This window comes from Oryza glaberrima, chromosome 12 (genome assembly GCF_000147395.1).
Source record: "Oryza glaberrima chromosome 12, OglaRS2, whole genome shotgun sequence".
In the NCBI taxonomy this organism is placed as follows: domain Eukaryota; kingdom Viridiplantae; phylum Streptophyta; class Magnoliopsida; order Poales; family Poaceae; genus Oryza; species Oryza glaberrima.
This window is the reverse complement of record NC_068337.1, coordinates 2,370,792-2,441,521: the sequence shown is the minus strand read 5'-3', so window position 1 is coordinate 2,441,521 and position 70,730 is coordinate 2,370,792. Positions and strand designations below refer to the sequence as shown.

The following is a 70,730-nucleotide window of genomic DNA, read 5'->3' as shown; positions in this document are numbered from 1 at the left end:
AGAACAGCGAACCAACACATCTTCAGGAATGTATGCTTTTGTATGCTTTCCTAGCAAGTGTACAATGAAAAATCAAGACAAGACAGAAAGGAAGTGACAAATTTGTCTCAATGTATCAACATGGTTGCTTCTGAATTAGAGTTTTAAGTGTAAAGTTGATGATGGAGACAACCTTCACATGCTTTGCTGGGAGCCATATCAGCATGACAGCATCAGTCCCCTTCCACCCCTACTTCTGTTTAGCAATTTGGCATTGATTGGATTAGCAGCAGACAAAAATTCAGAGAAGAAACATAGCAACAGATTAGCAGCAGACAAAAATTCAGAGATGAAACATAGCAACAGATTAGGAGACAAAAATTCAGAGATGAAACATAGCAACAGATTAGGAGCAGACAAAAATTCAGAGAAGAAAACATAGCAACCAACGAGTGCAGAATCTAGTAAGCCAACTCATTCTCTCGTGAGAAGAACAAGAGGCAGCACAAAAGCAAAAGTTCGCACGAGTTGTACCAGGAAGCAAACACCAAACAAACAAACAGTAGTACAGTACCTCCTCTACTTGTCTGCAGGAGCAGCTAGGACCACGGTGAAATCAGGTTTACTGCCATTTGCATTTTACACCTGCATCTCCATCAGACTGCACAAATTTGTAGTAGAAGAGCATGTGGCACCAGCTGTACGGTCAGGATATGGTAATCAATACTGGTAGAAAAGCAGAACAAAACTGAAGAAATTAGATCAACATGATTGAAGCTGATTAGTGTTTACTGCCGAACAACATATGCATGATGTGAGAGAAGAAAAATCATAGATAAGTTTATTTAGTCTGTAATAGAAACGAGTGGTGTGTACATGTCTCAAGAATCAGTGACGTAGCTGAAGATTTGAGCATTTAAACAGTAGCAGTATGCAGAGGAAGTACCAGATATGCAAGAGATCCGATGGAACACTGCAAGAAAATCTATCCAGACATTGTCTTGTTCATTGTTGTACATAGTATATACAAAAAATGGAAGTACAAAACAGTGCAAGAAGCAGATCCTATCACTGTTATTAAGTGCTGCATTACTCAAGAACAGTAAAGAGTAATGGCACCACCTCATTCATACAGCACAGCAGGATCAAACCAAACTCTGAATCTGCTTCTTTTGTTCTTTGTTAACTGTACGGATCACACACACACACACACACACACACACACACACACACAAACAAACAAAAATGCTCTAACAATTATTCAGAAATGAGGAAAAGCCAAAAAAAATCAGTAAAGAGGAAAAGCAATAATAATAATAATAATAATAAACGATCCTACACTACACAATCACACCAATCTCTCAGTATATGACCTGTCCATGATGTTGTTTTTCCCCAGACATGATGATAATCTTATCTCCCATAAAAGAAAATCTAATCTAAGTTGGAAGTTGTAATCAAAGGACACATATTTGGTTTGATGGTTTGGTAAATTCCATCATCAAATGAGGCAATGAAGAAGCTGTTGAAGAAGAAGAAGATGGTGAAGTCAAGGTGGGGACTTGAAGGCCTCGACGAGGAGGGAGAAGGCCGGCGCGGCGGCCTCCTCCTCCAGCCATAGGCGGCTCTCGAGCGCGCTCCTCGCCCGGAGCATCACCACCGCGCAGCCCGGCGCCGGCGGCTCTCGCCGGAACCACCACCCGTGGAGGTCCCACATCACGTCCACGGGCTCGCCGTCGACGAACACCGTCTGGTTCCCCCTGAAGTTCCACCGGAGCCGCCGCGCCTGCACCGCGCGCTTCCCGTCGATGCTCACCCACAGCTCGTCCCCGCCGCCGCCGCCGCCGCCGCCAGGCGCGCACCCCACGCTCACCTCGTGCTCCGCCCCGCCCTCCGCGAACCGGGCGCGCGCGGTGTGCGTCACCGCCGCCGCCGCGCCCGACGACACCGCCACCACCACGCGCTCCCCGCGCGCGAACGGCGCCGCCATGGGGATCTGTGTCGTCCCCTCGAACTTGGCCTTGACGAACTCCGCCGCCAGGTCGCCCAACGCGAGCACCACCTCCGCGCTTTCCACGGCCACCACCACGTAGTACCCGGACACCGGCTCCGGCGACGCCGCCGGGTCGAACCGCGCCGCGGTCAGGTCCCAGAACAGCGCGAGCCGCGGCGACGACGCCGACAACTCCGACTCCGACTCCACCGCCTCATCCTCCCCGGAGGACGGCACGGAGCAAGAACCCCTCCGGCGGCGGACGAGCACCTTGCGACCGGACGCCGAGGGGGAGAACGACAGGGTGGGGCCGAGCGGGGAGTGCGCCCAGGTGAGCCGGAGCTGCAGCGGCGGCGACGACGACGACGCGAGCGCGACGCGGTACGAGGCGGTGACGGAGAGCGTGGACGGCTGCGCCTGCACGGCGGCGGAGCCCCTCCGGGTGCGGGTGGAGGACGGCGCGGTGCAGGCGGCGCCGTCGCCGATGCAGGAGGCGAAGTCGCGCACGGACGACGGGAGCAGGAGGCTTGACGCGCTCACCATGGCCTCGAGCTAGCTCGAGCTCGTCGCGGGAGATCTGCGGCGTGGTGGAGTGGAGTTAAGAGAGGAGGAGGAGGAGGAGTGAACTTATTATGGCGGAGGCGACGAGTTTTAACGGGTAACTGCCGGCGCGGGGAGAGGAGAGGAAGAGGAAGAGGAGGAAGCTTCGGATTTAAGTGCGTCGAGGAGTGTGCTCGCCGTTGGATCGTGAGGCGGTGATCAAGAGCCGTCGGATCGATCGTGCTGGCGTATGAGGTTTGAATTGAAACAGGGGAATTCGAACAGTTTTTCTTGTGAAAAATGAACTTCATTTTTTTGGTTGTGTTCGGCCGCTGCACCTGCACCGCAGAAATACCAATAGCTATGTACTGTTAGCTGCAGCTGCTGTAACCGTACCTGTAGGGTCTCTTAAAATAATTTTTTATAAAGATAATGGCTCTTAAAATAATAGAATGAAACAGGGGAATTCGAACAGTTTCCTAATGAAAATTGAACTGTTTTTCGTTGTACCAAACAACCCCTAAATTGGCGAAATTTGTTACATGATATTGCGAAAACGTGAAACAGCTTGAGGATATTTTTTAAAATTAATAATTTTCTGAAGTACACTATAAACATTATTATTTTTGGTTCAGATGAGTAACTTCTGGGTTGGTTCGATGTGTATTTCTTATGTGTTGGAGGGAGTATTGGGGGAGGAATGAGAATTGTCTTTTCTACGCAGTTTCTCTCTTCATTTGGTAAAAAGAAAATGATAAAAATAATGGCTACCGTGTCCTTTAATAAATTACTAATTTTTAGTGTGTTCTTAAGCCGTATCACTTTTCTACGGTATCTAGGAGTAAGATCATATACTTTGAGTGTACTATAGTAAATTTTACATAAGAAATTACCGTTATACTGTACCATAGTAGGCGATTATAAAAATAATCCTCTTTCCATCCTAATTTGATCTCCTCTAAGTAAATAACATCATGACCAATAACACCAAGATATACTTACATCATTTTGAAATTAATTCTCACCTATCAAGGTCCTCCATCACTTCGTGTCCAATAAAAATTAATTCACATTTTAAATGTTGCATGGATTAAACCAATAGAAATTAATTGATTGGTTGCATGTGGGCATGCACATTTATTTTTTGCACAAATAACAAAGAGACACTTTGTTAGATAATGATTATTTTGAGAAAACCTAAAAAAGCTTATGTGATGACTGATGATCAAATTGGGATGGAGAGAGTAGTTGGTATGGTTTATGTACATAAAGCTTTGCACTTGTTGCTCATTAGGGTTCACAATTTCAACGAATTTCACGTGGATTAATTTTAGTCCTCTCGAGGTGGCTCGAAATGTTTGTCTCTCTAAAAGTTTTTCAAATTCATTTAAAATATGTCAAATAAAAAATTTGTTCGAAATAGGGGGAAAAAAGGACTTGCCAAACGAGATTGTACGATGAAGCTCTTTTGGAACGTAGGAATTTCAACTGTCTCTCAAGGGAATTCAAACTGTCCTTTTCTTTTTTGGTGAAATTTGATCCGAATGTTTTTCCTCGATTGATCACTCGTACAGTCGACCATGTCGCCATGCATATGGATGCACAGGAGTCGATCAGTGTGGCAGTGTCGCAATCCGGGTGCAGTCACGAGTTAGTTGGGGAACCGGTGAGGAGGGAACATGTGAGAAGCGTCCAACCGGCAGGAAAACGCAGAATGCATGTCTGCAAGAGCCCACAGCATCATATCATCATGGATGGATGGATCAGCTCAAAAAAAAAAAAAACCCGAGATTTGAACGAAGAGACATCCTCGGAAGATTTGTTAAGAAAAAATTATGAGAGTGTAGAGAATTGAACACGGAATTTTAAAGTTAAAACCACACATCTCTTATCGCTCCACGATCAACTGTAAGGTAGCAACCGTTTTGGTTCCGGCTAATCTGTATGATAATCATTTCAATCTTCTCACGGAGTGAGATCATGATCATCGCGTCCTGGAATCAGAAATTCTGTTGCCTCTCTCTCTCCAGTTCCAATCCTGTGGGTTCAGGAATTTGCACGGTAAAAGAACTTGAGGAGGTCAAATGAGTTCAGAGAAAAAGAATTGAGATCAAATGGTTGGGAGAGGATTCAGCCGTACCTCGAATCCCTGAACTTCACCGTGTCAAATGGTCTTGAAAAGAAAAACGTGTCGAATGGTTTCACAGTGGTGAAAGAAATCCATGTGGCATTTTTATATAGGTTCGGGCCCCTGAATTATCAGGTAATAACCCTACATCCTGTTGGCCGAAGCCGGTATTGCTCTTATTCATGATAATCACACCAGTACAATATTTGGGATAGTCTATCTAACTATTGTCGACCTGGCGGTCTGACGATCTGACTCGTAGTCGACAACAGGGTAGCCTTCCTCCTCGAATCCGTGCCCGGCGAGATCAGAGATAGCGCTTTCGTCTCTCCTGGCAGTATTCGGAGACACCGTAGGGTACTAGCCGTGCTTATCCCTGAAGTCGATATCCGGCGGCATGTCTTGGCGTATGTAGGCTTCTATGTTGTGGCTTCTATGTCGATTGTGTTGGGTGTTGATCCTCCTCCCTCTCCTCCTAGGGAGACTTGTATTTATACCCATAGGTGTCCCCTTGTTCAAGTAGAACTAGGGAAACCAATATGGATACAATCCTAGTCCTTGTCGTTTTCATGTAGAACTCTGGTTGTCTTTCTTTATCCAGAACTCCTCCTATATCCGCAGGTTGTTTCCGTATAGGACATGGTATGTGGTGGGTCCTGCCGAGATTTAGTCAACTAATATTAGGTATGTGGTATCCATAACCCTAACAGTAGCCCCCGACTTCAATGCAAATGAACGAGTTCATATTCTCAACCGCGCGCAGACCTTGGAGTAACTGTTATCGAGCTCACGTGACCGTTCTCGATGAGTTCAGAGATAATGTTAGACTTCCTTTATCAGCCTCGTGCGGGCACCTAAAGGGTTTGTCTGAGTCAATCTTCGACATTAACCAAAAATGTACAGAGCATGCGACTAAGTCTCCCGTCTTGCTGTAATCGAGAATTTGGATTGAAGTCAAGAAACTTTATCTCGGCGGGTATACCATCTCTTCATTCCGTATTCCTTGTCGAGATCCACCAACCGTTCTCGAGCGATCGAGAAGGCGTAGAATCTACGACGAAGTCTTGTCGACATTTGTCGTACTCGCCTTAGTCGATCTTGGTGTAGAACCATAGAGACATGGAGCCTTCGATAATGTCGAATAGAATTTTCCTGAAATCAATACTTAGAAAATAATATTAGATAGAAATAGCCCCAAGCGAACGCTCAAAGGATGACATGTTATAATATGTATGGAAACCGAAAATGAATTAAATTTACAGACCAATGTTTTGTATATGAGCGTCTACTCTTTTACCGACTTCGATCAGTCAGTTTGTTGAGTTATACACTCTCCCTAGCCCCCAGCCTTGTCATCGGAGAATCATTCTCGGGAGATAAGGCTCTTAGACCTTTGACCTGGTTGAACAAGCACTGATCCTAGCCCCTAGCCGTGAAGTTGGAAAATCCATTTCCGATTACACGGCTAGGTTAATACGCACGGCGAGAACTCTTACACGACTAGATCTTACATGGTCTTTCGTCTCTGAAGGATCCGACAAGGCCTTATCGGCTCTGGGCGTCCCCAGCCGAAGTTCCCTTAGGTTCCTCGGAGGCCTTGTCAAGACGGCGTAAAGGGACATTAGGATAGGTTTCAACGCTAGGTGTCTTTTGTGGTAAGGGATCTCTGGGTAAAACACTTGGCGATATTGTGTATCTTATGTCAACTTTGTTGGAGTAGAGGTAATGGAAGAATCGCTACACCTCTGGTCGAGGACCAGGTGGTAGTCGCAACTCGACCACTAGAAGTAGAAATAGTGGGAGAATCGCTACACCGCTGGTCGAGAACCAGATGTAGTATAAACTCGACCACTAGAAATAAAGGTAGTGGGAGAATCGCTACACCGCAGATCGAGAACCAGGTGTAGTTTAAACTCAACCACTAGAAGTAGAAATAGTGGGAGAATCGCTACACCGCTGGTCAAGAACCAGATGTAGTCTAAACTCGACCACTAGAAGTAAAGGTAGTGGGAGAATCGCTACACCGCAGATCGAGAACCAGGTGTAGTCTAAACTTGACCACTAGAAGTCAGGGTAGTGGGAGAATCGCTACACTGCTGGTCGAGAACCAGATGTAGTCTAAACTCGACCACTAGAAGTCAGGTTAGTGGGAGAATCGCTACACCGCTGGTCGAGAACCAGATGTAGTCTAAACTCGACCACTAGAAGTGAAGGTAGTGGGAGAATCGCTACACCGCAGATCGAGAACCAGGTGTAGTCTAAACTCGACCACTAGAAGTAAAGGTAGTGGGAGAATCGCTACACCGCAGATCGAGAACCAGGTGTAGTCTAAACTCGACCACTAGAAGTCAGGGTAGTGGGAGAATCGCTACACCGCTGGTCGAGAACCAGATGTAGTCTAAACTCGACCACTAGAAGTAAGGGTAGTGGGAGAATCGCTACACCGCTGGTCGAGAACCAAGTGTAGTCTAAACTCGACCACTAGAAGTAAATGTACGAGAGATCGCTATGATTGACTGGTTGAGAACCAGTGAGTAGGTGTCTCTCGATTATTTGGAGTCGTGGTACGAGGACCGCTACGCTGCCAGTCGAAGACTAGTCATAGCTGTTCCTCAACCATCTGAAGTCATGGTGCGAGGACCGCTGCATTATTGCTGTAGTTGTACCTCGACCATCCGAAGTTAAGGTGTGAGGACCGCTGCGTTATTGCTGTAGTTGTACCTCGACCATCCAAAGTTAAGGTGCGAGAGATTGCTACGTTTTACTAGTTCGAGAACTAGCGAGCGAGTAGAATTATCTCTCGAACACCAATGGAAGATTGCGGTGCGAGAGATTGCTACGTACTGGTTCGAGAACCAGCGAGCGAGTAGAATTATCTCTCGAACACCAATGGAAGTTGTGGTGCGAGAGATTGCTACGTACTGGTTCGAGGACTAGCAAGCGAGTAGAATTATCTCTCGAACACCAATGGAAGTTGCGGTGTGAGAGATTGCTACGTACTGGTTCGAGGACCAGCAAGCGAGTAGAATTATCTCTCGGACACCAATGGAAGTTGTGGTGCGAGAGATTGCTACACACTGGATCGAGAACCAGCGAACGTGTAGAATTATCTCTCGGACACCAATAGAAGTGCTAGAGTTGGTTTATTATGTGCGTCTCATGTGGCCAGCATGACTCACACACCCAACTTGTAGCATATCCGGATGCCCGTTCGCAATCATGTCGGGTGATCAAGCCGACGGCGTTTGCGAGGAATTATCCGTTAACAACCTTTTCTCGAGTAGTCCAGCCATGGCCGGTGCTATGAGATAGGTCGTCAGTCTTCGTTGGTAGGTTGGGCGCGACGACTCTGCATTTGTCGAGATCGTTATTGATAATGTGGTGTACTCGACCACGACCTACTCGAGTGCTCAATTGTTCCTGAAAAATATTTTCTAGAAGGCAGGATATATAGCAGAGAATATCGAGTATGTACTCAAAAAAACTGCATGGATCTTCTAGTATTATCAGGATATAACGAGCAGATGTAAATATCAGACATTATGTAGACCGTAAACAAGCATGATTTATACAGAAGAAAACAGAGCGAGCCCCCAGCGTTAGACCGTAGTCGATTGAACATCGGGGACACTCGCGCAACAGATATTGTATAAAAGACATGCTCTAGGAAAACATAATAAATTATTGATCTGACAATGCTGTATGATATGAATATGTACGATAAATTGCATATAAAATATCGCGTACCTGTGTAGAAATATGCCGGATATATCTACAAAATTAGTAGATCAATTTAAGAAACCAATCTACCAATTACCTTGCTGCGTACTCGTTCGATATCATGCGATCTAACATCTTTTGGTATGCCGTGGAGCTTAAGGCTTGGATGATCTCGATAGACCAAGTTGTCGATGACGATGATGGTTCCGATCTGGTTAGGTTGGATCTCCCCACAACCGAAGTCGTCGAGTAGCTTGTTGTTGGAGAATCCATCTCTAAAACCCATCTCGTCTAAATCCTGAAGCACCAAAATCCCCCTACCTGGCGTGCCACTGTCGACGTTTGATGTCGCGACTACGGTATTTGCATAGTATGGGGATCGTTGGTACTAGGATATACGCGAGACTGAGGTAAAAGAGATGGAGACGGGGATTTTTATACAGGTTTGGGCCCCTGAATTATCAGGTAATAACCATACATCCTGTTGGCTGAAGCTGGTATTGCTCTTATTCATGATAATCACACTAGTACAATATTTGAGGTAGCCTATCTAACTGTTGTCGACCTGGCGGTCTGACGATCTGACTCGTAGTCGACAACAGGGTAGCCTTCCTCCTCGAATCCATGCCCGACGAGATCAGAGATATCGCTTTCGTCTCTCCTGACAGTATCCGGAGACACCGTAGGGTACTAGCCGTGCTTATCCCTGAAGTCGATATCCGGCGGCGTGTCTTGGCATATGTAGGCTTCTATGTTGTGGCTTCTATGTCGATTGTGTTGGGTGTTGATCCTCCTCCCTCTCCTCTTAGGGGGGCTTGTATTTATACCCATAGGTGTCTCCTTGTCCAAGTAGAACTAGGGAAACCAATATGGATACAATCCGAGTAGTACTTGTCGTTTCCATGTAGAACTCTGGTTGTCTTTCCTTATCCGGAACTCCTCCTATATCCGAAGGTTGTTTCCGTATAGGACATGGTATGCGGTGGGTCCTGCCGAGATTTAGTCAACTAATATTAGGTATGTGATATCCATAACCCTGACACATCCCAACAATCAAAACGGAGTGATAAATTAGCACATAATTAATTATTAGCTAAAAATTAATAAAAGATTAACACGATTTTTTAAAACAATTTTACTATAGTTTTTTTTAAAAAACACACCGTTTAGCATATTGAAAAGCGTGTGTGTGAAAAACGAGATGTATAAACTGAAAAATGTACTATAAAACACACCTAAGTTTGCGGTGAGAAATGATTATGATTGATTAAGAGAAAAAATATGTGAAGAAATTAAATGGGGAAGGTTATGATTGGTTGAAATGATGAGATAGGTGAATAAACAATTGTATTTTGATATAAATTTAAATCCTAGAAGCAGCTATATTTCAAGACTGATGGAGTAAAAAAAGATAGTGAAGGCAACAGATGGGATGAAGTGTTGGATACCTTGGATAGACTGATGCACATCGGATGGATCAGTTGATCATGATTCATGAAAATGTAGCTTATGGTCCCTTGGCATGTATGATGAAGAAGAAAAAATATAGTACACACTACGCACTATAGTACGGTCATACATCAAAGCAGAGGCCATCACAAACAACCACCCAACCCCAAGATCACAAATCTAATGGAATACGATCACAAGTTTGTCACCTTATTACCTGCAGGTTTTTTATTATTATTATAAGGCAAAAGGCTTCATCTCCCAATTTTTCCGTAGATAATGAAAATGGATTACATCTCGGATTCTATCATAAGACAAATAAAAAGTAAACATAAAAAATAAATCAAAATAAGATACAAGGCAATGGGACAAATCCCCAACTCCCCTTTATTATTGACTAGCGTTAAACCACATATATTCTTTAGCTAGTAATTCTAATGGAACTACGCTACCTATAATAATATAAGAGACCCTTAGCTATCGATTTTAAGAGTGTAGCACCATTGTGTATAGTATGCTGGTTTCATCTCCCACTGATTGAGTATTAACTAATGACTTAAATAAGCTCATGAAAAGCAAGGTGATGAATTACAACTGAAGCAAAAAAAAAAAACAAAAAAACTTTCTTCTTGTCTCTGAGATACTGCCTGCACTTAACTGTTCTGAAAAAGTTGCTTTGCATCGTTGTTTTGAGGCGATTTCGGCAATCAAGGAAGTAACTTTTTGTACCAATCGCTCTTAAATAGAGAAGCTCACATCACAAACATGGCAGGTGAAAAAGTGTCGCACGGAAATGCCACACCGTAATCTCATAAATCTTCAACCTTCTAATCAAATCATCTTGGTAGCTAACAAAAAGGATATGACAGATCAAGGCAAACATTTATGGGACTAAACCTGCTGCCTTCTGTACTCATGTACTGGTACTGGTCCATGAATAATGAATAAACATGATGTGAGAAGCTAGGACACAATCTATGGCTTTAAAAATTCTCAACTGAAACATTAGTAAATTGAGCCATGACCTGCTCTGAGATTTGGGCGTGTGATTCATGCATCAGAAGAAAAAAAGAACAGCCACATGATCCCAGAAGCATTACAAAATTAGAGAATGGTTTTTTCTGACTTTGCTTATGAGGTTCTACTGAAAAGAAAATGATAGTTGTCCTACCACATGGTATAATGGAGAAATATGGGCACTCCTCTGTCGCCTGAAATCAAGGGAAAACAGGATCCCTGAAAACAATAGACCATTTTTTTTAAGCTTTCAACAACCGGTGATAAAAAGAAATCAAATATTAATGCTGCAAGTTAATTGGTCCTTGCTTGGATCTTCACCACATAAAGGGCATACAACTTTACATGATTTAGTCCAGCTGGCAAGAAGATAAAAGTATTGCCAGGGAAATGGAAGTGACAAACAGTATGCTTTACTATCAAACAGTAGATTAATATGGCCCCTGCACGCACAGCTGCACAGGACACGGTTTCTTTTAAATTTTTTTGTTGAAGTAGGAGTGTAGCAAAAGTTGACAATGCAATTTTATAAGTGCAGCAAACACAAGTTGACAAAAGAGACCTTTCTCTTTCTAACTTCTAACTCACCATGGATCAAATTAACAAGATACTAATATTTTGCATTTGGGACAAGAAGTTATATTACTATAACTGACAGCAGCAAGGCAGTTGAGGAGAAGGTACAGAGCCCTCTCAGATCCCACCAAACTCACAACAACAGGAAGTGAGACATCAGAAATTCAGGATGCATGCATATTCAGAAAATCAGAATTCAGCTCAGTAGCTCACCACATACATAGTACAGTAGAAGGGATCTGATATTCTGGTGTGGATTGGACAAGCATGAGCTTGTCTTGTTCGATGCTGTGTGATTTGTGATTAAGTTGGGGGAATTAAGGGCCCCATGTTAAGCTGCAAATTGCAACTGCTCAGTAGTACAATACAATAATGTACTCACTGATCAGCATGAGAAGTTTCCTTTCCATGATTAGCCTACTTGGTACTGGTTAGGCTTGCAGTGGCTTGAGATTGAATAATCCTTGCACAGTACTATGATCCTTTGTTCTGTACTGCCTTTGATACAAGAAAATCAAGTTGCATCACCCACTATTATAGACTAGAGTGACACACACTGGCATTGTCTTGGGGGCTCAGTACTGCTCAAAAGATAAGCCCCATCATTACAACCCTCTTTGCATGAAGCCACTTATGTATAATGACTTGGTATTAGCAACTTAATTAAAGCATGGATGACCCCAGCTTGAACTGTTTGCACTGCCTGCGATGGGATTAGGACATCTCTGGCAACAATTAGGTGCCTAATCACAGGTGTGCACTGCACGGACAACCAAATCAACCAGATCAAGTGACTTCTCAGAACTTAACAACTCTCTCCTTTTTTTTCTAGGCATAGTCTAAACCAAACATATATATCTTTATCATTAGTATTTAAAAACTCGTATAGTTTAACAATATATGAACTATATAGTATAAAAGTATTTCTCATGATGAAGAAGGTACGTGACCATGGTAGCCAACGATTAAAGGTGGGGGACGATAGGAATAAGAGGAGGGATTACTGTTCGGCCTGATAGGGCTTTTTTTTTTTTGTTTTTTTGCAACCGCTTAGCCTATCTCGCGCGGATTGATGTAGGCAAGAGCATCTCCAATAGAATGGTCAAATTAGACTCTCCAAATACCCATATAGCCAACTCTCCAACTGATTTGAAGAGCCAAACTCTTGTTCACTTCAACAGTCTCTCCAGTTACCCTCTCCATTCCGAGAGTATGACATTGGATCCCATATGTCAGTCTCTACTACCTCCTTCTTCCTCCTCTTTCTCACCCTCTCCTCTTCCTCTTTTCTCCCCGATGTCAGACCTCGACGCGCAATGGATGGTGACGGCGACCTCGACAACGCAATGGATGGTGATGGCGACCTCGATGATGACGGCAGTCGCAGCCGAAAGAGGGCATCGACGGCGACGATGGAGGTGAGGCGGCCGGCACCAAAGAGGCCCCCTTCTTCCCCATCCTGGCTCCTCCCAATTCCGGCAGGGGTGGCGGGCTGTGGTGAGCGGAGGCCAGCGGCTGCGGCGAGCGGAGGAAGCGGGCCGTGGCAAGCAGGGGCGGTGGGCTACGGCGAGCGGAGGCTCGCGGCTGCAGCGAGCGGAGGAGGCGGGCTGTAGCGAGCGGAGGCCTGCGGCTGTGGCGAGGGGAGGTGGCACGCTCGCCTGGTTGCCGTGCTCGAGCTCGCTGCCTCCCGTTGCAGTGCGCCGGCGTCTGGGAGAGAGAGAGTGGGGGGGGGGGATGAAGGCCGAATCCGCCGCCGTCGCTCGGGCTCCGTCCCTATCCGCCGCCACCACTCGAGACGAGCTCGGGTGGACGCGGGGCGGCAAATCGATGCGTCGGTGAACACGGCGGCAGGAGCGAGACAACCAAAACCAGGCGATGGCGGAGGTCACGTGCGTCCTTGACTCCATGCCGCACCGGATTTGACAACAGCATCGACGGCAGCTGACGATGGCACCGCCGACGGTGGCGTCCGGCAATGACGACCTCAACAGCAGTGGCGGATGGTGATGGCAACTCGATGACAACGGTAGTGGTGTTGCCCCTGGATTTGGGATGTGTGCGGAGAGAGAAAGGGGGAGAGGGATGCCTGTTGGCGTGGGGCCCACGATTGGCTAGGCTATTTTGGCTGGCCAAATTTAGCCAGCGCGAGGAGTTCTTTGATCAGTCTGATGGCTTGGCCATCTGGTTAGCCAGTCTGTTGGACGTGAAATTGAGCCAAAATTGCTAAATTTTAACTTGGAAAGTGGGATAAGGAGGCTGTTGGAGATGCTCTAGCCCCAACAACCCCTAGCTGTATGCGAGATACAAGCCAGGCCTAATGAAGGCAACCAAACAGACCCGGCTTGAAGTGCAGCGCACTTAGGGTTGTTCAAACCAGGCCAGAATTGGTCAGCCCGACCTGGCCCATCCTAGACACTAAGCCTAGCCTCATAGGCCCACATTTTGCACCCCGAATGCCCATAAAAAGCCCAAGAAAGCCCGACGTCGGTGCTGGGCTTCAAGTTTGACTTTATTAGAAAAAAAATCAATCAAAGGTCCCTCGTTTTGTCATCGGATTACAAAATCATCCTTGAACCAAAAAACTAGATATATATCATCTCTTGATCTATAAAACTAGGTCACTTTGGGTCCTTAGCCAGATTTGACCCCGGTTTTGTTTAAGCTGAGTCAGTGTGGGACCCACGCGGGCCCCACATGTTAGTGACTACTTCCCCTCCCTTATCCACCTCTCTTCCTCTCTCCTCCCGTCCTCCCCTTCTCGGCAACCGGCAGCGGGAGAAATGAGCTAGGCATGGCAGGCGAAGATAGGCGGCGGTTAATGGAGAGGAGCTAGGCGTGACAGACCGGCACGGGCGGCAGCCAGCGGGGGAGGAGCTAGGCGGCGGCGGCACTAAGCTCGACCGGCCGTCCCTACCTTCTCGACGACGGCACACGGGGAGAAGGTCCGGCAAGGCTGGTGCGGCAAGCCCCTGCCGCCGTCTCGTCCCATCCCTCTACTGCAGTAGATGCCGCCGCGTTGATGAGGTCCGGCCATTGTCGAGGCAGACGAGGCGGCCATCGAGCTCATCTGACTGTTCAATGACGACGACTACGACGGATTCGGAGCGAAGCGTGGAGGCGTTCTACATGCCAAGGAACGCGCAAGAGGGGTGACGTTGGCAGTCGTCGTCGCTGGTGAGCTCGCATGAGCTCGGGACGTCTAGCGGTCAACCTCCTGACGAGCCGCAAGGAGTTTCTGCACGCGCTGGACAACCTCCGCAGCTTGATTGTCACCATCGAGCGCCCAGCGAGCGGCGGTGGTGGGGAGGGTCGAGACTCGCGGCTCTTCCACCGGTTGGAGTCAGGTGTGGCAGCCGGAGGAGACCGCTTCCACGTTGGCGTCAGCATCTAGCGGCTACGCCGATGACGACGGCGGGCATATATCTGGTTTTATTGTAACCTGATGACAAGATGAGGGACCTTCTACGTACTTTTTCCGACCTTTTTCTCTCGGGAATCTTTTGGCCCGGCCTGGCCCAACATTTTAACAGGCGACGAACTAGGCTTATAAAATCTCGGCCCCTTTGTCCTTCGTCTTCCTCGGTTCGTCTTCCTCCTCCCCTTCCGACTTCCTCGGCCTTGGCGGTGTCGCTGCAACGACAACAGCGACGGCGCCCGTCTCCGGTTAGTCTCCTCCCCCATAACAAAAGCAAGGATACCTAGGTATTCGATCCGAATAAGATTTTCTTTTCTTTTTTGTAAGAAAAACTGGTCATGGTGATCCGCCTGCTACGTCCTGGGCTGAGATCGTAATGATAGGAGATCTTAAAAATCTTTGTGAATGAAATACCACCAACAATGAGTAGCGCGAATCTATCAGCAAATTCTAGTCCGAGATCACGTAGTATTTGTCTTTTCCCATCAATTTTTTTGGAGCTTGTATTCTCATTTATTAATCACAATTCAGTAATTCACACGTGGGGATAAAAGGAGAGTAGTGGTGAGGTGAATTTAGGATGTGTTGTGCGACAATCTATTTGCTCTTGCTGTGAAGAGTTCATCGGCTTCAGGTTGATTATACTTATTTTTGTGGTTGCATATTGACAGGTTGATTATTAGTGGGAGACATTAGGATCGGGATATTGACCTGTTTCCTCTCGTGTCGCCCCTCCCCCATGGGTGACCGGGAGGCGACGACCTCACCGGCGTTCGTCTCCCCTTCCCTCCTCCTCTGCCTCGCCGCCGCCCGGCGGCGGGGCTTCGTCCTCGCGCTCGGGCATGGGAGGGGGACCTGCTCGAGGGCGGCGGAACTGGCCAGATCCGTGCCGCCGACTGGATCTGGCGGTGGAGCAGCCAACGGCGGGGCTGAGCGGTGCGGCGGCGGTGTCTGGTGGTGGTGGCAGCAGCGTCGAGGCGTTGGCGGCGGCGACGGAGGAAACCGCCAGATCCGCGCCTGGATCTAGCGGGACGGCGGCCGGCGGCGGCGTCTGGTGGCGGGGATGGCGATGACGGCGAGGGCGGCAAGGGGATGGCGTCGATGAGGTGAACCTGGCCGCGTCGGCGGCGGATCCAGCGCCCGGAGGTCTGGCTATCGCGACGGTGGTGGCGACGAGTTCGCAGCGACGGCGGCGCAGGCTACCACGGCGGGCCGTCTGCGCCGTGTGTCGTCGGAGCTCGACGATGGCGACAAGGTGCGGGAAGATGACGAGATGGCGGCGGGGATGGAAGGGTAGCAACGGCTGCTGTGGTGGCGGCGGAGGTGGCAAGGGGATGGTGTCGGTGAGGCAAACCTGGCCGCGCCGGCGGCGGAACCAACGCCGGAGGAGTCTGGTTGTCGCGGCGATAGTGGTGACGAGCTCGCGGCGACGGCGGCGCGGGCTACCACGGTGGGCGGTCTGCGCCGTGTGCCATCGGAGCTCGATGACGGCGAGAAAGGGCGAGAGGATGGTGAGATGGCGGCGGGGATGGAAGGGCAGCGGTGGCTGTGGTGGTGGCGACCGTCACCACGGTATGGGGGGGCGGCGGTGCAGTGATCCCACATGGAGGCAGAGGTTGAGTGGTGGTGGATTGTTGGTCTAGCGGCGGTCGGTCACACTTAGCGGCGGCCGGTCCGGTGCTAGCCTTCTCTCGGACTTGTGTGTTGGCGCTGTCGGTGTGTGGGTGGTGGTATATTTTTTCTTTTTCCCTGGTTACGATCCTCCAGGGTTGTAATCTTGTAATTTTTTCCTGCTCTATCAATAGAACTTCGCACCATCTCGTGCGAGTCGTTAAAAAAAAGTGGGAGACATTCTAGCACTGTAAACCGAGGTAACCTGAGAAAACCCAGGTAATTTTACCATTATTAAGAAGGTATCAATAGGTACTATATTTTTCATTTTAAAATTTAGTACCTCTAAATACTAAGTACCTCAAGGTATTTAAAAATTTTAGGTACATCAAGATACTTTTTTAAGGACTGTAAAATTCCACATATTATAATTATGTTGCTCATATTATGGTTTAATTTTGAGTGCAATTAAGAACTGGGTTTATTTATGTAGTGCTATTGGTTGCCTGCATGCTTTTAGTTCCTGTTTTGTATCCAATGCTTACATATCAGGATAAATATGTGCAATTATTTATTTTTTTTCTACAACATTCAAAAGTTAGTATATTGGAGAAGTGCATAATAAGTATTTCAAACCAGACTATGGTATCTACTGTTTGTAAAGGTAGAATAAATGGAATGCACATGATCATAACCGTAGGTTGGGTGTCAGAAAAGAAGACTGCTCATGATTTTTAAATGTGAACAGATGTATTACAAAATGACTAATGGAGGCGAGGATAGGAACATTGTTTCCTCTTGTATCTACTTTATAAAAACTTCTGTTAACATTTGGTTAATTCCCCCATCTCCTTCTCAACAGATCACACTTCATACAACTGCTCACAACCTGCTGGCAATTCAGGCATCACACTGTTGTCCCCTTTAGTTACTAGGATATTTTATATGTATTATATCTCAACAAAAATCATCAAATGCTGATGTTGTTGAACCACCTTAAAATCACAAGGCATTCTCTTACCTTGTTTAATTGTTTTTTTCAAGTAAGAAAAGGTTGCTTAGATCTTGTCACACACATAAATTCGGTATCACTACTCACTAGCATATTTTCCTTTATACATGGACCGAGGAATCCAGAAGTTAAGATAGTGGTTTCTGTTCCTGTTAGGACTTGGACAATCTCACTCAGCGAAGGAAATAAGATTTCATTGGCTCGTTATACCCAGAACCATTGTCCCATGGCTTTCTCGAAACAAATCGTTTCATATGTATTATAACAGCTAATATTCATAAAATATGTTTGGCTTTGTCATATGGAAATGATCACTAGATATTTATCCTATTTAGGGTCTGTTTGGCCGAACTCTAGCTTCAATTCCACCTTTTGTAGAGTTGGAGCCTAACCAAATGGTTTCAACTCTACCTAAAAAAAGAGAACGGAGTAGACTAGAATGCTTTCACAAAATGAACTAGAGAGGTGGAGCGGGGTTCAGGTTGCTTCGCAACTCCACTGACCCAGCTTTTGGAGTTAAATTTAGGAGTTGAGTCCTGCCAAGTAGGCTCTTACTGTACTCAGTATGTGTGTGATATTGCGGGACATGAACTTAATACGGAATGGTAATAACCATAAACAGTATTACAATGTGATATGAGTTGATTATTGCCAATGAGATATCTAATTCTTCTCAGAACTTATAGAAAACATATATTTCCATGTAATCTAATTTATTATTGTGTTCCTTTTGTAAATTTAGGATGCCTCCATTCCGCTCTAGCACTGGCAGATTAAGGATTCCTCCACTTGGACCACTAGAGGATCCATCTCCAAGGTACCGTTCAGATGAAGACTGGAGGACGCTTCGTAGACTTGTTTCTGAATTTGGATATCTTTCTTCCATCATATCATGGATTTATGTTGAACGAAGAGGGATCCGTCAAGAAAAGACTGCATTCCTTGATGCTATAACATCTTTGGCGTACTACGTAGCGTGTGGAACATTTGGAGAGAACGTCATATGTTTAATTGAGTACTCGATTTTTTGCCCAGTATTTAGGAATCTCAATCCAAGATGGGTTCAAAATATGTTTTTTGGGCGGAGAGAGTGAGGTTCAAAATATTTTGTTATATGAAAAATATATATCCTGTAATATAGTTGACAAGGGAATTAGGGTAGAGCCATGGATGGTTAATTATGCTGGTGGGTCTACATAGACCATTATGCGGTAGTATGAGTTGAAAATAACAGAACATCAGGTGTTTTGCAAATTGTCACTTAAATTAAGATAATTAGTTGTGTCAAAATGTTTCATTTACTTGCAGAAGTTGGAACCTTTGTTTTTGCAGGACGTACACAAAAATTAAGCAGGTATGGTTGGTATGCAATCTGGCTTAAATGGAAGCTAAGGTTGAGTTTGACTTTACAGTTCTGGAACAATACTTTCTACACTGTTAAGCACTACTAGTGATGGAAATACGATTATGTATTAATTCTGGTAGAGTGTCACGGTTAAATACTACTGATAAGGAAAACAGAGTAGCATACTCTCTCTGTATTTTTATATATGACGTCGTTGACTTTTTGATCGATCATTCATCTTATTTAAAAAATATGTAATTATCATTTATTTTATTTTGATTTGATTTATCATCAAATGGTTTTAAGTATGACATAAATATTTTTATATTTGCATAAATCTTTTTTAATAAAACGAATAATCAAACGTTGGTCAAAAGTTAACAACGTCATACATTAAAATATATGGAGGGAGTATATACGAAAGAAATGAAACAATGAGTATGTGTTAAGTTGAAATATTCAAGTTGCAATGTATACATTTGCAGTATCATTGTTGCCATCACATTCACATGTACTGCATCGAGCCCATTGGGTCTGGCATACAACTTTTCCTTGCCAAATTGTGATTCAATAAATTAACATGAGTTTCACTATTAATAGGGAAATATGGAATGGCCGACTTACTTGATGATCAATACTCTCTCTGTTTCATATCAAGCCAAATTGTGATTCAACAAATTAACATGAGTTTCACTATTAATAGCGAAATATGGAATGGCCGACTTACTTGATGATTAATACTCTCTCCGTTTCATATCAAACGCCTTATAATATGAAAATGAATCGGAGAGAGTAACTTTAAAATTAAAAATATGAAAAATGAAACAGAGGGTGTAACTTCAAAATAGAAGTAGTGCCAAAAAGAAGTTAGGAAGAAATGGGTGAATTTACTACTATTTGCCATCCTGCCCAAATCCCACCGCCGTCGCCGGTGACCACCGCTCGCCGCCTCGCCGGCGGATGACAACCCCTGGACCCGGCCTCCTTCCTGTGCCGGTCGAGCTGGAGAGGTCACTGGACGTGCTCGCCCGCTCCCGCCGAGATCATCTGGGCCGACCGCGATGAGAGCCCTCATCCCGGACTCCGACCTCCGGGAGAGGAGATCGACCTCTATTCCTTTCAGGTCGGGATCGATGGAGTGCTTGCTGGGTGTTTGTGCAAATGCCTCAACAGTTCCGGTTTCTTTGATGGGTGCTCCTCAGGTGCTTGTGGAAATGCCTCAATAGTGGTCGATCTGTCCATTGCTGATTTTGTAGGGTCTATTGAAGAATGCGGCCAACTTCAGCATTGGCGGGCACTACCCATTGCATCAGCTCTGGGACACCGCGTCGCAACTGCTGGGAGATCGAAGATCCTGGGCAAGTCAACTTGTTGTTGTTGCACACAATGCAGTGAGCCAGGCTCTTGTTGCCACTTCGTTGGGTTGGTGGTAGTACTGCTAAGCTTTTCTGTTGATTTTGTATTTTTGTAGTTCCAAGGTCGCGGCCACAACTCATGTGTCGTTTCGTGTTGTTCATTTTCAGGACTTGGTATACAGGGTATTTTTCGGATTCTTCTCTAGAGTAATTGTGTAGGGGTGTAAGTGGCTAACCCGCGAAACCCACTTATAGACTAAAATAAGCCGTGGACCCGCTTATTTTGACCTATAAGTAGGTTCAAATAAGCGGGTTCACGGCTGACCCACTTACACCCCTGTAATTGTGGGGCTAGTGTGCTGGATTTCACCCCAGACTGGTTGGAGGGCCTACAATTAGTAGTACCATTGTTTTATTATCTGTTTATTACCTGCTTTATCTAACCATAAATTGCAGGTCCAAGGCGCTGCAGATTGCTTATTGTCTGCCTTGTTATGTGGAAATGAAGATATTGCTAAAACTTGAAATTGACTATGCCTTTCAAACAAAGAATTTGTTAGACTATTTGTCCATTTCCTCTTTCTGACTTATGTTAAGAATCGCAGCAGCGTTAACATCCTGTGTATGCTTTAAAAATTCTCATTTGCATTATGGAGATATTGGACCCTGCCAGATGATACTTGAATAGAAAGAACTCTAGTGGTTGTAGGACATCCGGGTATTCAGGCCTGGTTTAGTTCCAAATTTTTTCTTTAAACTTCCAACTTTTTCATCACATCAAAACTTTCCCACACACACAAACTTTCAACTTTTCCGTCACATCGTTTCAATTTCAACCAAACTTCCAATTTTTCATCTAGATGATGGCAGCATCAGCGTGATGCCGTCATCGATTTGCATGAAGGCCCAAAAGGAAGAGGTGTTGTCCGATGCATAAACTACCTATTACCAGGACAGCAGAAACTGATGAAGAATTCTAACTTCCTCGAAGGTAAACATCCTTTAGGAAAACTATTCCTGTAAATATCTCATACCGATATACTCACTCCGTTCTATATTATACTCCCTCCGTTCTTAGATATTTGACGCCGTTAACGTTTTTAAATATGTTTGACCGTTCGTCTTATTAAAAATTTTTTGTGAAATATGTAAAACTATATGTATACATAAAGTATATTTAACAATGAATCAAATGATAGAAAAAGAATTAATAATTACTTAAATTTTTTGAATAAGACGAACGGTCAAATATGTTTAAAAAAGTTAATGACGTCAAACATTTAGGGACGGAGGGACGTCAAACATTTAGGACGGAGGGAGTAAGTCGTTCTATAGGAAAATAGTAAAAGTGATTTGTAATATGAAACAGAGGAAGTACATAGATAGCGATAAAACGGATAATATGAATAACATTTTAAAACCTGAATGCGAATAACATTTTGGTTGCATGCTAGCTATATCCATCACAATTGTTGTATCTTACTCATGTTTGAACATCTCTTTTGCATCTCATTTATATCTCCAAGCATGAGGGTAATTGGATATCCCCAGCAGTTGAAGATGGTGACAAGTGGGAGTGATGGGCCGAGCTGGGATGGTGACGAGGATTGATTCCCATCGGTGATCCGCATGGAGGAAGAGGAAGATGACAAGGTCACTATCATGCACGGAGACTGCGCCACGTGTCCTCCTCCTGCCACGCGTACCTCCTCTTCACTCTCCAGCAGCTCAGCTAGTCAGCTCTACAGCGAAACGGTGAACCTTCGACCGAGTCTGCTCCATTCCCTATCGTCCACAGCCTCTGATGAATTCAACATCCAAATACCATCGCGACTACCCCTTCTTGCCGGCCGCGGCCTCCAGCTCCGACGGCGACGGCGACGGCGATGGCTTCTACATCGGCGAGCCAAGAAACCCAGCCGCCGGAGCTGACTCCACCGATGTCTTCCTGTTCCTCGCCGTTCCGGCAGGGTGGCTCGTCAGGCTGGCCGCCTTCGTCGGCGAGCTCGTCGCCTCTGCCATCCTCGGCCTCGTCTACCCCGTCGCCGCTCTCATCGGCTGGCTGCGCGCCGTGCCAGCGGCCGTCGCTTCTCTCCTCCGGCGCGCCTCCACTGGCCTGCTCGCCGCGGCGTGCACGTTTGCGGTGCTCGCCGCCGCGTTCGTCGTGTCCCTCGTGCTCGGGTTCGCTCTCGTCCGGCACTGGGTCGCGGAGCCGGTGACCGCGCGCCATCCTCTGTATTTCGACTACACCGAGGCGCAGCCGAGCGCCGCCGTGGCGCTTGGCGGCGGAGCAGCGGCACTGCCGGCCGGCCACGCTGTGAGGGTGTCCATGGCGTTGCTGCTGCCTGATTCCTACCACAACCGCCACATCGGCGTGTTCCAGGTACTAAGTCATATGTTCATTACATCCCTGATCCAAATGTTCAGAAAAAAATATTACTCGCTCCATGTTGATAATATTTGACCATTTGAAAAAGGCTATTGTTAAATTCTAAAACTATGATTATGAATAGCATCTAAAATATTTATCTTAGAAATATGGAGACCATATGTATATATTAACGTTAGTCCTAAGAAATACTTCAATAAAATCATATATTTATTGATGTTTTTACATATTTTATAATTAATAGAAAATAGTTGTCCAAGTTATTTATTTGGAGACCATGTGCTTGTTCAAATGATTAGTATATCAACCTGGGGGAGAATATCCTGATTTAAATTTCTATATATCTTACTGAATCCTCAAAATTCTAAATTCACATTCTGTAGATTAAATCGGAGGCGATCTCCGTGAGTGGGATCACCATCGCATCAACCACACAGCCATATCTGATCAAATACAAGAGCTCTCCAGTTCGGCTGATACAAACCGCGCTTCTCTGCGTGCCACTCACCATGGGCATTCGCAGTGAGAGCCAGGATGCCAACCTCAAGCTGCTTCACTACAGGGAAGGCCATGGCCGGCACAAGAGAACTGTGCTCATCAGAGTGATGCTGCAGCCAAGAGCTATGACAGTGCATTTGCCTCAAGTGTACAAAGCAGAGATCGTTGTGCAGACGACGCTTCCATGGACGAAAGAGCTGGTTCGCGCATTGAAATGGACATTATGTGTGTGGGTGTCTCTCTGTGTCTACGTTTTCATCCTTGTTCTAGCCATGATCTGTTGGAGCCGGTCGCCCTCGGCGTTTTCTGCGAGGGACAGGAGATTATATGATCATCAGGTCATTGAGAATTCTGGTCTGGACATGGGAGATTCAGGTGAGAGATCAGACAAGGAATTGTATGGAGGTGTTGGGGTTAAGTGGAAGCAGAGGATAAGAAAGAGGAAAGCACAACCTGGAACTCTACAAGGAGATAGGATGGAGCTGAAGTTCACAGAGGGTTCAACTTCTGGTGTGGCAATGGATGGAGAGTAGGGGTTGTGCTCAACTTTGTGTCTGAATTCAATTAAATCGTTCAAAGCAGTTTAATATGAAGCTTGTGTTGACTTATAATCACGGTTTGGTGCACTCAAGGTTGTTTATTAGACCCAAACGGCTTCGTACAATACAAGCGATGATACCAATTAATGATACTGAAAATGTATACATTGCAATCTAGTAGATGTTTCAACCTAACATATATTTTCCCCGAAAATAAACTTAAAACACATCTATTAATTGTTTGTTTCCCAGGCTACTTTCATGTGTTTGTATTTAGGATAAACTTGTACGTAACAGTGAGACACTGCCAGAATTGATATATATCAAATTCACGAAGCAAAAAAGTTTTATATTTCCATCATTTATAGTATTGCCTCCATTCTAAAATATTGCAACTTCTAACTACAACCCAGGCATATGTCCAGATTCGTAACAATTTTTTAGCTACAAATCTGACATATGTTCAGATTCGTAGCTAAAAGTGACGGAGGGAGTACTTTGATTGATTTCTAGAGTTCAATTTTTTTTCTTTTTAAAATGAGAAGATACTTCAAACGAGGTGAAGAACATGATTAATTAAATATTAATTATTTGAAACTTGAGAAAAATTAATATGATTTTGAAAAAATAAATTTTCTATAGAAATATTTTTATAAAATAAGTAGCATTTAGCAATTCAGGAAGCGCTCAGACGTGGAAAACGATGTATTTACATCAACTAAGTTTTTCAGGTACGAGACTAAGTAATCTAGATCTCATCATTTTTATGTGTCATTTAAATACGTAGAAGTGAGACATCTTTATGCAAATATATGATAAATGTAAATTTGCAAAATACCCAATACAGCACATATGGCTCAAGCACATGGTAGCACCATGGTAGCACTCAATTAGCGAAGCTGCAAAGCTAAGGTGTGTGCGTAAGTACTTTGTACAAACTAATTTTATATAAATAGCTAAAGTTGGCACAACTTGCCGACAGAAGGCACAAATTTATATAAATACAGCTTAAGTCTCAACTCTCTGTTTGGCATCTCTGCCACTCGATCAGTTTCGCTTCTGGCTCTAATGCCTAAAGGCTCTGGCTAGTTAGCAGGTGGTTACATAAGTTCGTCCTCTTCATCAGAACTATCCTCACCAAGGTGGTTGCATACAGCACCATCATAACCTTTTGAGTACCCTCCTCTAGATGGGTGCTTGAGTTTATCAATACCTTGGTTCTTGCACGAATAACATTGACCTACAGACAATGAATGAAAGACATGAAACATGCTTGTTAGGTTGAAATGTGTATCACACAATTGATAATCATAAAGCAATTGATAATCATAAAGCTTGTAAAAACTGATGAAAATTATCTCCGGTCCCCAGAGAACATAAATAATACTAATCATTAGAGGAGGTATGCTCATTATTTAGGACCCTCTACTTCACCCTTTGAAGCAATCAACCCTACTTAGATGTAGCATATTAAGGTAAACCCTATCACCTTTTTGCCTCTTAACACAAATGAGCACTTCAAAGGAAAATTAGTGGATTATTCCCCAGTTCTCTACATATATTTACAAATATGGGGAAACTAAATTATGTTTTTGCTATGTTTCTCTTTTATTTGTGTTTTTTGCTGGTACAGGTCATTTGTATATTTGGTATGCAAGCCTCCTTTCAGATGAGAAAAGGATATTTGGTTTGCGTATACATGATAACTAAAACATAGATTCGTGACATGAGAAAACAAGTCAATACTACTTATTTATTCACAAGTCAATACCATTTATTTATTCATATATGCATTTTTCCTAAGCCAAGTATTATTTGATCAAAAATATGTCAGCAAGACATTAAGTGGCAAATCCTCATGCACCTTTAGAGGGCAACTGCAAGACTATCCCTTATCAAATAGGCTCAGCATCCTTTGACATCAAGTCACAAAAGAATTGAACATAGAGTAATGTGTAGTGATATTTCTCTACTCTTATAAAAAAAAATCAAGTTCTTTTTGCATTAGCATACTGTAGGGGGCTAACTGATCTCATGTGGTCATATACACAACTTTAAGATTTGAGAATTATATGTACTGTATTTTTATTTTGGATCTTATAATACATTTCTTTATCATCCATCACAACACATGGGCACAACTATCGTGTAAACTATATAAACTACTTGTTCTTGTTCATGTCCTTTACTAGTCCAACTCAAATATTGGTGCAGCAAATTCATTTTAGGATGATATTTTCCTTTATAAAAATCAAAAGCAAAACGTAAATGAATGGAAATAAGACTAATCCCAACTTATGTTTTTACTAGAAATATGACTAAACATAGTTTCAATACAACTAGAAGCACAACGTTATAACTTATTTCAAATATGTTTTTTAATAACCACATAGCACAAATGCGTACATTGTTGTTTGACCCACAAAGTTTGAATAAGCAAAAACAGATAAGAACACATACCATCATCAGTCGCCTCGAGAGGAGCACAGAAACGATACTTGAAACCATACTTCATCTTGACTTCCGCAAAATAAACCCTAGGGATCCAACAGTCCTTATCATTTTTCATCTCAACTGTGAAATTATAGTGATGATAAATCTTCCTAATTCCCACAGTACGAGAGCAGTGATGCAATATTTCTCCGAATTTGTAATCAATTTCCTACAAACACGACTTAGAATAAGCAGTGATAATAATGAAAATAAGGAATAAGGAATATGAGTGTCATACAAACCTCAAAAACATCCTTTTCTGCAAAATAGTTTCTGAATGCCACGAACGCTTCACTAAGTCCATCTGTTCCTTTTTGAGAAAGTTCTTGCATGCTATTAGAATAGAGTTGTACACCCTTGTTTATTCGATTGATTAGATCGGCATACTCATGATATCCCACTGCCTTATAGTGTGAGCTGTGTTTCAACCCAAAATTAGTCATCATTATAAAAATGTCATAGTTTAGCTTTAGCATGCAAAAAACATTAACTAAACCAAAAACATGTTTAAAATGACACAGTCTAATATGCCCATTGCTTCAAACTTACAATCTTGACGCCATGATATAACACTACGTAGCAGAAATAGAGAACATGTTTACAATCAGTGTGCAGAAATTACCTAGAAGAACCTGCTGCCAATTTGGCATGTCCTTGTTGCGATGATATTTTTGATGAGCTGTCAACATTCTTAGGGTTTGGAGTGACACATTCTTCACGGAGAGAATTCATCTCCTTGAAATGTTGAAATTGACCGATAGCACATGGGTCAACTTCCACAGGACTCTTAGAGAGAACATTCTCATCGTCCTCAATCTCCGTATCTGAGTTATCATTCCTGAAAGAATCAAGCTATCAACGACTTCGTAGAGAAAGATATATATGTTTTAATAGATAAACACCTACATAGTCTATGTTGAGATATAGAGTTTGTGCTAGTGTAGGAAACCAAAAATGGAAAATAGAGTGAGGTTACATAAACATCATATGGAAATTTTAATTATACTGTATACAAGAAAAAATTCGACTTCATTCATGAAATAATAAAATACAAGTTTACTTACATATTAATAGTATATTCCACAGTGCCTTGGTGTATAGAAAATAAGTCAATTATTTGGTAGCAGGAAAATTACACAACTAAAAACTAGAACTTAATAAACAAAACGACATAACTAAATGAAACAAACGCTAATTAAAAAAAAACATTGAATACATATTCAAAGAGGAGGGGATAGTGTATTAAACGCACCCTTCCAATATTCCACGAATGTATTCATCTACGAGACGTGCATGCCACTTTTTCTCTGAGTTTTCTTCTATGGTTGTATCTTTCTCCTCTGAGAACTGTAATTGTTGATGGGATTTGTACCTGAACACAAAAACATCATAACACTTAGTAGTAATCCAAAAGGAGCAATACTTTTTAGTAAACTGAAAAAATGCCCGTTGCGTGCGTTGCAACGGGTGAAGGCTATTTTAATTTTATTATTGTTATATGGTTTAGTTAAGGTGAAATTCACTGTGAGTTAAGGTGAAATTCACTGTGAGAATTCGCTTGGATATATATTTTCTCTAGAAAATCATGAGCTGCAATTAGGAATCCAATCATCTCAAGTTAGCATATAAGTTTTTTTAAAGAGGTTTTAAAGAGGTTTGTAAGTCTCTATTATTATGCGACTGACCCGACTCAAATATAAATTTGTATTTCCAAAAGCGAACGAACTTAAAAACAAACTCATACATGAATGACGTACCAAAGTATTGACAAAAACATTTTCAATTTTTATAATAATAGAGAATAGGAAAGAACATCAAAACACTTAGTATTAAGTCAAAAGGAGCAATACTTTTTAGTAAAATAGGAAAATAAAAATATGTGGCAAAAAGTGGATATCAATATACACGTACGCGTGACGTGTGGCAGAAGCTGAAATAATCAAACCTCCTTTGCTAGCCTGATAGAATCTAAACCTTAGACCTTATATTTTCAACAGCTAAATAAAATGGGTTACCCCAAGGATGAAGCGAAATGGAGAAATGTTTATGAATCAAATATTGGGGATCTATGGTGTGGTGGAGAAATGTTTCTAAAACAAATATTGGGGAAGAAGCGAAATGGAGAAATGTTTCTAAAACAAAGATTGGGGATCTGTAGTATGGTGGAGAAATGTTTCTGAAACAAATGTTGGGGATCTATGGTGTGGCAATGAACTGGGAGGCTGCTAGCTAGTTGAAGAGGACAACAGTAACGAGAGCAGGGGAATGAGGGTGAACATTTATTTGAGCAAAAGAAAATTTAACGAAGAGATAACTTACATGGTCAAATCTTCCTCCTCTGAATACGAGTGCTGCTGAAGTTGTGCAGTCGATTTGGTGGAGGATGCTGTTTCAGCTTCAGCCGTAAACATTTTATGCTTGTCCGCAAACCTGAAGATGAGACGAACATCGACCAGTCATCAAGAATGCACTTATTGGACGAGAGCAGGTAATAAAAAAAAGGCAATCATTCTAATCAAAATGAGACCGACATTGTTGTCAACAGTGTGTGATTGATTTAATATATGTTGGGGAAACGACAAGCAGGGGCGAAGCCAGGGAATCAAAGTAAATGAAAAGAACAAAACCTAGCGCCACCCCCTCCCCCTGCCATATTTCCATATTGCCAATAGCTGGCTTGCAAAGCCCTTGATCAAAGTAAATGAAAAGAACAAGTCTTAACGATCGGTATATATCTATATATCTTCCTCTAAAGTAAATATATCATCTGATCATGCTTGGCTGCTTGCTAACACGATAAGGTCTAGATGATCAATGCGAATATATTTGATGGTCTCGATGTCGCTGCCTGCCATCGCAGCACATCCGCACATGCATGGCGCCATAATCGAACTCACAGTTAAACTAGGTGATTCGCCGCTAGATCGTAAGAGGGTGCGATGATGAGATGAGACAAATGATTGGTATGGGCTTTGCCGTTAGGATAAAATTAACTCGTTAATTATGTTTATGCTATTAACGTACCTATATGCCTTAAAACTTTATATGTACATTTTCATGTTATTTTCTTATTAGCATAATCATATTTAAGTCGGCCCCCCCTCATATCCAAATCCTAGCTTGGCCATTGACGACAAAATCAGAACAAATAAAATATGCGTGTAGTGAGAGTGTGAGAGTGCACCAACCATTTGAATGACTTGAAACGACCTCTAGGTTCTCCCACGCCGTGCCTATCGTCCCAGTACTTTCCCACGTCCACAACCTTCCCGGACTCGTTGTCCACCTTGAGATACAGAAGGGAAATCTTACTCTCCCACCGACTTACTCCTGGTAGCGGACAGCTGCCTCCCAAAGCTGTGGGTCTAAATAGAAAAAAAAAAGGGGGGAAATCTAAGAAGGCGGATCCTCCCCAAGATGGCTGCGTACATCCGATTTGGATGTAGGAAAAAAAAAAGGCGCTGATATAACTAAACTTGCCTGATGTCGAGTAAACTAAGATGGGTATCGGACTCGAGATCGTCTCCGTCCCCTCATAGGCGGAAATCTTGGAAAGGATACGCCGAATTTCCTCCTGAAGCCGTGGGTCTTTGAGGCGTTCCTGTAAGCGCATCGTCTCTTGCTCATCTTTCACCCCCAACACTCGTCGGTCTAATGGGAAAGAGATTCTCCGACTTATCGGCGTCTCCCGCTCAACGGCGGTGTCCATGGCGAGAGAGAGAGTGTGTGTGTGTTATGTGCGGTGTGGCTGGCTGGAGCGGCGGCTAGGGGGGAGGAGGAAGCCCTAGGCGACTAGTAGAACAGATGCCTAAATGGGCCGCTCGGCCCGGCATGGCCTCACCGCCGGGTCTGGGCCGACGTGTAGATCGGGCCGTGCCGTGCCTGCCCACGGCCCAGAATCGGGCCGTGCCGGGCCGACCCGAAGGCACGACAGTCCGTCGTGGTTTTTATGAAAAAAGTCTACTTTGCGTTCCTTCTCTTTGGGCCGTGCCTTATATATAGCTGGATAAGTCTATTATCTGTCCCTCTTCGTTGGTACGTGGCCTAACATGTCTGAAAATAAGTTTACTGCTTCTCCCTAACTTTCGTGTCATGCCTGGCCGGCCCACCGTGACAAGGCAGCGGCCTCGGCACGGCCCAACTGTCGGGCCGTACTGTGCCTGGGCCGTGGCAAAGCGCCATGCCATGGGCCGCAGGCCATATGGCCATTAGAAGACGGTTAGAAGACTGGTAGCTGGAAGAAGAAAGGGAAGGAATCGGAATAAAGCCCATGCGTTTTGGATTCAGCCCAGTGTATTCGGCTTGATAGGCTGTATAATACAGATACGGATAGGGAGCCATTTTCTTCCATTTACGAAGCTGCTACTAGTAGTATTCCCTCCGTCGCAAATATAACGGCCCAGCGAAACGGTATAATTGTAAACGAAAAGTGATATGTGAATTATACTTTTATATATGTGTTTTTAGTGATTTAAAAGCAAAAGCTGAAAAATAAATTTTGATAAAAGAAACTCCTCAAAAATCAGCTATAAATTTAAGATTAAAAATTCAAATTTTAACTGATAAGCATAGGAGAAAAGATGAGTTTATAAGTTTTTTCCCAACGAAAATCTTTTCGCATCATATTATGAGCTTGTCAAACTCAACGGATACTTCCAACTCAAACATAATAATTTTTTTACCTCAAATCAAAATGAAATCATAACTCAAATCAAAAATAGAAATTAGGTTAGGAGTGAAATTAGTACCGCGAATAAATTGATGAACAGCTATTAAAAATGAGCAAATTTCATAAAACCCAACCTATGATATTCCAATTTACACGAGAACATAATAAGTTTAGCACATGACACATAACACCACATATCGTGGTCCTAAATTTTCACCATTAACCAAATTGATATCCTTTATCAAAATAAAACTGCAGTGGTTCAAAATCAAAATGATTGAATACGTGCTCTCTTTTTTAAGAAAATATTTTATAGTTTTTAAAAGATGAGGGAACGGCGAGGTAGGTTGGTTGGGAATACGTGCTCCTCTTAATCTCTTGTGTCTTTGAAGATGTGTAAACAGACGGGCTACGAGGGAGTGTTTAGATAAAGAGGTGTAAAGTTTTGGCGTATCACATCAGATATTATATAAGGTGTCGCATGGGGCGTTCGGCACTAATAAAAAACTAATTAATGAATCCGTCAGTAAACCACGAGACGAATTTATTAAGCCTAATTAATCCGTCATTGTCAAATGTTTACTGTAGCACCACATTGTCAAATCATGGAGCAATTAGGCTTAAAAGATTCGTCTCGTAAATTAGTCACAATATGTGTAATTAGTTATTTTTTTAGTCTATATTTATTTAATACTTTATGTATGTGTTTAAAAGTTCGATGTAACAGGGTGAAAAATTTTAGGGTGAGATCTAATCAGGGCCTAAGATACTGAGATCGAAAAGGATTTCCACACATCGTATGTGTTGCATTGATGAACTTGACTTAACGTGCACGTACCTTAATTTGACTTTGAGCTGAGCTTGAGCCGGCTGATCACTCGATTTCCACGCGCGCGCGGGCACACCTCGATCGTCTGGTTTTTACGGAGTTGCGCCAACCTAACCAAAACTACTGGAGTGTAGTAGTAGTAGTTTATATATATGCAATCTGCGCGTGCACCGGCATATGATCGGAGTAGGACTTGGCGCAGCTAGCGTAGTTGCATTAGAGCAAGGCCAATAGTGCAGCTAGCAGCAAGCTCCAAAATTTTATCATGTCAAGTAGAGCTAACTCATACAATAAGTAAACTACAAGTTATCTATAAGCTGCCTTGGTTAAAGCATACATATATTAAATACTTATATAGATACATCAGTTGTTGATACCACATAATGTATTTTTTATTACCTCTTCTGGCTGCATGCGGGCTATATGGTTTCGGGTGTTGTGCAAGCGCTGGCGGTAAAACAAGCGCCTGCTTGTTTCATTATTGACGAATTTCTTTCCTTAATCACTGATTAAGCTGGTTAGCAGGTTTTGGAGCCAGTTTAATAGAGCTATTGTACCTGCTCTTATATAATTAATGCATTGATCGAGTCGGACTAGTAGTCTAAAAAAGAAAGAGAGAGAGAGAGAGTCGGACAAAGAATACAACTCACGATTATAAAAAAAAAAAGGATTTTGCGCTACGAGCCTTATAAATTTTACACGCGGATCATTATTTTTAGCTATAATTATTTGCATGTGTAGTTATGTAAAGAGAGATTCGATTTTTCCCCGCCTATGAAAATGGATTTTGCAAGCGGATGGCTTAAAGGAGCTACGTGCTATAATATTCTTATTTTTTTAGGCCCATCTTTTAAGCCATTCGCCTACAAAAATTTAATTTTTACAGGCAAACCACTAAGAGCAAGGCCAATAGTGCAGCTAGCAGCAAGCTCCAAAATTTTGTCATGTCAAGTAGAGCTAACTCATACAATAAGTAAACTACAAGTTATCTATAAGCTGCCTTGGTTAAAGCATACATATATTAAATACTTATATAGATACATCAGTTGTTGAGACCACATAATGTATTTTTTATTACCTCTTCTGGCTGCATGCGGGCTATATGGTTTCGGGTGTTGTGCAAGCGCTGGCGGTAAAACAAGCGCCTGCTTGTTTCATTATTGACGAATTTCTTTCCTTAATCACTGATTAAGCTGGTTAGCAGGTTTTGGAGCCGGTTTAATAGAGCTATTGTACCTGCTCTAATACTGCCGCCTGCAAAAACCACAGCCAAACAACCTACTAAAACATAAATTCACACATTTATTCTTATCCCCACTTCTCCACAACCACTCCCTATCTAACCTTACCCTCTCCCTCTCTCTCACCATCAGCACACAAGCCTAGCTACAAGGAGCGGCAGTGGCGAGGCGAGGAGCAACGATGAGGAGGGGAGTCGGCTGTGGCGGTGGCGGCTCGGCGAGGAGGGCCGGTAGCGGCGGCGGCTCGACGAGGAGGAGCGACAATGAGGAGAAGGGGCGGTGACAGATCGGCTCCTCCCCTCTCCTCCAATCCCGTCGGCGGCAGTAGCTCTTCAACAACGAGGAGTGGTGACAAGGAGGCAGCTGGTGGAGACGGTAACGATGACTACACGCGGCAAGGGTGATGCATGGCGACAGCGACCATGCGGGAAGGGCAACATCGGCGGTCTCTAGAGCTCCTTCATTATTCTTCTTCCTCTAGATCCAGATCCATAATTTCTTTTTTTCTCTCTTTATTTCTGTGGAATATGTGAATCTTGTTCTTTTCTACGATGAAATTTGATATGTGAATCTTATTTTTCTCATTTGTGTGGTGACATTTGATTATTTGTATTGTGCTTGATCTATCAAATAGCAGCTGATTGGGGATATTTTCAAATATTTTTTAATTTTGTTGGTCCAAAATTATCTTCAATGTGGTCTGCTTTATCTGCCTGCTTGCAAAAATCACATTTCGCATGTGGATCGCTTAACGTAGCCACGGAGCCGCCTGCCAAAATTATTTTTGTAGTCGAACAAGGGGCCTAACAACAAAAATCGTTGATTTTTCACAAGCCTTTAAGGACAGGTGGAGGTTTTGGCCGCTTGCAAAAACATGTTTTGGCACCTGCAAAAATATTTTTCCTGGTAGGGATTATGCTCGATCAGACATATGTTTTAACTTTTACCTGAAAAATCATGTGGTTTTAACTTTTACCTGAAAATCATATGCTTTTAACGTTTCCTTAAAGGTAAAAGTTACAGTTCTTTAGGTCAATCATAGTCGAAGTATCGTTGTAGCACTTTCCTTTGAAGTATTCTATGGGTATCGAACACGAAGAAGGGAGAATGTGTGTGTTATCTACAATCAAGATTCAATCAAGAACAACAACCTGAGATAAATTGGTTAGAGAGGATTCCTATATCTTTTAATTAGTTAATTAAGTTAAAGGTAAAACTCTATCGAATTCTTCAAGCACCGGCTCTCTCCTGATCTACCAGGCTGAGTCCGGCCTTAAGCTCTATGATATACTTGAATGTGGAGGAATATGAGAACGGACATGGTTGTCACCACATGCCACCTACCTCCGTAAAGTACACAACATATGAATGTAATTTCTAAGCTAGACACCATATCTAAGTTATTAATTACTACTCTAGCCTTGCACATAAACTTCTTTCTTTATCCAAAGTCTTAGTACTAGAGCACTCAGTTGCACACTAAGCAACTGTTGACGGTCGTTAAGTACCAATTTCAACCGCCAAATAGCACAATCAATAAAAGGAAAACTAGTATTTCTTACACGCATACCAATAATAAATAATGTAGTTGTATTAGGATTAGAGAATTAACTTGGATGCAGGTATAAACACAAAAGTGAAGGAGAAATTATGCCGGCATACAAAGAAACATACCTCCGGCGAATCATGTGCTTGTACACGGATTGAGGGGCTCACAAGTAAGCCAAAACAGACAGAAAAAGGAGAAAGGGAGGTCATGGGGTCTTAAATAGACTTTAGGTTTTAAGAAGAGGCGTGAGGGTTTTGGGTCTCGATGGGCTAGCTAGGCCCACCAGGGAGGAAGTTAGACTTTTGCTTTTAAAAGCAATTTGCAAAACAATTTCTAGAAGAAATTAGTTTCAGCCAAGGTTATCAGAAAATAATTATTAGTTTATCTTATTTGTAAAATAATCTACAAAAGGGATGCCAATTTATTAGTTTATCTGAGGTTTAGGATATTAATTGTAGTTAGTGGATGATAACTTTATAGAAAGAAGGGATTTATTTGTGGAATATAAAAAAAAAGTGTCAAGTCTACATTCTTAGAAGTATTTAATTTGCTACAGACCACATTGATGCCTCACAATTTACCAAAACATATTGATTCAATTAAACATGTGTGCAATAGGGTAGTTTTTACAATAAAACCAGGTAGGGGAGTGGGCGTTTGCAATAAAATAACTTATGGGATAGAATGTCAAACTTCAAGTGACTTCTGGGATTATTTTGCAATTTTCCCTTCTGTTGGAAGTTTTCTATGGGCTTACCTTTTTGTTTTTAGGAAACCAATTATTGCTAATTTGTTGGAGAGATGAAAATTTTAATATCTCAAATTCTTTTTAGGATTCTCGTAACTAAAATTTTGGGATAGAATTTTGGACTAGTCCGGCTAGTTGGTTTTAATAAAAACCGTCTGGTTTGTTCGGTTTCGACTTGTCCAAGTGTATGACCATTCTTTGGAGCGAACCCACCACAGGGGCGTCCTTGGGCCCGTGCGGGCTGTGCGACCGAATAGGGCCCCAAATTTGAAAGGTCCCTAAAATATTAAGTATGTCCTATATATAATAATATTAGAGACTTTAATTTTGTTAATTTGCAGTCTAAATAGTAGTAAAACAAGGCCCAAAACGCTGCGGAAGGTGAACTGATCCATCTTCCATCGTACTCCCGTCCAGGCGTCCACGTCGTCGCGTATCGCTGAAGTCCCGACGCCGCAGCCGCTTCGTCTCCTCTCCCCAATCCCCTCCGGCCTCCGCTTCTACTTCATCGCTGATGATCGGCAGATCGCCACGCCCATTTTTAATTTTACTATAAAAATTACTAGGTTACTAGGGCCCCATTTTAATATTTTGCACAGGGACTCGATTTGCCCGGGACGCCCCTGCCCACCATCAAGACGCTGGTTCCGGTTTTTCTAGTTGAACCACTGTATTTTTTTTTGAAAAAAATCCAAGAAATGTCATTAATAAGCACCATAATCCAATAAATGCAATTGATGAACCAAACTTCTACAAAATACCATCGTACAAATGTCTTTATCCCACAAATGCCATCGTTGTTAGGTTTCCGTTAGCAACCCTCCATTAAATACTTAAAAAAGACCGTTTTACTCTATGGATTGTTGAAAGTTGATTAAAACTTTTGCCTCTCGATCAACTTACAATAATTTAGTGGAAAGAGCAACCTACAAGTTAGTGTAAGCTGAAGGGTAGAGCAAAAGTTTTTAACAATTTATAGGGGTAAAATAATCTTTTTATAGCAAGTAATGGAATGTTGTTAATGAAACCTAACTGCGATGCCATTTCCGGGACAAAGACTCTTGTATGATGGCATTTCTAGAAAGTTGGGTTCGTTGATGACATTTGTTAGATTAGGGTGCCTGTCAGTGGCATTTTTTGATTTTCTTTTTCTTTTTTTACTATATGGAGAGGTGTGGAAGAAGATGATGCAAGGAGCTACATATGGGTTTCACTGTTTTTTTTTTGAAAAATATTTTTTGAGTAAATTTCAGAAAACAACAAATATTTTGGTCAAACTACCAAAAAAAACAGGTTTAAGAGGTTGTATCACAAAACTACATAGTTCTAGCGATAAATTTATCACAAAACTCTAGATTTATAAGGTCAAGTATCACAAAACTACGTATTTTATATGGAAATTAGAGTAAAGTTCACGAGCGGTCCTTAAATTTGTCTAGGTGTGTTACCTAGGTCACTGAAATCTCAAAATACATTTTTGGATCTCTCAACTTGTCTCGGGTGTTATATAGGTCCAACGGGCTCCAACCTACTCCGTGTGCTGACGTGGCATGCCATGGTGGTGCCTATGTGTCAGTAGAACCCATACGTCAGTCACATATAGAAAAAATTAAGAACATTTTTTTCTCCTCACTTTTTTCATTTATTTTTCAAAATTAAAAACATCAATTTTCTCCTCACTCTCTCTCTCCTCTTCTTTTATTTTTTTCTATGTGACTAACATGTAGATCCCATAAGCGTCACCGTGGCATGCCACATCATTTCACGGAGCGGGTTGGAACCCGTTTGGACTTATATGACACTTATGACAAGTTCAATGACCCAAAAATACATTTTGAGAGTTTAGGGACCTTGATGACATATCCGTACAAGTTTAAGGACAGCCCGTGTATTTTACTCTCGAAATTATCACAAAACTATATACTTAACATTATTACAAAACTACGAATTCTATATTTTAAATCCCTAGTATTAACATTATGTTGGAGCTATAAACGTTGTAGTTTTGGGATAAATTGACATCAAACCTATAGTTCTGTGATAAATTTGCTCTATCCTATAAATCGGATAGTCTTGTGATAATTATTTCTTCCCAATCCTCTCGGATCCATCTCTCTTGGGGATGCCGAAATGGGCCGGAATCCCGTGCTGCCCAAGCCCAACGATCCCAAGCGGTCGGATTCGTGCCTGATTCGACCATCCTCTTCTAGTCTTCTGACCTTCTTGCGCCGGAAGGAAACACAGCGAGTGCGAGTCCAACATCGCCGGGAGAATGGCGGTGGCGGAGCCATCGCCACCGGCCACGGCGGCGGCGGCGGCGGGTCAGACCCACGCGGGGAGGGTGGATGCGCTCGAGCGGATGCTGACGAGGCTGGCCCTCACCGAAGACTCCGTCGCGTCGCTGCTCTGCCGCTTTCTCCCCTACACCACCATTTCGCTCGTCTCCCCTGGCGCGTCTGTCCGTGAGCTCGTAAGTACACCACTCCTCAGGCCCTGTGTCGATTCGGATTAGTATGCATACGTATATGTTGAATTTTCCTGCTTCGATTGGTTTAGTTGATCGTTTGGTTGGCGATGATACTGCTACAATTTGTCCACACGGCGATGAAATTTGATTAATAGCGTCTATGAAACTATCTGAATAATTCGCGCATGTACAAATAATCTTCTATTTATACACTATAATTAGATTAGAGAACTTTGTGCTTTAGGTTGCGAGATTTACTTGCATTTGTTTACATAATCTGAACCTGTTCAGGGGGTGAAAAGGGCAGTACTAGTACTATTTTCCATCTGTTCTTTGCATGCGTTATAACATAGTAATTTTCATGTCAATGAGGCGATGAGCCGATGATATTTAATAGAAACGATTTTTATTTTTTGGTTCCATCAGCTTATGGAAAATGGCAGTCTCTTTGACAAACTGGTAAAGCAAAGGCCTGATATTTCAATGATGATGGATCTATGGAGGATCTACACTGAATCTACCTCAACAGTTGTTCAAAACTATTGCATTGTTTATGTTGAGATGGGCTTTGAGCGTCTACTAAGTGAGGTATCCTATTCAGTTTCATTTATGTCTCATTTTCTCAGCTGTTTTAACTTTTCTGCAAAAGCCAACAACATAAAGTTAACATTATGTAACAGGATAAGGCAATCATAGCACCTGATCTTTTAATCAACATATCAAATGTTCCAGAGCAACATCAGGGAATTATCCTGAGACTTGTGTTGAAGGTTAGTCACACTTTCTGTTGCTTTATAAATTTTACTAAGACTGGTCTCCAGTCTCCCCTGACTTTATACAATTACACATGATCATAAAAAAAAGGCGGAATGGCTAAATGGTTTCCATTGAACAATTCAGGGAAAGGACCTGACAATTATGTAGGTTAGGTTATGCATGGACCCGGCAATTGCTAAATCTCACCCTTTCAGTCAAAATCTATAAAGTTGATGAATATACTTGGTTGTACATGCAAATATTGTTCAATACCTTATCTTAACAGAATTGCATTTTTTCTCTGGAATAAGAATCATTGTCAGCTTATTTTCTATCATCAGACCGATGGCATTGAATTTACTGCACTTTTAGTCAAGTCTACAATGATCTTCGATAAGTTATCCGTGGTTTCCTTTTCTTGTTCTGACGTATCTTCATCCTAAAAAACTTGCTAGTTTTCTTTTTTTTTTTAAATTGTTGCCAGGCTATTGGTGAATGCGATACACATAAGGTGGATCACACTGTTGCTTCAAAGTACAAATCCATAAGCGCATCTAATGATGGCCTAGTCTTTGCTGATTTCTGTCTGCACATGATACTGTATCAAACACCACCTCAGGGGTTGGTTTCCTTGCTAAACTTGGTATAAGTATGAAACAATTTTTATTTATTATGGAGAGTTGACATATATCAATCTTCAGTATCAGATGCCCGGCAGGGCTTTCAGTTGCTCAATCGGATCGTGTTACTGGAAATTTGCCACTAAAAGGCGATACACTTGCATCAAGAAAGGTAATAAATAAATGCATGTGTTTCACATTAGGTATCCCATATTCATGTTATGCCTGTGTGTACAATCATGTCAGCATAAGTCTTCACACATTTTTCTATTTTAGTCTTGAGTGTAGTACTGTAGTACCAGCAGCTTCTTACAGTTGAACCTCACTTGCAATATCTTCAGTTAGGAATCTTGGATGTCATTGAAACTATGCAGTTCAAAGTAGAGATCGTCTACCCTCTTTATTTAGCGGCTGCTTCAGATAGGTACTTTGTTTTAAAAAAGAAAAGATTCAATCTGCTAAAATGTTTGTATGGATCAACAACATGCGGATCCCTGTTTCATGAAGTCAAAAGGCAGTTGCTAAGAGAGGAGAGGAAATGCTAATACTCAAAGCTTCAGCTGTGAATTTAGAAGATTCCGACCTTATCAAGAGATTGTTCACACTATTCAATGGTATGCATAATTTGGAGTATTCTAATTCAATCAATTTTATTTCAGTATTTAACTGTCACTTTGTTCTTATGTATTGTCATTTTTGTTGTGTGGCATAAGTTATTCTGTCCTCGAGGTTGGCAACCTGAGACATTTTTTTTTCCTTTGCAGAGGTGACTATGCCCTCATTCTCATAGCCCTAACTAGGGCAAGTTAGGTACATTTCACGTGTATATTCCATGAACATATTTCGTCTAGCCTACTCCCGATGCCATAGGGGATATAGGTGTCTATCGTCCAACAAGTTTCATTTAAAATATAAAGCATGCATGATAATTTAGTGATCCTTTTTTACGCTATCTTCTCTATCACCTTACAATTATAACTAATGGTCTCATATTTTCAACATACAAGGTCATGTCCTCCTCTTCTTCTCCTGTTTTCATACCCTTCTTAATCCTTGTTCTCATCTAAACTAAGCCTTATATTTTGTAAATGATTTTGTATGTTAACAGGCCCTGCATTTTCACATTGCACTCTCATATACCGACATGTGCACATGCTTCTCTTTTCTTTTTCGCTTTTAGATGTCAGATTGTCAGTACTTGTTTTGTCAAAATCTTTTGCTTGGTTTTATCAGTACCAATCTAAATATTTGTGGTTTGGTTTGGTAATTGGTATATGATATTTTTCTCTGGTGCCGCAGGTACTGCAAGCTCAGAAAATATAGCTTCAGAGTTGGAAGTTGCCCCAGCACATAGTTCATTGCGAGTCCGCCTTATGGGTGTTTTCTGCCGATCGATTGCTGCAGCAAACGCGTTCACACACACATTTCAGTGCATTTTTGGTTGCATCTATGGTATTCTGTTTTTATATATTTTATTTACCTTATTCGTCGTCATGACATTAACGAATGTATTTTTATCCTAGTTTTGATTATTATATCATCAATGGGCTGCATCTTTAAGTAGGACAGAGAAATTGACTATGTTTGTCATTTTATATTCAATAGTTTTTCTTTTAAGCATCTTCTAGAGTTTTATGGAAAGCTAGCAACAGTACAGTAGAGTATGACCTTCTGGAAAATTGCTAATATCAACAATGTACAATATACATTATAAGAAAATGATAACCGATCAAGCATCGGCCTAGAAATTGATATTTGGCACAAGTAAGAGAGCTCAAAGGGATGGGCTAGGGTTCATGGAGGATGAACACCATCAGGAGGATTGCAAGATGGCAGTGGCTCCCAGGGATGAGAGGTAGACAGACAGGGAATCTGGGTTGAAGAACATTGAGGAAGAACTTGATTGACATTTTTTTCTCACTCAATGACTCAATGGTATTGTTAATATCATAATAGTGGCCTCCTTATGTAGAGGTGCTCGAACCCAAATGAAAGAAACTAATTAAAAAGCAAACCTTGAAGATTATAGCAATCAACTTCAATGAAGCATCTAATGTAGAAACTAATAATCCTTACCCAAATCAATGGTGCAGCCCATAACACATATATGCATCACTTCCTTAAAGAGGGAATTGCAAGATAAACACATCAGTTCCTTTTAAGTGTCTATTTTCTATTATATGGAACACAAATTCTCTGATATTTGATAGTTCTAAGTGGTATTTTTGTGAATCTATCATCAACTCTCATCCCATCTGAAATTTTATCTGTTATGTTGCTCGTGCTATGCATTGTTGGTAAATTCTCATTTCTACCTCCTGTGTTTACATACCTGCAGGAAATGGAACCACTTCAAGATTGAAGCAGTTAGGGATGGAGTTCACCGTCTGGGTTTTCAAACATGTAGGTGCACTTCCTTTGTTTTCACCATATATTGATTACTGTAGCTTCTAGCATTAATTGCTTGTGCCATTCCAAATTTAGTTTTTTTTTTCACTCTTGGCAGTTCTCCCTTTCTGTCAACCTTTTTTCATGGTCTCAAACTTTTATCAATTATCACTGTTTCCTTATTGATTTAGGCAACAAACAAACAGCTAAAGGCAATCAGTCCATTTATTCTCAGTGGAATATTACATTCACTTGATGGTTCTTCCACTACAGAAGCAGGTTTTACATTTCATCGACTCTACTTGTTAAGACGTGCATGTGGTTTATCTTGGCACTCTTTTCGTTTACATTACTTGTTGACTTCCCATTTTGCCATGTCAAATAAGTTTAGAAAACAGTGAATGATTTATTGATTTCCTTCATGTCCAGATTCTTCCAGTAGGGATATCAGAATATTTGCATACCAGGCCATTGGTTTGCTTGCCTTTCGCATGCCTAATTTATTCTGGTATGCGCTTTTCTTACTCTTCTGCTTTCTCAATTCATGCTTCATTTCTGTAGTGGAGACTGAATTTTTCTACTTGTTATGATCATTGCAGCAACAAAACTGGCATGGCTATATGGCTGTTTACTGCTTTAAGATTGGAGGAGCAATCTCTTCGTTCAATAATTCAGGAGGCGGCTACTGCCCTTGCTACAGAATATAAGATATTGTGGATGATATGCTAATTTCTCCAAAAGGGTACTCTCCTGTTGTCCTGATCTGTTAAAAATGTTGGCAAAGATGATTGTGAATTGCAGTTCAAGGTTATTAATTTCCCTAAAGGGTGCTGTACTGCTGTCCTGACATGTCTCGTAATTTTGAATAGTGAAATACTTTTTATTTGTTGGCGATGGGTGATGACTTGATGCAATACAAACTATTAGTATATTGTTGATGAAGCATATGAACGGATTCTGATGCCCCATGGTCCATACATGCTACAATCTATACACTAGCAGGATTAAATCAAGCACATGGGCCATGGCAACTTTTAAGCTTCTGTCCTCATTTTCTGCAATTGGATTAGCCAGGGAGTTGTTTAAAATACACACAAGCCAATTTCATGCCTTTTACGACCAACATGAACTAACCCCATACATTCACACACACACACATATGACCTCCAAGTTCTGGCTAGGCAGATGCTCAAATCACTTGCATGTGACTTGAAATAGTTAATAGTTGAAAGTGTTATTAGTTCTAATTATAACAGAGTGCATCTATTTCATCTCCTGAGAGCAAATTTAGTAATGCCTGCAGTGTACTAACAGTTATGCTGTGGGCTGAGGAAGAGCCAGGAAGGAAGTAGAAAGATAGTGCTCCATGTTCCATGGACTGAGGGTGTAAGGATGGGCTTTGTGGACTATGGAATAGTGGCAGCTAGGTACACGCAGTGATTGGCTAGCAGTTGAGGGATGAGACTAGCAGTTCAGCTTGCGACATAGATCAGCAGACATATTCTTAGGTTTGGTTAAGAGATAAATTTAATCATGAGATAGTCGTTAGTTGAGATATTCTTGGTGTCTGATCTATAACTATAAAGGTAACCATTAGAGACTATTCGACACGCAGGGCAGAAACAAGAAATATTTTTTGACATTTTGGGTTTTGCTTACTTGTGACTTGCATATATATTTATTGCTTTTTTGTGTTACTCCATAATGTCTTCAGCGTGTTTCATATGTTTGTTATGTTACTCCACTTTTTCTGGAGATATTTTTGTGATTTTTGTTTACCATTTCTTGGCCTTGATACCAGGGTGCTTCGAATATAGTACTGAAGGATTTTGAGGCACTTCTTCTGGAATATTGTCAAGCGGTAATGTTTGGTGTTCTGTTCAATGTAGATTCTTAAATACTCGAGAACCCACAGTCTTCACCAAAATGGAAAGTTTTCCTATCTATTGTTGTATTTGTAGGCATTACTTTTAATTTTTTTCCTCAGACTCAGTTGGATGTACGTGAAAGTAATGATTCAAAAAGATGGAACATTAATAATGAGAATTTTTATTTGAATATAACTATTTCTTCTAATTAATAATGAGTAGTTGAAACCCTACTGTTTGAGGAATACAACTTTTTATCTGTTTAGTTTTGCATACTTTTCTGATTTTACATTTCTTATCCTAACTTTTCTTCAAGGAGCAAAGTGAGGTCCGGTTTTCTGCTGTAAGATGGGCAGTGACGTTATACAATATGAAGCACTGCCCAAGCCGATACATTTGCATGCTTGGTGCTTCAGATGTGAAGCTGGATATAAGGTTTGTTAGAAAAGATGATAAATGTTATGCTGAATTGTTTACATCATGTTTTCTTTGCTGTTGGTTTCATTTAGCTTTTTTTTAATATATAAAAAATAAACTATGTGATTATGCTGTCCCCAGGGAAATGGCTCTAGCAGGTCTAAATCTGTTAAATGATGAAAGGCAGTCATCTACAATGGCCACGGATATAAGCTATCCTGATATTGCGGAAATGGTGAATTATATTTACAGCCAACAGCCTCAGCTGCTGCATTGCTATGAGCAGAGGAATGGAAAACTGCTTTTCCCAACAGACACATTTCTTGCAATGATAAAGTTTCTGATGAAGTGCTTTAACACACATGATGGCTCAGATTTTCTTCAAGAAGATCTATCTAATTCTACACTAGCAAAAATGTGTGTGCTTTTAGAATATGCCATGTCATATGATGGGTCTAGTGAACTTCATACATTGGCTTTGAAGTCATTGGTTGATATTTCCTCTCGTCAACCAAAGGTTTCTGCTCTATGTTATTTGTTCTATGTTGTCTGTTAAAACAAATTATGCTTTCTTCACATGTTTACACCTTTTCCTTTTATAATTTCAGATGGTATCCTCGTTTTATGTCAATCGATTAGATTGGCCAAGAACTTTACTGCATGCTGATACTCATGAAGAAGCCCCACGTCTGCTTGGTATTGCTTCAACCCTTTTAAGCATTGCTGCATTGTATGTTCTCCCTGAACTCACTTCAATATTTGATCAAAATCCTCCATCAGGGTACGGAAGACAATGTCAAAACACAACTGACATCAATGAGGAGCTTGGCAGCTGCTGCAATGGCAGGACCAACCATAGCCTGGAGCATGAGGTTTGTGGGGGCGGGAACAACAGTGACAATTTGGGTGGGGATGGCTGTGATGAGGAGCTCGTCACTGGCTGCCATCACCGGCATGGCAGGATTGACCACAACCTGGAGTTCTTGATTGACCGGATGATGTCCTGGTCAGTGCGAGACATCTTGAAGGCGCCACCTGTGATAAAGAAGGTGATTTTGCTTGGATCCCTGCTCCTTCCTATTTATGTTACTGAATATTATTTCATCCTCCTTGAATCTTTAGCCTAATTCGATGATTTGAGGTATGTTATACAATAAAATCTTATTAAAATTATGTATTCTACACAGGCTCAGACTACTTTTGTATCGATTGACAATTATTTTGAGTCACTATGTATTGAGGCAGTTGCATTAACAACAGCACAACTGAAAATGCCTCTTCAGCTTCTTGGAACAGCGAATTGGCATGATGTCAAATTAATAAGTGAGGTGCAATTTCCATATTATTTGCTTGACATTGTCCATATTCCTACGGATTGCTACAAGAACAGATGCCATACAATTAGACGAGGTGATTTGATATTGCTTGATCCAACGTCACCATATTCAAAGAAACCAAAAGGGTGTTTCTTTGCAGTAGCAGTAGAAGATGAGGATGAATATTTTCGAAGTGCATTTAAAGTTCAGATCATAAGAAAGAGCAGGCCAGTTGATTTGGTGATTAACTATGCAGCTCTGTTGGACATAAATATTCAAGGACAAGTTGAATTTTGGTCATCAATACATCAGGATATTGACAACAAATGTCAATGCATAATCAACTCTATTCTACAAGCTCCTCTTGTGGTAATTTTCTAGTCATGAGCCTTTCAAAACAATTGTTCTTCAACTTATATTGTTTTTTAACTTCTTCTATTTGTAGGTGTTCGATAAATGTACATCAGAGAAGTCATCTTCCAATTTTGATGTTCCTAATCCTAACTTCAGAGATGATCTTGATGAATATCAATTGAAAGCATTCAAAGGTATTACAACATCGCTCTCATCATGTAGGCACTTTGAACATACTGTTGAGCTCATCAAAGGATCCCCTAGGACAGGAAAGACACGGTTATTATCAGCTCTGTTGCTATCATTGACATCTAAGTTTCAGTGTGTTGTCTATGCTCCCTCTCTATTTGTGATCACTGATCTTCTCCATGAGATACAATATCTTGGTGGAAAACACAATCAATTTGACAACTTCTGCAAGAAGACTATTGTACTTGAGCGGAAATCTGACATAGGACCTGAGTTTGGACATTTAACACTAGAGAGTTACTTAGATGACACAAATATGTGTTTTGTATTTCCTGGGTGGAAATTTTTCATCAATATGGCACTTGATATACTAGATAAATTCGGACCAAAGTATAAGGTTTTTAGAAAAAGAAGAGAGATCTCCTTTTTGGATATGTTCAAAAAGGAGTTTATCTTAGCTTCCAAGCAACTCAAAGAACGCCTTAGGAGTCTAAAGATATGGCTCCCAAAGTTATGTTTGCATAACGAGAGCACAACAGAGATGATAAAGGTCTTGGACGAAATAGAGGATTTGCTAGGAAATCGTAACCTTAGTGAGGCAGCATGAGGAAAGCATTTGAAGTTGAGGCTGTGCAAACGTTTGATACTGGAGATTGTGGTATTGCTGAAGAGTTAAATGATAAGCGAATGAAATGTGCACAACTGCTGAGAAAGTTTAAAGAAGATCTCCAATCAATTGATTTGCCGACCTTCAAGACTAGAGAGGATCTTGAGGAGTTCTGTATGAAGAACTCCAGCATTATATTCTGTTCAACAAACAATTCGTTTCATTTGAGGGAAATTCAGCTCAAGATTGATTGTCTTATAATTGATTCTGCGAATCTTTTCAATGAGTATGAAACCCTTGTCCCATTGTGTCTACCCTCGCTACATTCTATTATTCTTGCTGGAGATGAGGCAAAGAAGCCTACAGTAGGAAACCAGGTAATATCATATGCATATATTTTTGTTTCAACAAAAAATGTGAATAGAATATTAACCATGTTTATAATCTGTGTAACACGTTTGCAATTTGTAGGTCTATCAACAAGATGCATTCGGTGTTTCTCTTTTTCAGAGATTACTGGACCTTGGATTCAATCAACATCTGTTGCTTGATCAATATATTACTGGGCAGCATGGAAGAAGAGTGTCTAGCAAATCAAAAGTGAGCAGCCTTGCATACATCTATGCTAATAGACAAGTAGAGCTTCCTATTGTGCTTTTGTGCCATGAGTAGTCAAATGCTCAAAATTACAGTATTTCTACTAGGGATTCTAAAGGGGAAAACTAGCTGCAAGTGAAAGCAAGATCAGGCACTTGGGTTTGCTAGTGTGCCAGGCAGTGATTAATTTCTCAGTTCTAGTCCCATATATGTTCTAATCCAAAGTAGGGTCCATGAAATTGGAAGGGTCAGTTGTGGTCAAGTTATTTTGTAGTTCTCCTGGTTGAAAATTTACTAGGCACCTACGTTTTGATTTGGTTATCTACCCAAATCCTGGTCTCAGCTTGTTCTCAAAGTTGATATCATGCCCTCTAAACATTAGTCAGGGTGGTGTGAGCCCTCACAAGCAACCCTATGGCACTCTCTAGCACATCATTAAGCAATTAATTAAGGATGTATTTGTAGTTACAGTAAAGTTTTTCCCTGGATATATTTGATTAACCCCTTGGCTCTTTCTGAATGAAAAATCTATTGGGTTGCTTGTAGTACATAAATGGAATTGGTTGATTCATACTTGTCCAAGCAACCGTTTCAATTTTGACCAATTTTCTCCTCTAGTACCATCTAAATTGGTTGCAGATTGATACCTAAACTCTTACGTTCAAGGAGATAATTCAAAGTTGGAAAATATTTTGCAGGTACTAAAACCAGAGTTTACTTGGATAGAAAGACCTCACAACAGAAAGTACATTTTAGCACCTATTCGTGATCAGGGACCAAAAGGTATTTGCGAAGTGCCTGTCATTTCCTTAAAAATTGTGGCACTGACTGCAATTTCATTAATTCAGTTTTCTCCCATTTAACAGCAGTAACATGTGTACTACATTCTTCCATGGCAACGACGGAAAGCTTGTACAAATTGATTTGTGCCTCACATGACCCGCCTACAGATTTTAATGTTATTCTTGACATGCAAGACATGCTCCTTCAGTACAAGGAGGAAACTGGATATACATATGGAGACGAATTGAGAGGGGAAAGGGGACAGATACGGCTTGAAAAAGCTCTACAAACTCTGAAAAAGCGTGGTGTCAGAGGCATTGATGGATGTGATAATAATAAGAAGGTAAGATTGTTCCTTTTATTAAAAAATAATGGCTTTCAGTTGTCTAATGCTGTGCTGCTCTCAAGTAATGGCTTTCATAAGAAAGTAAGGTTGTTTCTTCATTGTCTAATGTTGTGCTGCTCTCAAGTGAACATGAGCTTTTGCAGAGCTTAAAATTTTTCTAATGCTCCCAAGAGAATCTTTTAGGATCGAAGAGCAGTTCTTACTACCTTTTTATGGTCTTATAGACAATGAATGCTTATCATGTGTTTTAACTTTTAAGTTTTAACATGATACAGCTGAGATAGAAAGTATTCGAATCTTGTGAAAAAATTGTTAATCTAACTTATCCTGGCATCTATAGATGGAGCAGATAAGGATATCATCGTTCAGGCGCATAGACATTGAGGCAGAGGGCTTTGAACAAATATTTGAGCGTTTGCTTCAAGGAAGAATGCTTGTGGGTTCTTTCAAAGTTTCTTGTAATTATTTCGAGCTCGCTGAAGGAGAGGTGTACCCCCACTTCTTGGGAAGCTTTTTGGGTTCCCCCACTTCCGCTGCGGTTATGGTAGGGTCGGTCTGCAATCGATCGTGTCCGTGTGGGAAGTTACTGTGTGAAAACTTGTACAGCATAGACATGTAGGCATTCACTTGAGATTTTAACTTTACTTGTACTCCGGCATTCACTGGTACAGCGTAGTAGTAATTGAGTATACTAGATTACCAGCTAGGTGTTGGTGCCAGACGTGCACAGGGGCACAGGGCTGTCTTTCTTTCTTTCCTTCCTTCTTTTGGAAGCGAGAGGTGAAATTTTGTCTCAATCACTGTAAAATGTCAGTTTTGTACCACAGCATGACAGTTCACTATATGCACTGAGCCACTGTTGTACCTGTTTCTACTCTGTGTTACTCCTACGTTTCTATACATCCGCTTGTTGTGAAATAAGACAATGACGGTCAGCAATCAACACTCAGTTAATTGGCCTTGGATCCAGAAGTTGGCACACGATAGATGTAACTTTGAGACGCAAAGTGTGTGCTTAGAGGTCCTGACTCCTGAGAAACAAGTACATTGGAGAGAGGTTTTTTCTCCTGAGTACCGTCCAGGGTGCATCCCAATTCTTTTTTTCCCATAGTGTCCAGGGTGCATCCCAATCGGGGAAAATTAAGGGGTGCAGAAAGGGCGGACGATGGGGCGCGTCTGTACAGTGCTTGGGTGTATTTTTGCGAAAAAGCCCTCTGGTTTTCTGTAATTACGTATAGGTCCCTCACGGACATATTTAGTTCTGAAAAAAGCTTGCTTATAAAATTAAAAGGTGGGTAAGTGTGTTTTGTAAAAGGAAACTAAATAATGGGGGAAGTACTCTCTTATGGGAAGATGTATGGGCTGGTCAGACTTCTCTGAAAACAAGCTTTCCTAGTTTGTCTACCATCAGTAACCAACAAGGTAAGTTCGTGAAAGATATGGTGATAGAGAGGGAGTGGGAACTAAATTTTAGGAGAAACTTGGATGATAGAAGCAGGGAGCTGGTGCAGAGGTTCATAGGGATGAATAGGAGTCTTGAACTAAACAACCATAAGGATGAAAATTCATGAAATGATCTGGCAAAAAAGGGGAAAAGGGGGTGTACACAACCAAATCCATATACTCACTCCGTTTTTAATAGATGATAACATTGGTTTTTTGTATGATGTTTGACCCTTTGTATTATTCAAAAAATATAATATAAATGTTATTCATTTTGTTGTAAACAAACTTTAAATATGAGTTATCCTTTCTCATATTAGAACTAATTTTTAATAAGACAAATGATCAAATGCTATTTTCTAAAAGTCAACAACATCATTTATTAAAAACAGAAAGTACAAAATGTTAACTTTTGGGGGAGTAGTAGATAGAAAAACAATGATTATGTGGAAAAGTAAAACCCCTTCGAAAATAAAACATTTTATGTATTGCCTTGTTGCAATATTCTCTTGGGCGGTTTCTAGGGATGTTTGTGGCTGGGAAACAATAGCTCTTAGTGGTTTGTGTCACACCCCTCCGTGGCACCACCTAACAGTGACACTAGAGAGGGTGCGCTATAGATGGCCCAAAGGCCCGAGGCCCGATGGCCCGGCCCACGGCACGACGTTTTGGCCTGGCCCAAGCACGGCACGGCCCGTTAGGGGTCAGGCCCGTGCCGACTCGGCCCGACCACCGGGCCGTGCCTGGGCCTCTCCACCGGCCCAGCACGGCACGATGGGCCGCAGGCCAGGCCCGACACATAAACAATAGGGAGTAAAAATAAACATATTATTTGCCACGGTTGAAAGAATAGGGACGCAAAATAGATTTATTTTAGCTATATATATGTCAGTCCAAAGAGGAGGGACGGAAAACAGACCTATTTTCACTATATATATATGTCACAGCCTAAAGAGGAGGGATGAAAAATAGACTTATTTTCGCTATATATATATATGTCACAGCCCAAAGAGAGGGGACGGAAAATAGACTTATTTAAAAAAAGGCACGATGGACCACCCACGCCTTTGGGCCGGCCCGGCACGGCCCGACGGCTAGTGGGCCGCGCTTGGGCGGGAGGCGCAGCCCATGGGCCAGTATGGCCCGGCACGAAGCGTGGCACGGCCCGATGGCTGGTGGGCCGTGCCTAGGCCGGGCCGTGCTGGGCGGGCCTTTTGGCCATCTATAGGGTGCGCTGAAGGAAATCAACGTGAACCGACTCCTGCAAAACTGCTTTGCTGATACCAGTCATAGGAAAATTTGCTAGTATTTGCGGTCAACGGAAATGAATCATAGCAACTAATAAAGGCCCTGTTTAGATCCTTCAAAATGGCAAAAGTTTTGCCATTTTGAATCTAAACACTAGTAGCAAAAGTTGACAATTTGTCATTTGGTATTTGCTAGTTCATAGTAGCAAATTGTGCCAAAAAGTGCTTTGAGATCACTCCCTCTCTCTTTCTCTCTCTCACTTTAGTGCTAGAATGGCAAAATTTTAACATGCATCTAAACACCAACTAGTACTTTTGCAATGCCAAAACTTTTGCCACCAAAACTTTTGCCATTTGCCATTTGTCATTCCAAATGGATCTAAACAGGCCCAAAATCTAGATTGATTCTCTGAGAATTTTCCTATGATGGGACCATATATTGTCTCTTTTACAATTATCATAGCCACGTGGGCTTCATTGTTTTCGCTGATTGTAGTTACTTGTAAGCGTCATGTCGGATGAAAACTAGGTCAACACGCCACTTAGAATGGAGCCACCGAGAAACTTAATTTACACTAGTTTTAGGATTTTTTTTAAGTACCTCAAAACAAATGTGAGATGTCCATTTTATTCGATCTAATGGATTAGATTCAATCCTACTACACCTGGTAGTAGATGTAGTATAATTCGTGGAGGGGTAATGTTGGAAATGTAGTAGATGGTATTGTGATGAATTTGCAATTGGCAATTGGTATTCGTGGAGGGGTAAGATCGTAATCTGGTCCACAGGTCAATATGCCCGATCGGTTCACAACTGCAGCGCTAGGGTTATAGGACGCGGGGATGGTGACGAGTCGTTCTGTCGAGAAATGAGATGCGAGAGCTAGTCGAGAGGGAGAAGGGAGGCGAGGCGAGGCGAGGTGCTGCAGACCTGCAGTGTTGCTGGTCGCGAGTGCGCGACGGAGGCCGCCGCACTTGACGCGTATGGCAGTGCCGTCAATTTGATACTGATGATGAGATCCTGTCAAAGGACTCTGCTAGCTAGTACACCTGTTTGAACCGTAGCGTCAGCCGTCAGGTTTAGCATGCAACACCTGATTGAAGGGGATGATCCATATCAGCATCTAAGACAAGGCCGGAAGGTGATCAAACCGATCGATGAAGGGTTTCAAGACCGTCGTAGCCATGCTGATGTTGGTCAGTTGTTGTTTTTGTCGGTCAAATTGCAGATTGAAATAGCTGATTAAGAAGACAGACAAGACAGTACTAACGTACAGTTTTAGCTCATATCTGATTGTAGTTAGTTATTTTTGTGATCAGTCAAATATAATTGTAGATTCGGATAACTGATTAGAATGACGCTAATAGAGCGAGAGTGGGCTTGCAACCGGCCGCGAGTCGTTGAGCTTTCTTTTATAACCTTATTTCAGTACTAGTTCAGTCTCAAACTCAGTACTTGGTCCGTCAACTCGATCGAGCAAGAGCAGATTACCTGCCCTCCCATAAGCGCATTTTTATATATTCAAGTAGCTGCATGCAGATAAACGATAGCTTCGGCATTAGCAGCAGGCAAATGCGAAAATGATTAAATTAGTAGCACATCGTTAGCTAAATATCAGTGATTCATTCAGTAATTATAGTTTTGCAGTATAGCAATTGAGTGATTCAAGAACACATTTCAACAAAGCGACCTTCAATTCCCTGGAGCAGGTATACCATCATATACTCCATATCCCTCGCGAAAGGCGAAGGCAGACGTCGTGGAGGGGCGGCGGCCGTCGTGCGCAACGAACGGGAACGAGCGAATCACTAGCCCTTCTGCCTTCGTGAGAGCACCTGAATTAACGAAAATACCCTTCCACGGTGTTAAAGTAAATTTCTAAACTACCCATCAGGGTACTGTAACACGGTTTGAGAGACGCTCTATAGCCGATTTCACGGTTTGAGAGACGCTAATGAAACTGACCTATAGTTAATGGACCTAAAGTGGACTTTTTCTATCTGGGCTTTATTACCTAAAGGGCCCAATAAGGGAGCGACCATTCCATCCTTTTGGAATAAGTTTACTTTAGGTCCCTCTATTTGACGCCCAGTCTGACTTTCGTCCTTGAACCGCAAAACCGGGTACAACTCGTCCCCCAACTTATGAAAACCAGACAAACGAGATCCCTCGGTGGTTTTGACAGCGGTTTTGGCTGACGTGGCGCCTACGTGGCTAATTTGACTCGGTCTTCATCTGATGTGGCACTGACGTGGTGCTTATGTGTCAATTTATTCCCGAAAAATAATAAAACACATGGGACCCACATGTCAGTTTCACACATAAAATAATAAAAAAAAATGGTGGGACCCACTTGGGCCCCACCTGTCATCCTCACTCCTTTCTCTCCTCTCTCCCCATCTCCTTCTCATCATCTCTATCCCCTTTCCTCTCTCTTCTCTCTCCAGCGGCACAACCACGACTCCGCCGCCGCCGCCGCCGCTACCAACTCCGCCTCCACCACCACCCTCGCCACCTCCGCCGCCGCCGCCGCCGCCTGCGCCTCCACCATCGCCTCGTAGCTCTCCTCTTGCTTCTCAGTGGTCGTATCCGCCGTGGGAGGCCGTGGCGGGCGGCAGCAGGAGGCCATCTCCACCGCGGCCACCTTGACGCCGAGGAGCCCTGCGATACTCGATGGGAGATGGAGTTGACATCGATTCTTGTTGCCGGTGGCCGCGCCGTGGTCGGCGAGGCAGCTATGACGGGTTGTCGGGTTCTACGGCGGTCGGCGACGTGGTTAAGGCGGCTTTTGCTGCTATCGGCGGTGCACAAATGGCGGCTCCTGCAGCCGTGATTAGGTGCGGATGAGCTTCATGTGATTTTTGCATTTTGTGTCGTTTGTTGATTTGAGCATTTTAGGTCTTTTTTCTTTTTCTTTTTTTTTCTTTTTCTTTCTTTTTTTTTGCAGTTGATGGAGCATGTAGCTTGTGGTGGTGCTAGATAGGTTTAAGTTTATTTTTTGTATTTGTCTGAAATGGATCGGAGTCTGCAACCTCTCACCGTCGGCCAAGAGCGTAGCTTGTGCCTTTTCTGGGAGGACGGGGAGGCGGCGGATGGCTTGTTATCGAGCTTGAGCTTGGCAAGAAGAGCCTTGTTCTCCTGGTCAAGTAGGTGTGCCTTCTTTCGCAGTGGCTCAATCTCGGCGTAGAAGGGGAATGAGGCGTGACCGGAGGAGATGCTCCTGCCGATGCCGCCGCCGCCCTTCTCCACAACACTGGCAGTCGCCGCCGTTTGCGCTCTATGGCCCCGTGCACCGCGGACTTGACCTAGCCCGCCGTCGCCACTGCACCGCCCCACTCCGCCGGCCAGCCGCTCCGTCCCGCCCGTCGCCCGTTCCTGCCGACCGGAGAGAGAGAATGGATAGAGAGAAGAGGGGACAGAGAGGATAGAGAGAAGAGGGAGGAGTGAGGATGACAGGTGGGGCCCACATGGGTCCCATCTTCTTTTTTATTATTTTGTGCGTCAAACTGACATGCGGGTCCCATGTGTTTTATTATTTTTGGGGAATGAATTGCCACATAAGCGCCACGTCAGTGCCACGTCAGATGAAGACCGAGTCAAATTAGCCACATAAGTGCCACGTCAGCTAAAACCGCTATCAAAACCGTCGAGGGACCTAGTTTGCCTGGTTTTCGTAAGTTGGGGGACGAGTCGTACCCGGTTTTGCGGTTCAGGGATGAAAATCAGACTGGGCGTCAAATAGAGAGACCTAACGTGAACTTATTCCCATCCTTTTCTCTTGTGCATTTCTCTGGGCCCTTGCTAGGCCTCGCGCGGCACATATGCCCCACGTCCTCTGCGAGTCTGCGACCGACGGACTACAGTGGCGGCGCTACCATTCCGCCCTAATCCCTTATTACTTCTACCTCCTCTCCGGCCGCCATCTAACGGATTTCTCTTCTCAAGTTATCCGTCTCAGATAGTTTCTTGAGCCGCCTTAGTTTAATTTACCGGTCTCGTATCGCCAGATTAATTGGATCGGGGAATTGAAGTTGCCCACCCTAAGGTAATGAGGAAAACCCATTGTTATGATTTCGTTGTTCATCAAATTTTGCTGTACGTGGTAGCAAAATCCCCGCGCACATATGTTTGGATTGGCCCACTACTAGTCAAAAGCATCTAGTTTTTGTTTTCTATAAAGAGTACTACTTGTGTTTTATCGGTAATGAACTGAAACTTTTCTTCGGTCTTCTGCTAAATTGCTCAATTCAACTTGCCAATTGCAATTTTGAGGAACTACCTCTAAGTACTGATAACTGTGAGGTTTTTTACTTGCAGTTCAATGCTCATGGCCTTTCCTGTTTTCTCCACTATGCCATAATATTTATAGATAAATACTCTCTCCGTTTTTTAATATATGATGCATGATACCATTGACTTTTACAATCTTTGATCATTTCTCTTATTCAAAAATTTTGTGCAAATCTTAAGAATTAAGTACTGTTTTAAGTTCCTTTTGTGATAAATCAAACCATAGCAAAAGAAAAGATATTTACTTAATTTTTTTTAATGAAATGAATGATCAAATATAATGTAAAAAAATAAACGGCGTCATATATTAAAAAACGGAGGTAGTAGCTGCTAGCATATTTCCTTTTGTGTAAAGTAATAATTGGGAGCCATTAACTTGTTATTTTTGCTATACTTGTGGTGGTGATCATAAAAGTGACTAGTGTTTTAACTGCTATTTACATTGGTAAACAACTGAAATGCACATAGTAGGAAAGGCTATGTATCTTTATCCCATCAACATTTGAACAGGTTCTAAAGTATTCTCTCTTGCGAAAGCATTTTACCTGCATGCCAACAGTTTTCTTTAATCGCCAGTAATGCCTTCCTGAAATATCTATTAGGTCATGTAAGATACTTTGATCATTTCCATGTAACAGTTTACAAATATATTCTAAAGAAGGGAAGGGAGGAGCAGAAGGACTAGGTGCACAACAGTTTTTTTATTAGCTTTTCTCCCTTCTGGCATGTATGAGTTATAGGAGATTGAAATATTTTTAACTAAGAGAAATTCTTTTCTAACATTGTGGCACAAATAATGAAAGCGAGAGAGTATTCTGTGCTGGTGTTACAGGAGTATGTAAGTAATTTTGGTAAAAACACCAAGGTGGAATGATATAATGATTGTTGGAATTGGGACATAGCAATACATCACCTAAAAGTATACAGAAATTTGTCTAGTATAGTATCATCATAAATGTCATGTTGTTGCATAGTTTGGCCAATGGTGGCGGTATATTAATTAGAGGAGGCATGCATCTCAAATTCAAATGGCCAACTGGGAAATCATTATATACGTCGAAGTAAATATTATTGTGTTACATGGAAACATGTTTCGGTGTTACATATGATTGTACAAAGTAGTAGTATCATCTAGGAATGATGAATTTTGATTTCTTTACCTATATATGGATTTTTTTTATTTCAGTTTTAGGTCAATCCATAGAAACTAACCTTTTTTTTAATTTAAAGAGGGAATTACTTTATTGATTATGGAATGCATTATGCACTTATCTTAACAAGTGTGCATTTAACCTATGGTTTGTGGTGTAAACTCATGAATTCTCTGCCTTAAGCATTGTTAATCCGCAAGAACAAGTTTTTTGATGTAGCAATTCTATAGGCATACATGATTTAATGATTATAAGATAAAAGTTTTTCAGTAACACTTTCGTTCCCGCAATCAATCATATGAAGTGTTTAATGAACTCAGTATCCTAAATACTCCCTGCAGATTGTTCTGGACTTGAAATTAGTAATTCTTTCTCTCTTAACCATCCCATCATTTTAATTCTACGAAGTTAATTAATCTGATGTGTTTCATTTGATATCTCCTAGTGTCTGCAAACATTAGAAGCATCTGATCGATTTCCTTTTCATTCTACAATAGGTGAAACAATAGCATCTCTCATACTGGATTCAGGATGCCTTTCATCACGGCTCGCTCTTTTGAAGATACACCTGAGGAAGAGGAATCAGATGCAGAATTTCTCCGTCGATTAGGTGAATTTGGATATCTCTTTTCCATCATCAGTTACAACTATGCTAGAAGGAGTCGTGTAGTCGAAAGGAGCAGCTTTGGAATAGCTACCATTCAAGAGCTAATAGCTGCGGTTGTAGGTCTTGGTTCGTTTGGATGTTACACTATCCTCTTGTTCCATGACTTGACAATCGGCGCCGAGCCAACCACAGACACACCTGCGAGAAGGCAGATAAGATTTCCCCAAACACGAAGACAAAGGAATTGATTGAGATCATCAAATTACTCTTCAATTTATTTTAGGGATATTAGCATATTACCCGTGTGTGTTGTATAGGAGTAATAATTAGAAAAATATCACGTTATAATAATCATTTTCTTAATATGTTTGTTTCTTACATGTAGGCTATATATTTAGCCCCATGCTCCTTACCAAAAGAAATGGTTGGTGGTGGGATGGTTGAATAGTAAACTCTGTGTTCTCACATTGTTCTTTTTTTTCTTTTCAAAAAGTATATAGTTGGAGGTAAGACCTGATGGCAGATTTATCACTCATCACCAACACTACTATCTTTTTAACGAGTATAGATATATTTACAAGAACCTCATCAACTATGGATTGAAATGCTCTTCAATATGTACAAGGGGGCAAAGACAAGCCTGGGATAGCTAGGGCTTGTCTCCTAAATTTCTATTTGATTCCCTGAGAATTTAGTGAAAAATCTAACAATACAAGATAATGCCCTCAACTATGTACTTATGTAGCTCCGCCCTCGTCCTGCTCCTCCACGGGCAGCGCATGGCGGCAGAGCGGGCACACGTTACTGCACCCTAGCCACTCCGTGATGCAATGGTGGTGGAAGCTATGGTTCCCGGCGCACGGTATCGCGCAAACCTCGTCGCCGGCGACGAACTCCTCCATGCAGATGACGCATCCTGCAGCGCTATCCTTCGCCTCGTCGTCGTCGTCGTCGTCGCCGCCGTGGTGATCAAACTGATGAAACACCTGTTTCTCCAGGCCGGCCACGGCGGCGGCGGACGCTGGGACACCCCGGAAGCCGCCGCCGTCGTCGAGGTCGAGCGGCATGTTTGCGCCGCCATCTTCGAGGTCGAGGTCGAGGTCGAGCGGCATGTTTGCATTCTGGAGTATCTGCAAGGCTCTCTCGCCGCTGATGATGCCGTTCAGGAGAAGGTAGCACAGAACTTGATCCAATAATGGCGATCCGTCGTCGTCGTCCTCATCATCGATCGACGGCGGCGGCGCCGCCATCATCGCGTCCTCGTCGTTGTTCTGGCCGTGGCCTCCGCCGCCGCCGCCACCGCCGAGGTCGAAGTGTAGCGCCACGGTTAAAATTTGTAGGAGCAAGGCCGTCTCGCCGCTGATGACGCCGTTCAGGAGAAGGTGCGACAGAATCTGCGCGACATCGTCCGGTGAAAAATCGTCGTCCTCATCATCGATCGATGTCGGCGGCGCCGGCGGCATCATCGCGTTCTGGGATGGAAGCAGGAACGTGAACCGGTGTCGCTGCCCGTGGCCGCCGTCGGTGAGCGCCGCCGTGCTGACATCATCGTCGGCCTCCATGGATTGATCGATTTATCGATGCAACAACAACGTACTAACAATCAAAAGTCAAAACAAGCAGCTGCTAGCTGGCAGTTATGATCGATCGATGTTGATGTCGATGTGGGTGCATGTACTGTATATATAAGGAGGGGGGCTTTTATTTCGAAAATCGGAAATACCAATCCGATTCGGATTTGTTTTTGTGCGCTACATGATATAAAATCGGAAATACGAATCCGATTCGGATTTATTTGCGCGCGCGACTTAGTGGTTACGCGCGCGTTTGGAGGAATCTGCCGCATGAGACGAAAATATTTTTTACGTGTTTTTTCTTTCTTTTTTACACATCTGTTTTTTCCGTTAGGCCGCTTTTTTTTTTCTTTTTTTCGCGTTTTGTTTTAGTTATTTTTTTTTTGTTATTACTTTGAACTCATATATGAAAACTTTTAACTCAAATTTAAGACTTTCAACACAGATTTAAAAAATTTCAACTCAAATTTAAAAACTTTCAATTCAAAATTTGAAACTTTCAGTCCAGAATTGAAAACTTTCTACCCAGATTTAAAAACTTTTAACTCAAAATTTGATATTTTTTAGTTAAATTTTAAAAACTTCAAACTTTTCATCTTAAATTTGAAAAACTTTCAAGTCAGATTTGAAAACTTTTAACTCAAAATTTGAAACTTTCAACATAGATTTGAAAACTTTCAAATCAAAATAACCGGATGGAAGCGGGAATGTTAACCGTGGCGCTATGCGTCGCCGCCGTGCTGACATCATCGTCAGTTTCTTGATGGATCGTCGGTTTCTTGATGGATCGCCGGCCCCGATAGATTTCAGACGGACTGTAAGTGGCGCTGTCTCAAAAGCGTCATCGCCGCACGAGAAAATGCATTAATCCCGTGTGGGCGTCTTAATGTGACCGCACGGGATAATCGGCTCCTTAAGAGGGCCGCACGAAAAAATCGATTTTCGCGTCTAGACATATTAAGTGGATTGCACGGAAAAATCGATTTTCAAACTTCCTTTTTTATTTTCACTCCTCCCTATCTCTCACTTTCCTCCTCTATCTCTTTTTCCATCTCTTTCTCTTCTCCTCTCCTCTCCTCTCCACGGGAGGCAGCTGGCTCAGCGGCGCCGCCGACGAGGCGGCGGCCGGGAATGGGCGGGAGGCGACGTGGTGGTTGCGACGAGGCGGCGACCGGGCAGGCGCTGCAGCTAGCGGCTTGGCGGACGGCAGCGGTGAGCAGCCAGGATCTGGCGACGGTGGATGTCCCCCACGCGGATCTGTGCGGATCCGGTGACGGTGGCGGCTGGCGCAACAGTAGCGGCGGCTGGCAGGTTCGACGGTGGCAGCCGAGAGCGGCTGGCTCGAGAGTGGTGGTGGCGGGCAGGTGCTGCGGCGGCGGCGCGACGACGACGGACGAGCTCGACGATGAGTTGTGGTGGCTAAGAGCAGCAGGCTCGGGAGCAGTGGTGGCGCAGCGACGATAGGCGATTCTAGGGTTAGGGTTAGGGGCTTTTTTTATTTTTTCAATTTTATTTTTTCGGTTTTTTTATACGTGCGGACGGTATAACTTGACCGCACAGGATAATCAGTTATCCCATGCGGTTAGATTTCCCGCACACAAAAATATTGATTTTTGCAGATCCCGTGCATATAGGCGCTACCTCAACATGGAAAAATGGATTTTGACCGTACCAAAAAAATGAATTCTGGTCTGATCCAATTGCGATATCCGATTCAGGTTCGATAATTTGAGAGAGAGAGCGCAGACTTGTTTTTAGGGCAGCCCACATATGGGCCGGTTTCATGTTGGGCCCAGTAAAAAGCACGAAAAATATACGGGCCGGTTTTTTTGTTGGGCCTAGTCAAAAGCCCGAAACCCCTCCTGAGGCTGCCTACATCATCGGAAGACGCTCGGTCGCTGCAGTTAGGGAAATGGAAACGGTGATGAAAATGAGTATCCATTTTCAATTCTAGCTATAAAAAAATTGAATTTTTTTAATTGCATTACAAATATCACTGAACAATTATACGTTGGGGTTAATTCCCGACTAAGAATCGTTTCCAGAGATGTGATCGACCATTTCCGCAGTTGCTGTGTTCGTTGCAGACATACAGAGGAGTGCTACATCTGTTCCAAAATAAGTTTATTTTCCATTTATCCCACACATAGCAATACAAATTCAAAAATATTAGAATATCCTTATTTTTTTCAAATCTGAATGTAACTATTTCTCACTTTATCTACTCCCGATACAATTATTACGTACTTTTACGTACAAACTCCTATTCAATGATTCTTAAAAATAAATTTAGTTTAGGATAAATGAGAGAAAGTAAAAAATGAACCTAATTATGTGGGATGGAGGAGTAGTCAGTGTCAGCCAAAGTATGCAAAGATTTTCAAAATCGATTAGTTTATCCCAAACTTGCACTACTACATAAAAGCATTATTCCGTGTGGTCAAAATAGATTTTCTCGTGCAGAGTTTTTTACTGTCTAGACCCAGGGGCATGGAAAAATCAATATTTTCGCGTATGTGCGTCCCAACCGCACGGGATAATCATCTTCCCGTGCGGTCGGGTTAAATAGACTGCACAAGATAATCGGTCAAATTATACCACCCGCACGCAACTAGAAAAAAAAAACCCTAACCTAACCCTAGAATCGGCCGCCGCCGCTGCGACTAGTTGCGGCCATCGCTCCCGGCCGTCGCAACTCTTCGTTGCCATTGTCGCGCCGCCATGACCGTCGTCACCGTCGTCGTTGTCGAGCCTGCCACCGTCGTCGCTGTCGAGCCCGCCCGCCTCCCATGAGCTCTCTGGCGACGGATCCGATTCCCCCGAGCTCACCGGCGACGGATCCGCCTCCCCTGAGCCCACCGACGACGGATCCGTCTCCCCGAGGCTGCCATCGTTGTCACGAGCTCACCACCATCGTGCCGTCGTCATCGTCGAGGTCAGCCGTCGTCTTTGTCAAGGGGGCGCGGTCGCGGTTCCATCGCTCGCTGAGCCGCCTCCTGCGTCGTCGCCAAGCTACCGCCGCGCCGCGCTTTCGCCAGCAGCCACCGCGTCGTCTCCCGCGCCATCAGCGGCGGCGCTTGTGGCACCCATGCGCTCGGTGAGGAGAGGAGGGGAAGAGAGGAAAGAGGCAGAGAGAGAGGAGAGGAGAGAGAGAAGGGAGGGGAGGAGAGGAATATAATAAAGAAAAGGAAGAGAGAGGGTGTGAAAAATTTGAAGTGGGTGAGAGGGAAAAGAGGGAGGAATATTTTATTTTTCTGTGCAGTCCACTTAAAAAGCCCGCACGCGAAAATCGATCTTTCTTTATCCCGTGTGGTCGGATTAAGAGGACCACACGGGATAATCGATTATCCCGTGCGGTTCCACTCACGGCCTGGCTAGAAACAAAAGGGCCCGGCGTACAGGGGCGGAGGGGTCTTGAGACCCCCCACTACCGCACCCGGGACAATGGAGGCCCCCCTAAGCCCCCACTAATTCTTTTTTTCCATAGATTTATAGGATGTGGGGAATGGAGGTTCAATTTATATTGATGTAGTTTATTTAGCCCCCCATTGCTATTTTTTTTCTAGATCCGCCCCTTGCCAGCGTACAAGAAAATCTTTTATTTAGTAGTGCTGCAGTAGAGCCCGATATTCTGGCAACCATGCAACATGCATGAGGCCGTATGTGCGTCATCATGCACGCGAGCACCGTCCCATATATGTGCACTCTGCAGCTAGAGTAATGCATGTACAGTGTACATACTCTCTCCGTTTTGAAATGTTTAACACCGTTAACTTTTTAGCACATGTTTAACCGTTTGTCTTATTCAAAAACTTTTGTGAAATATGTAAAATTATATGCCTACATAAAAATATATTTAATAATAAATCAAATAATAGGAAAATAATTAATAATTACTTAAATTTTTTTGAATAATACGAACGGTCTAACATATTTAAAAAAGCCAACACCGTCAAACATTTTGAAACTGAGGGAGTATAATATACTCCCTCCTTCACTAAATGTTTGACACCGTTGACTTTTTTAAACATGTTTGACCGTTCGTTTTATTCAAAAACTTTTGTTATATGTGTAAAACTATATATATACATAAAAGTATATTTAACAATAAATCAAATGATAGAAAAAAAATTAACAATTACTTAAATTTTTTGAATAAGACGAACGGTCAAACACTTTTAAAAAAGTTAACGGCGTCAAACATTTTGGTATGGAGGTAGTAGCTGTGTACAGCGACGGGAGAGATCCATGGTTACGCAACATCTACGATTGCACATACCTCGTGTGGTCAGTTCAAATTGGACTGATTCAACGTGGCCCTCCGCCTTATATTGCTAGATCACCGTAGAGAACAAGGGGAGAGGGGAAGGAAGATGACTGAGACTGAGAGAGAAGAATACATGGGGTTGAAGCGCTTGATCTGTCCTTGGTTCGATCATCACGTCATGCTCACTCAGCTATTAGTTGGAGCATATATACATACATGCTGCTGGTTCGTTTTGTTTCAAAATATAAGAATTTGAAGCTTTAAATTTATATATCATAATGTAAGTATCTTTTTATCTAATTTTTCATCTCAACTCATCTTTTCTCAACCGAAATTTCTACTGAAACTCTCAAAATGCATATACTTGGAGGACAGTAGTACATATTATTGTGATCGATGTGTACTACGTCGACGGTTGTGTATAGTACAGTACTCCTTGTAACGATGACTATACTAGTAGCTGCATGCCACTTGTCTCTTTGGAGTTTGGAACACTACCCGTCATGATGCCTACTGCCACTTGACATGGCTCAATCAGGTTAGTTAGTTATATTCAGTTCTAGAAAAATAAAAGTTACTTATATTCCGTATCGTATTCGGAGTATGTATGGTCACTGGTCAGCATTCCAAGTCAACAGAAAAAGAGGATAAACCGCGTCGACCGAGCTAGTAGAACGGAAAAGAGCAAAGCTAGCTTAATTACGTATAGCTAATTAAGACCGGCAAGCATTATCTGATTGATTAGAATTATTAGCCCTTGACACACAGATCGATCGACCTGTACCAAACAGGCTACCAAATCAAATCACCAGATTAATCTTTTCTTTTTTTCATCAGCAACTAATTAACCTAGGTAGTACAGTAGCTAACACGCGTGTTACCGCGTTTTAATTAGTTCACATCCTACCCTACACAAATATAGCTACCGGCCGACCAACACCAACTACAATGTGCCATATTGGCCTACATGTACTGTTTGTCTTCTTCCCAGCCGGATTTAATTAGCATGCAAGCTGCCGTATTGTAGTTTTGCATGTACTTTGCGGCGGCCGTACATGTGTTCATGGATGTACACACGCCGACCACTATTTGCTAATCCAGCACACAGTATACTAGTATACCTCTGGTATAATAGTTGTTGACCAAAACTTTAACCATTCATTTTATTAAAAAATCATATATATATATATATATATATATATATATATATATATATATATAACTCATGCTTAATATAATTTAAACTATAAACCAAGTCACAACGATTATATACTCCCTCCGTCCCAAAATATAATAATCTAGGATCGGATAGGGCATTTCCTAGTCTGTCCAAATTCGTAGTAGTAGAAAATATCCTATCCGATCCTAGGTTCTTATATTTTGGGACGGAGGGAGTACCTTTTAAATCATATATAAATAGTCAAATATATTTAAAAGTTAATGATGGTATCTAGTATTAAAGAATGGCTGGAATTATGGTCTGTATCCATCAGCCTAGCTTTGTTGAATAAATCCTCCATCTGTCCTATCTACATATCCTAGCTACCCTAAGCTAAGGTAACTAAGCTGACCTAGCTACCTAGCTAGTTTATCTCAATATTCATGATCCATACAAAGTCCGAAATGCAATCAGTATATCCTTCAACCTTGCCCTCCTAGATGCACGAGGGGATGTATATATATATATATATAGATTGATTAATTGATGGATAGATAGATTATGTTGCAGTGCAGGCCAAAAGTGCTCGGCCCCTCCAATTGCGAGTTCAGTGGCCGCCGCTTCCTCTCTGTTTCACACTCATATACTATCATCAGTCATCACTAATTCACTAGTAAGATTTATCGATCTGCCGGGAAAAGAAGCAACTAAAGCGTGCCCGTTTCTTCTATCGATCGCGCATGCATGCGTCTAGGGCGACAACCTGACAAACGCACTACTTATTCATCTCCGTTTCTAAATATAAGTATTTCTATAACTTATTTCGAAGAGATTAATATTATCTTTTCGACAATTTGATTGGCCAAATTTTTTAGTTATTTTGATTTTTCGTGTCTCATTTGCCCAAAATGCTTGAATTTCTCGTTTTATCGTGCATTAGAATCAATGCTCCCGAAATACTTATATTGTGGACAAAATTTGAATGATAGAAACACTAGTGATGGAGGAAAGAGATCACTAGTACAGTGTACTAAAGATGGTATATACTCTATTGTCTATAGTAGAATAGCATCAGCTAGCAAACTGATGATGAAGCTAAGACTGACCTGATCATAGTACTGATCACTTAGTCTTCAGATAATGGAGTTCACACTATTGGCCACTAGATCTGCACAAACCATTGAAAAGGAGGAGATAGATCATAGAAGTGGCTGGGCACTATGCTTAATCTGTTTAGTATATGGTAAGTGGGCATGACATGCACCTCTTCTTAATTAGCTCGATCGAGTAGCTAGCTAAGGTTTACAGTAGTAATTAATTAATTAAGCTTGTAACCGAGCTTGGTGTTTAGTTTAGACAGTAGGAGTATCTATGATCAGTTTGACTACTCAAGGCTCGAGATCTTTCTCAGCTAGCTACCACCACAGATACACATACGATATGACATATCTCTGTCAGAAAATAAAAGCTTAATTACCCTAGCTAATGCATGGTTATGATTAATTTGATTTGATACTTAATTACAGTTTGCAATGGGATAGTAAGAGTACTATATACTTACTGTTGGTATGGTGTGTGAATCATTGGCAGGGCATGTGAGGGAGCATCTTTCGGTGTCTCTCTTTTCATGGTCAGGGTCAGATTTATCAAAGCCGCTGTAGCCTCTGCACGGTGTTGACTTTTTATCATCTCTATGTGGATCATCATGGTATCGAATCTTAGGGAACAGATTTGTTGCAACTTAAAAAAAAATAAAGCCCATAATCTAGCTAGCACTGTAGACAGGGTGACAGATCGAACGCATTGGTTGTGTTGGAGAAATTTAAAGAAAAACAAATACTACAGTACTAGTAGTAGTAGCTGTTCTTCAGTGAGTGAGCTACTAGGAAGGTTGTATGGTCATGGAGTAATATAAAATTTGTTCAGAGGCAGACAAAGGTCACAGGCAGGCAGGAACACAGACATGCGGCAGAAAACAAATGCAAGTTTATATATTTATAATCCATTATACCTTCTCTTTATGAAACATGCATACTGGTAACATTTGTGCTGGTAGTAGTACCAAGCACCAGCTACCAAGGAAGATATAGGGAATATGTTCTGCTTGTTCGAACATTTCACACCATGAGAAGTCCAAGACAATTAAGCAAAAACTTACTACACCATTAGCACTGTTCATACACTCGATCGTCAGATCATAAGCCACAAGTGCTCGATCTTTTCTCTGATGCTACACATACAGATGTATCAGAGATCAACAGAGAGTTCGATAACACTTTGGAGAAAGAAATACAACCATGTACATAACGGGGTTATACAGACGACAGTTTACTTGAGTACACATGCAAAATATTATCCTAGATCGACTAATACACTGATACATGCAGTTGAAAACAGGCTGCAGATAGTAGATTAATTTATGTAGGTTTACTACTGATTAATTCCTCCTTGTATCGACTTGGAGATTATGATTCAAGATTTCAAGGCCTGTTCCTCTTCTGCGTGTAGATGTAGTCGAGGTGGGCGTCGCGAAGCATCCTCCTCTCCACGCACTCCTCGTTCCCCTCCTCGCATAATCCTGCTGCTTCCTCCTCAGCTGCTCCCATCAACTGACCAAGAACAAGACAGACAAAACACACATCAAGCTTAGCAAGCTACCACTAGTTGCTTCTTCGATCAATTCTTGTATAATCAGCTACTGTGTGGTGTTCGATTAATTCTCACCTCGGAAACCTCGTCGCCATTGCCGGTGGCGCCATCCTGAAGCACTAGCTCTGCTGCTGCTGATGCTGGCAGTGGGCGAGCAGCTGAGGCGCAGTGGGAGAAGAAGAAGAGGACGAGGAGGAGAAGCAGGGCAAGAGCAGCAGCCACCGGCGGAGAAGAACGACGACCAATCGGCCTCATATCTATCGCCAATCCTATCTCAAACTTAAACTATGCTGCAAGAGAGGAGAAGACGAAGTGGCTCGAGCTGTATTAGTGTAAGAAGCTGGAAGAAGTGAGGAGCTAGCTAGTAGCTTGGCTAAGCTTTGGGTTTTTGGGTTTGTGTGAGACTGAAGAGTGTAGTGGTGCCATGAGCTGGGTAGTATTTATAATCCGAGGTGTGGCCTTTCGTAAAGCTATAGCAACTCAGATTAACGAGACGTCGTCTGAGGTTAGTTAATTAACAGCAGAACACAGAAAGTGATTAATATTGGTAATTCGAGATGGAAGTAAGCAGGCAGGCGCACACGCATGCACTAGCTAAGGCTGCTAGTCGGCCGCGTGGTTACAAAACACGAGTAGATTGGTTGGTTCACACTTGCGTAGGTGCCAACACAGGCAAACAAACTGTACTGTATCTAGGTAGTTCTAGAATGCTAGCTAGAGAAACTGCCAATTTCGTCTTGGACATATGCCTTCCATGGACTAAAATTAGAAGTTTAAAGAAAAGATTGAAAGTTTATGTGTGTAGAAAAGTTTTGATGTGATAGAAAAGTTAAAAGTTTAAAGAAAAAGTTGGGAACTAAACCAGGCCATAGTAGTAAATACAGATTAGGGTGGTAGCATACTTTTGATTTAAAAGCTTCCTTTGATATGTGACATATAAAGCAATGCTAAAATTTAAATTTAAATTTTGATAATTTTTCAATATAGTTTTTTTTTCAAGCATTGTAATTAGTTTTTAAGTCACAAAGGATATAGTAAAAAAGTTTTATCTATAAATTATTTTTTATCGCTAATATGCCGTTATATCTTATAATCAGCCGTAGACAATGACCTTACTTCATCCAATTTTTATACTACAAGTGTTTTTTTTTGTTTGTTATAAGTTATTTTTTAAAAAATTGTCCCATTTCTAAAAAATCGTAACAACATCAACAATGCCATATTAGTTTAATAAAATTCGTTGTTGGATATAGTTTTATAGTATTCAAGAAAAAACTATACAAATATAACCAATGGCATATTTAGTTGAAATAATTTGATATTATATATGTTGCTATATTTTCTTAATAGATTAAATCAAGTTAAAAAGTTTGACTTAGAAAATAAAAAACATCCTATTATATCAAATTGTAGGACTATTAAACATAGTTAATTCATTGATAATTTTCTATTATGAGACTTTCCGACCCTACCAAAAACCTACTACTGTGTATCTGTGTGCAAGGAAAGAATATTCAGTGATAGAGGGATGCGTTGTCCAACGCAAGAAAAAGGAAAGATAAAACAAAGAACAGAATGGCAAACGGTACGCTTATTGTCAATCCTTACTAATCTTGGATTTGTCTGATCCCTGAAAACAGAACACTCCTCTAGTCCTCTTTCACTAGAAAGTCTAAAAACGTTTCCACAAAGAGCCGTTTCACGGATGTAACATCTGAGCTAGCTTGCTAGCCAGAGGAGGATGCGCTGGATATGGTTGGAATTTTGCAGCAACTAGCATCCTGAAATGGAGGAGAAAATAGCTTTCTTGGGGCCCCTTGTATGCTTACTCCTGGCCTATACCAAACATGATTAAAGATTTGAAGTTCATGCACTGCTTGATGCATTTCTCGACCAGTTTCCAACATTGGTCATCAGATAAAACGATCAGTATTATTCAGAAATGAGCAGAAGCAAGTTACAATTTAGCAGAGGTCCCCGTTGCGTTGAGAAACAGTGCATTGCGATCTGAATTTCACGAAGTTGGCAGCAGATTCAGATCAGAGTATTCAGAGCATGCAGGCATTGCAGCTGTGGTGCTCTGCATCCGCGGAGAGGACATCGAAGCCGAGCATACAAGCTAGTGCGAGAAGTCTCTGGGGCCCACACAGCACCACCAAGTGGGGCCCACACACCCCACATGCAAAGAACAAGCAGGTGACACGTGTATCAGAAGCTGCCAGGTCTCCTATCCTCTGCGTTACAACTGCATGCGTTAGTGGTGGTGCATTGGGAAATCTTGGCCAAGTCCACTACAACTGCATGCTTCTCTGTTGTGCACGAGAGCTTCGTCTTCTGATGCAGTGCAGTGCTGCCTGCCTGATTCCTCCACTCAAATCCCCTGCATCATTGGCGCCACTATCTCGGCTAGCTTACCTCCTTCCTCGTAGTCGTAGGGTCTGTTTGAGGAGCTTTCAAGCTTCTAGCAGCTGCAACTTCTAGAATTTTTAATTGCTATAAGCTCTCCTAAACAGTCTAGCTTTTTGTCCAAATTCTGAGAAACTATAGTTGTAGAATTTGGAAAATAAACTAGAAATCAGAATCAGCTTCTCCAGATTCTCACCAGCTGCTTCTTAAAATTTTAAGCTCCCCTAAACAGGCTCGTAGACTCGTATGTAGTGCTGCTCTTCCTCTTTGCAAATAATTTTGCTCATATGCATGTGTAAAATAGTGTGTGGTTTGCTACTGCTGTTTAGCTGAGACGACGAGGAGAAAAATGGGATGTACTACTAGAGAGTAGTATGTTGCGTGCATGATTGCAACGACGGACGATTGCAGCATGTGAGCTTCTTCGTTCCGCTGGGGTCATATGTGGGCGTCGTTGTCGAGCTCGGTGATATATTTCGGGTTGTTCAGATTGTTGTTATTTCAAACCGTATCGTTTTTTATAAAGGTGTTAAATATGTGTATTCTTTTAGTGTTTTACCAAACTCTAGTAAATACATAAAAAATCGTCCCAAAATTTGATAATATTATTAAATTATTAAAATTCTGATATTGTTAAAATTTAATCAGATTTATTTTGGCGATAAACTGAACGGGCCCGTTCATCTCGATCGTGGGTGGGTACGTGATCGAATGGACTGAATTGGGTGTACGACTAGTCGATGTGCCTGTTCAACCGATCGTACCAGTCAACGGCTCCTGCAGCTAGAGCTATAGTAGCTCGATGTCCCTCTTGTTGCTGTGCGATGCTCTGTAGCTTTCAGCTCGTCACTGCTTCACTGGTGACTAGTCAGCATGCATAGCTAGTCAAACTATTCTATATTTAATTGAAATTATAGAGAAAACATAAATATTTATGATATATCAAATAAACACCATTACATACATTATCAAATATTTTTCATAGTTTACTTTTCAGATGTGGTAGACATTAATTATCTCGTTTTCTATGAATATATAGTACGTAAAACTTAGGAGATACGATGGTGTTTTACTTGCGACAAACTCAGAATCACCTAAGCCATTCACAGTGGAGTGATATGGCGCGTGGTTCTGGGTGTTCACTCAGAGATTCTCCTCCGGCCGATTGGACTACGCCCTCATGAGGACACTTGTTTCTTGGTGAGATCACTGATGCCCATCTACAAGTGAGGAAATAGCTTGCACGCATCCATGTTGGGAGGTCACGCGGCCACGTCCCTGCCTCCACTTACCCTCGCGTGTGGTCCCTCCTGGAAGAAGGTGGCACGACAGAGGAGAAAGAAGGAGAAACGATGGTGTCAATCTAAGCAATGGTGGAGGACAAAGCGGCCTACTCCGGCGAGCTCGTTGTCAGAGGGCAGCTCCGATCTATGCTGAAGGATGCCTAGAGCAACGACAACCACAATGCTCAATCTACACTACCCGCCACCTCGATCTATGCAGTTCATCGCACCATCCTCGCTACCACTAAGGTTGACACCTCACTCGCTTAGATCTCATCTCCAACTCCGAGCCCCCGACACTCCGCCTCCTTGTTGCTGGCTCGCCTAGATTCATGCCTTCGCCACCACTAGGGAAGAATGGATTTGGGAAGCTTGTTGCCGCCATCTTTGAAGAGTGGAGAGAAAGTGCTAGAGAGGGATAACTGAGCTCATTGTCGCCGCCACCGCTAAAGAGGGAAGGGGAGAGACAGCAATTGCCAAGTGGGAGAGCTAGCTGGAGACGGAGAGTGAGGGATGGCAGCGAGTGTAATTGAAGTTGGGAGGGGAGAGAGGGGGTGAGGAAGAAAAAAACATAGGTATAGTGGTTGATTGGTGAATCCCTAGGAGATCAACAGGACCATCCATGGGCACGTGCATGATGAGCGATAATGTTTAGGATCTCTTCAACCTATTCTTTTTCTCTTTTGGTTTCATTGAATTAGGCTAGAAGGAGATTTATTCTTCTTGGCTCCAGCAAGTGTTAGATGATAACGATAGGTACATTAAGGAACTTTACTTCATGACGATAATATAAACATGCGTTTCAGGTAATAAGGATTTCACTTTTACACTAGTTAGAAAAACTGAATTG

At 42.2% G+C, this 70,730-nt stretch overlaps 7 protein-coding genes and 1 long non-coding RNA gene across 9 annotated transcripts; 4 read left to right on the top strand and 4 right to left on the bottom strand.

Moving 5' to 3' along the window:
* Nucleotides 1-953: 953 nt before the first annotated feature.
* Nucleotides 954-2,855, bottom strand: LOC127756916 (uncharacterized). Its single transcript, XM_052282304.1, has one exon. It carries the CDS (start codon nucleotides 2,513-2,515, stop codon nucleotides 1,529-1,531), a length of 987 nt encoding a protein of 328 aa, XP_052138264.1. The 5' UTR covers nucleotides 2,516-2,855; the 3' UTR covers nucleotides 954-1,528.
* An 18,798-nt stretch (nucleotides 2,856-21,653) lies between these two features.
* Nucleotides 21,654-23,812, top strand: LOC127757881 (seipin-1). Its single transcript, XM_052283472.1, has 2 exons — nucleotides 21,654-22,523; nucleotides 22,913-23,812. The coding sequence occupies exons 1-2, from the start codon at nucleotides 21,945-21,947 to the stop codon at nucleotides 23,558-23,560; spliced, it is 1,227 nt and encodes a 408-aa protein (XP_052139432.1). The 5' UTR covers nucleotides 21,654-21,944; the 3' UTR covers nucleotides 23,561-23,812.
* A 126-nt stretch (nucleotides 23,813-23,938) lies between these two features.
* LOC127756674 (uncharacterized) lies at nucleotides 23,939-29,811 on the bottom strand. The gene is given in 9 exon segments (XM_052282037.1): nucleotides 23,939-24,806; nucleotides 26,027-26,228; nucleotides 26,302-26,476; nucleotides 26,682-26,897; nucleotides 27,312-27,431; nucleotides 28,379-28,489; nucleotides 29,248-29,359; nucleotides 29,362-29,424; nucleotides 29,540-29,811. Coding segments are annotated over 9 exon segments (1,368 nt in total). The 5' UTR covers nucleotides 29,769-29,811; the 3' UTR covers nucleotides 23,939-24,666.
* A 7,529-nt stretch (nucleotides 29,812-37,340) lies between these two features.
* LOC127756487 (uncharacterized) lies at nucleotides 37,341-42,276 on the top strand. The gene is made up of 12 exons (XM_052281827.1): nucleotides 37,341-37,565; nucleotides 37,989-38,150; nucleotides 38,243-38,332; nucleotides 38,803-38,939; nucleotides 39,020-39,110; nucleotides 39,280-39,362; nucleotides 39,446-39,552; nucleotides 40,238-40,390; nucleotides 41,277-41,341; nucleotides 41,518-41,605; nucleotides 41,756-41,834; nucleotides 41,926-42,276. Exons 1-12 carry the CDS (start codon nucleotides 37,368-37,370, stop codon nucleotides 42,053-42,055), a joined length of 1,383 nt encoding a protein of 460 aa, XP_052137787.1. The 5' UTR covers nucleotides 37,341-37,367; the 3' UTR covers nucleotides 42,056-42,276.
* A 3,797-nt stretch (nucleotides 42,277-46,073) lies between these two features.
* Nucleotides 46,074-48,673, top strand: LOC127757356 (uncharacterized). Its single transcript, XM_052282860.1, has 5 exons — nucleotides 46,074-46,454; nucleotides 46,549-46,677; nucleotides 47,373-47,457; nucleotides 47,541-47,800; nucleotides 48,144-48,673. Exons 1-5 carry the CDS (start codon nucleotides 46,074-46,076, stop codon nucleotides 48,420-48,422), a joined length of 1,134 nt encoding a protein of 377 aa, XP_052138820.1. The 3' UTR covers nucleotides 48,423-48,673.
* Nucleotides 48,674-52,904: 4,231 nt separating this feature from the next.
* On the top strand, nucleotides 52,905-56,920 carry LOC127756484 (uncharacterized). Of its 2 annotated transcripts, none has more exons than XR_008013223.1 (2): nucleotides 52,905-53,331; nucleotides 56,433-56,920. It is a non-coding gene; the product is annotated as an uncharacterized LOC127756484 (long non-coding RNA). The 2 variants fall into 2 exon arrangements; XR_008013224.1 differs by having other exon boundaries at nucleotides 52,905-54,539.
* Nucleotides 56,921-56,968: 48 nt separating this feature from the next.
* On the bottom strand, nucleotides 56,969-58,104 carry LOC127756483 (E3 ubiquitin-protein ligase RDUF1-like). The gene has a single exon (XM_052281821.1). It carries the CDS (start codon nucleotides 58,102-58,104, stop codon nucleotides 57,280-57,282), a length of 825 nt encoding a protein of 274 aa, XP_052137781.1. The 3' UTR covers nucleotides 56,969-57,279.
* A 7,580-nt stretch (nucleotides 58,105-65,684) lies between these two features.
* LOC127756596 (phytosulfokines 5) lies at nucleotides 65,685-66,622 on the bottom strand. The gene is made up of 2 exons (XM_052281948.1): nucleotides 66,267-66,622; nucleotides 65,685-66,151 (listed from the first exon to the last, which is right to left on the bottom strand). Exons 1-2 carry the CDS (start codon nucleotides 66,444-66,446, stop codon nucleotides 66,023-66,025), a joined length of 309 nt encoding a protein of 102 aa, XP_052137908.1. The 5' UTR covers nucleotides 66,447-66,622; the 3' UTR covers nucleotides 65,685-66,022.
* Nucleotides 66,623-70,730: the final 4,108 nt, after the last annotated feature.

Bases quoted from the DNA above. Each gene is read 5' to 3' on its own strand.
- LOC127756916 (XM_052282304.1), bottom strand. From the start codon at position 2,515: ATGGTGAGCGCGTCAAGCCTCCTGCTCCCGTCGTCCGTGCGCGACTTC.
- LOC127757881 (XM_052283472.1), top strand. From the start codon at position 21,945: ATGAATTCAACATCCAAATACCATCGCGACTACCCCTTCTTGCCGGCC. The intron at 22,524-22,912 runs GTACTAAGTCAT...CACATTCTGTAG, and splicing joins GCCACATCGGCGTGTTCCAG to ATTAAATCGGAGGCGATCTC.
- LOC127756487 (XM_052281827.1), top strand. From the start codon at position 37,368: ATGGCGGTGGCGGAGCCATCGCCACCGGCCACGGCGGCGGCGGCGGCG. The intron at 38,151-38,242 runs GTATCCTATTCA...ATTATGTAACAG, and splicing joins TTGAGCGTCTACTAAGTGAG to GATAAGGCAATCATAGCACC. The intron at 39,111-39,279 runs GTAATAAATAAA...CAATATCTTCAG, and splicing joins ATACACTTGCATCAAGAAAG to TTAGGAATCTTGGATGTCAT.
- LOC127757356 (XM_052282860.1), top strand. From the start codon at position 46,074: ATGAGGAAAGCATTTGAAGTTGAGGCTGTGCAAACGTTTGATACTGGA. The intron at 46,455-46,548 runs GTAATATCATAT...TGCAATTTGTAG, and splicing joins AGCCTACAGTAGGAAACCAG to GTCTATCAACAAGATGCATT. The intron at 47,458-47,540 runs GTATTTGCGAAG...CCCATTTAACAG, and splicing joins TCGTGATCAGGGACCAAAAG to CAGTAACATGTGTACTACAT.
- LOC127756483 (XM_052281821.1), bottom strand. From the start codon at position 58,104: ATGGAGGCCGACGATGATGTCAGCACGGCGGCGCTCACCGACGGCGGC.
- LOC127756596 (XM_052281948.1), bottom strand. From the start codon at position 66,446: ATGAGGCCGATTGGTCGTCGTTCTTCTCCGCCGGTGGCTGCTGCTCTT. The intron at 66,152-66,266 runs GTGAGAATTAAT...GTTCTTGGTCAG, and splicing joins ATGGCGACGAGGTTTCCGAG to TTGATGGGAGCAGCTGAGGA.